At 41.9% G+C, this 72,089-nt stretch overlaps 1 protein-coding gene across 2 annotated transcripts; it reads left to right on the top strand.

Annotated features, from left to right (window-relative positions):
- The first annotated feature begins 27,454 nt into the window (after window positions 1-27,454).
- ptpn9a (protein tyrosine phosphatase non-receptor type 9a) lies at window positions 27,455-68,392 on the top strand. Of its 2 annotated transcripts, none has more exons than XM_046357350.1 (13): window positions 27,455-27,968; window positions 40,642-40,785; window positions 45,787-45,876; window positions 56,624-56,748; window positions 58,902-59,007; window positions 59,151-59,261; window positions 60,885-61,201; window positions 61,606-61,693; window positions 63,336-63,405; window positions 65,242-65,320; window positions 65,515-65,665; window positions 65,923-66,130; window positions 66,507-68,392. In XM_046357350.1, the coding sequence occupies exons 1-13, from the start codon at window positions 27,936-27,938 to the stop codon at window positions 66,695-66,697; spliced, it is 1,713 nt and encodes a 570-aa protein (XP_046213306.1). In that variant the 5' UTR covers window positions 27,455-27,935; the 3' UTR covers window positions 66,698-68,392. The 2 variants fall into 2 exon arrangements, with proteins under 2 accessions (XP_046213306.1, XP_046213316.1); XM_046357360.1 differs by lacking the exon at window positions 27,455-27,968 and adding an exon at window positions 28,243-28,379.
- The last annotated feature ends 3,697 nt before the right edge of the window (window positions 68,393-72,089 follow it).

Raw genomic sequence — 72,089 nt, 5'->3', positions numbered from 1 at the left:
CCCAAGCAAGTCTTTTCTTATTATTGGTGTCCTTTGTGTGTGGTTTCTTTGCAGCAATTCGACCATGAAGGCCTGATTCACCTCTGAACAGTCTCCGCTGAACAATTGATGTTGAGATGGGTCTGTTACTTGAACTCTGTGAAGCATTTATTTGTGCTGCAATTTTTGAGGCTGGTAACTCAAATGAACTTATCCTCTGCAGCAGAGGTCATTCTGGGTCTTCCTTTCCTGTGGCAGTCCTTGTGAGAGCCACGTTCATCATAGCGCTTGATGGTTTTTAAAACTGCAATTGAACATTTCCATTGACTGACCACGTCTTAAAGTAATGATGTCTTAAAGTCTTTTCTCTTTGCTTATTAGAGCTGTTCTTGCCATACTAGGGACTTAGCCCTATTTGGTAAAATACCATCTCCTGTATAACAACCCTACCTTGTCACAACACAGCTGATTGGCTCAAACACATTAAGAAGGAAAGAAATACCACAAATTAACTTTTAACAAGGCACACCTGTTAATTGAAATGCATTCCAGGTGACTACCTCATGAAGCTGGTTGAGGGAATGTCAAGAGTGTGCAAAGCTGTCATCAAGGCACTTTGAAAAATCTCAAATATTTAGAATTGTTTAACACTTTTTTTGGTTACTACATTATTCCATATGTGTTATTTCATAGTTATGAAGTCTTCACTATAATTCTACAATGTAGAAAAAAAGTGCAAATAAAGAAAAACCCTTGAACTTTTGACTGGTACTACATGTATGTAACTTGTTTGTTCTGTTTTTTGGTTGGATCAAGAAATACGAACTTGGCATTTTGTGTTAGCTAGCCAACTAACTACATTGGACACAAATATAAACGTGACATGTAAAGTGTTGGTCCCACGTTTCATGAGCTGAAATAATGATCCCTGAAATGTTCCATACGCACAAATGTTGTGTACAAATTTGTTTACATTCCTGTTAGTGAGCATTTCTAAATTGCCAAAATAATCCATCCACCTGACAGGTGTGGCATATCAATAAGTTGTTAAAACAGCATGATCATTACACATGTGCACCTTGTGCTGGGGATAATAAAAGGCCACTCTAAAATGTGCAGTTTTGTCACAACACAATGCCACAGATGTAAAAAAAAAAATTGAGGGAACGTGCATTTCGCATGCTGACTGCAGGAATGCCCAACAGAGCTGTTGGCAGAGACTTTAATGTTCATTTCTCTAACATGAGCCGCCTCCAACGTAATTTTAGAGAATTTGACAATACGTCCAACCGGCCTCACAAACGGAGACCATGTGTATGGCATTGTGTGGACGTGTGGTTTTCTGATGTCAACGTTGTGAAGAGAGTGCCCCATGGTGGCGGTGGGGTTATGGTATGGGCAAGCATAAGTTACGGACAATGAACACAATTGCATTTTATCGATGGCAATTTGAATGCCCAGAGATACCGTGACGAGATCCTGAGGACCTTTGTGAGGCCCTTTTTTTTAAAGGTATCTGTGACCAATCAATTCATATCTGTATTCGCGGTAATGTGAAATCCATAGGTTAGGGCGTAATGAATTTATTTACATTTTTTTACATTTCCTGCTGAACTGTAACTCAGTAAAATCTTTGAAATTGTTTCATGTTGCGTTTATATTTTTGTGCAGTTGTGCAGGCTAGCCTTTATGGAACTCTGCATGCAACACTAGATATTTACTGCGGAATTTCTAGGTTGCACGTGCATATACAGTGCATTCGGAAAGTATTCAGACCCCTTTAATGTTTTTGTTACGTTACAGCCTTAGTCTAAATTGGATTAAATACTTTTTTCTCTCATCAATCTACCCCATAATGACCAAGTGAAACAAGTTTTTAGAAATGTTTACAAATGTATTAAAAATAAGTAATGTAAAACATAAATACCTTAATTACATAAATATTCAGACCTTTTGCTATGAAACTCAATTGAGTTCAGGTGCATCCTTGAACTTGATTTACCTGTGGTAAATTCAATTGATTGGACATGATTTGGAAAGACACACATGTGTCTTTATAAGGTCCCACAGTTGACAGTGCATGTCAGAGCAAAAACCAAACCATGAGGTTGAAGGAATTGTCACCTCCCTGACCAAGACTCTTCCTAGAGCTGGCCGCCCAGCCAAATTGAGCAATCGAGGGAGAAGGGCCTCAATCAGGGAGGTGACCAAGAACCCAATGGTCACTCTGACAGAGCTCCAGAGTTCCTCTGTGGAAATGGGAGAGCATTCGAGAAGGAAAACCATCTCTACAGCACTCCACCAAGTAGGCCTATATGGTAGAGTGGCCAGACAGAAGCCACTCCTCAGTAAAAGGCACATAACAGCCCGCTTGAAGGTTGCCAAAAGGCACCTAAAGAACACTCAGACCGTGATAAACAAGATTCTCTGGTCTAATGAAACCAAGATTGAACACTTTGGCCTGAATGCCAAGCGTCACGTCTGGAGGAAACCTGGCACCATCCCCACAGTGAAGCATGGTGGTGGCAGCATCATGCTGTGGGGGTGTTTTTTAGCGGCAGGGACAGGAAGACTAGTCAGGATTGAGGGAAAGATACAGAGATTAGAGCAAAGTACAGAGAGATCCTTCATGAAAACCTGGTCCAGAGCGCTCAGGACCTCAGACTGGGAGCGGAGGTTCACCTTCCAACAGCACAATGACCTTAAGCACACAGCCAAGACAACGCAGAAGTGGCTTTGGGACAAGTCTCTGAATGTCTTTGAGTAGCCCAGACAGAGCTCAGACTTTAACTCGATCAAACATCTCTGGAAAGATCTGAAAATAGCTGTGCAGCGACGCTTCCCATCCAACCTGACAGAGCTTGAGAGGATCTGCAGAGAAGAATGGGAGAAACTCCCCAAATACAGATGTGCCAAGCTTGTAGCATCATGCCCAATTAGACTCAAGGCTGTAATCGCTGCCAAAGGTACTTCAACAAAGTACTGAGTAAAGGGTCTGATTACTTTATGTAATGAATATATTTCAGTTTGTTATTACATCTTTTTATTACAGGAAAGTTCCCTCACTAACCCAGCTTGCAGTGAGAGACCTTGGACTGTCAATGATCTCTTTCAAAGCCATCTATACTGCTTTGGTGATTTTCTGTCCCCCTACTTGTCTTACTAGTGCTGTTACATTTCCCATTTTGTGTTGTGCTTTGGTTCTATGAAAGCCAATAAAATAATAAAAGTGCTGAAGCACCATTTTAATGTGTCTTAGAAATTAGGGTCATATTTCATTCAAAAAATGAAACATCTGCATAATACTCATTAGTACAAAATATATTAAATCCCTCTTGGCGCATGACTAGTCATCTCAGAATATTTCCTAGGTTGTTTTGCTATTCTAGAGTGCCTCACTTTTGGTTTAAAAAAAATAAATTATATATATATATATATATATATATATATATACTTGTGCAAGTGTTTTCAATGTTTTGAAAGGTCAAAAGCTTATGCATGAATTCCGCTCATGTGGCCAACGTGTTTGAAGAGTCAAGTGTTCTCAGAAGAGGGTTGTTAGCTAACGGAACAACAGAGAACTTTTATTCTCAGTCAGACAGTCGCGTCACAGTGAAAATACGACTGAAGAGAGCTGAGGCATTGTGGTTAGAGTGGTGTTAAGACATTAGTCATCCCGATACAGCTTTCCAGGAACAATGTGTACCTGTCAGCTTACAACCACACTTTTCAAACCTTTTGTTCTCGCTCTCATGCTCATTTTAATTGACACATAGACACTTTTAGAAACTAGAGTTCAGGGTCAAACTTCAGTGCATGACCTATCATCACAACACTTCCAAGAAAATAGCTCTTGCCCTCTTCCACAGCATAGTTTGAAACAGCCTTAGTTTCCATTTAGTGTGTACTTGTATGGTTACAGTCTATTAGAACTAAGTTGGATATGTATGCTTAATTCTCAGGTGGAAACATGTCTTGTAGAAGTTTTAATCTCAAAAGAAAATGTGAAAGGGACACAGGTGACGTTTAGAGATGGTGGTTTACCTTCAATTGTACTACTGGTCTGCCCAAATCCGCAACATGCTAACATGGATCACAAACAGACAAGAGTCAACATGGATTCAGATAGAAGCCCAATCCTGTGGTTCATTGCCCCTAAGCTCAATTATAATCATGAATAACTTTAGTGAAGTGGGCAACATAGCCAAAACCTTTGTGATTTACAGCACCCTACTAGCGTGGAGGGACTGTAAGAAATACCTGGGCATTTCCTCCCAAATATGTTCTCACTCGCCTATAGTATGCAACCCAGACTTGCCAAAAGCCCTGAGTGATGCCAACTTTAATATTTGGCATACTCTAGGAATCAGGACCTTTTCAGACTTATTTAATCAGAAAACCACTACACTGAAATCCTTTCAAGAGCTCTGCCGTGAGTTCAATGTGCCAAGATCCCTTAAAAAATATATATATCTTCAAATTAGACATGTAATTTCCTCATTTACTTCCAAGAGGAGGTTTAGAGCTCAGCTGAATGAAGTTGAAACTCTTCTTGCTACAGCACAATCCATCAGGCAAAATCTCCTATATCTATAGACTCCTTTCTGAGAAAGGAGGCTCCTCCTTTACTCATTTGAAAATAATCTGGGGAAAGGATCTTGGTCTGACTATCAGTGATGAGTTATGGGTGGAGTTTTGCGACAGGGTATACTGCTCCTCTACTAATGTAAAAATGAAAGAATATAATTCCACATTTTTGTACAAATTTTATTACACTCCAATGAGACTCCATAGAATGAAAACAGACATTTCTCCTAACTGTAAAATATGTACATCTGAAAGTGGAACCTATATGCATGTATTTTGGAGCTGTGGAGAGATTGACAGATTTTGGTAATCTATACATACTGCTGCACAGAAAATACTAGATGTACAGTTTGATATGACCCAGTGTATCTATCTATCTATCTATCTATCTATCTATCTATCTATCTATCTATCTATCTATCTATCTATCTATCTATCTATCTATCTATCTATCTTAATGCTCAGCAGGACTTTGTTCTTGATCCTGACAGAGAAAATGTGTTTATGACTATTACATACTTTGCTAAGAAATGTATTCTTCTGCTGTGGGCCTCTAATACTTCTCCTACATTTAAAATGTGGATTGACCAGATTGTTGACTTTCTCCCTCTTGAAAAGCTCACTTATCACTACCGTAAGAGACAGTCCAAGTTTGATAAACCTTGATAGTGATAGTGATAAGAACCTTGATAGTGCTGCTGCAAGTTTTTATATATATTTTTTAATTTTTTAATAATTATTTTTTATTGTATTCTTTTCATTTTTATTATTATTGTTAGTTTTTTTTTAAGTATGTCACGTCTGTGAATGTGGAATGTGTTTTGTTGGTTGATTGAAAAACAAGAAAACTAACTTTAAATTGAAAAAAAAAGATGATAGCTAATGTGGTAGTCCACATGTTAGCAAGTTGTCTCTATATATTTCTGTACACTTAAACAGGGTTTTATTTTATTAACTACAATCATAATGGTAGCGCTTTACAGAAAGAATAGTGGTTATAACATGGTAGTTGTATGGTAACAAGTATAGTTATCCATTGCGTTACGAAACCGATTAACTAGCCTGCCAATATTGTTGTCTAGGGTTCTTTGGCCTAGTTAACTGGTTGTTTTGGCTGTGTGCTTAAGGTTGTCCTGTTGGAAGGTGAATCTTCGCCCCCAGTCTGAGGTCCTGAGCGCCCTGGAGCAGGTTTTCATCAAGGATCTCTCTGTACTTTAATCCGTTCATCTTTCCCTTCATCCTGACTAGTCTCCCTGTCCCTGCTGCTGAAAAACATCCCCACAGCATGATGCTGCCACCACCATATGTCATTGTACGGATGGTGCCACGTTTCAAGGAGCTCTTTTTGTCAGTGCTGACATGGAAGGTAGGTAATTTGAGGGCCTGTCAATCAAGTTGTCCAAATGACAAATCTATTGTTATCCAGTCCCTGTAACCTTGGTTTCCAACATTGACTTTCTCACACTTCATTATTTACAGATATTCTGAGGTTTCTACATTTAAACCATGAATAATGTGTAAAATCATTATTGTACCTTCCAATATACACATTGGCAGTAGTAGTAGTCATGGTAAATATACAGGTGCTCACACAAGCCATTGCAAGTCAGTCCAGTTAACCTGAACACAGATTTTATCAGCTATTATTAAAAGGGCAACTTCACCACTTTTCAAGCTCATTTTCATTATCTCCAGCACATGACCAATGTCTACACATGTGAAAAGTGATAATTTCTACATTTTGTAGAAAAAAATGAAGTTCCCACACAAAAATACTACATCTTATTATAGAATACTATATGACTTATTATAGAATGCTGTAAAAAACTGTAGAATACTATAATACTACACACTGTACTATCCGTTGATCATGTGTAGTACTTTCAAATGTTTTAGTATACTGGAGAAGTCTATACTACACACTGTAATATCCCTCGGTCGAGTAGTGCACTGTTTACTTTAGAAGTTTGTAGTTGATGGGTTCTGAATTCTAAACATGAAAATATGAAATATCCTTATTCATGTCACTGAGGGAGAAAGGGGAATTGTTAGATATCGGGGATCCTATGGGAAGGAGAAGGGCCACAGTCTGGTACAAGTCTACAGGACAGCCATGAGTTGGGGAGGAGTGAGGAATTTAGGCTGAGGTCAGGTCAGATGAAGTGAGGAAAAACAAATCACTAAAGTTCTGTCTAGCAACAGAGATGTATTGGCTATCCAGATGTTTAAGGTGTAAACTCAGTATAGGAGGAATGGTTAAATACCAATGCTTTTGTGAATGTCTTTGTCTGTGCAGCTGTCTGACCAAGTGGGTGAATAAACTTGGTTTGAGCTTTACTAATCGTCTGTGTGTTTTTACTCTTTATTTAGAACCTATATTGGATAATTCTATACTATACACTGTAGTTTCGTATCCCTCAATCTTGTAGTCGTGCTTACTATAGAATTGTGTAGTATACTGGAGAATTCTATAGTGAAGTATCCCTCGATCAAGTAGTGCTTACTTTTAGATTTCTTTTGCTCAATTTGACTATTAGCTGCTAGCTTAGTCGATGCTGTTCTTGATTTGAACTTGCTGTCCTTGGGGAGCACAGGCCAGGGATTTCTTTTGAGGTTCCCCCTCGATCATGTAGTGCTTTCTATAGAATTGTGTAGTATACTGTAGAATACTACTCCACACTGTCGTATCCCTTGATTGATTTTACTTGACTATTTAAAAACACAATACAACCATAATACAAAAATACAACCAAGTGGATAGAATGCATTTAGATGTTTGTTCAAACATGTTACACATTTACAGCTAACCCACATAAAAAATATTATAGTATTCTGTGGTCTAAATACTGTAGTATTACTATATTTATATACTATAATATTCACTGTAGTGTTTTTGCAGACATAACTCTGGTAATCTATAGTATTTACTGTAGTGTTCCACCACTGGGGTGCCAGGACAGAGAAGAGCTTAGACTGGGCTGAGCGGGAAGGGCCAAGAGACCAGAGGTGGCAGAACAGAGTGCTCGGGTTGGAGTGTAGGATTTGAGCATAGCCTAAAGGTAGGGAGGGGCAGATCCTCTTGCTGCTCTGTAGGCAAGTACCACAAGCTTCGACTGTAAGCCAGTGGAGTGTGTGGGGGGAGCTGGTGACATGGGAGAACTTGGGAAAATTGAACACCAGGTGGGCTGCAGCATTCTGGATAAGTTGCAGAGGTTTGATGGCACAAGCAGGAAGCCCAGCCAACAGCGAGTTCCAGATGTCCAGATGGTAGATGACAAGTGCATGGATTAAGACCTGTGCCACTTCCTGTGTGAGGTAGGGTCATACTCTACAGATGTTGTAGAGCATGAACCTGCATGAGCGAGTCAATGCTTTGATGTTTGCATAGAATGACATGGTATTGTCCAGGGTCATGCCAAGGTTCTTTGCACTATGGTAGGGGGAGACCGTAGAGTTGTCAGTGATGGTAAGGTTTTGGAGTGGGAAGGCCTGGGAGGAGGAGAAGCTCTGTCTTTTCGAAGTTGAGCTTGAGGTGGTGGGCCGACATCCAAGTGGAGATACAGTATCTGCCAGGCATACAGAGATGTGTGTTGCCACCTAGGTGTCAGAAGGGGGGAAGGACAAAAGTAGTTGAGTGTCATCCACATAGAAATGATAGGATATGACGGAGCCGAGTGACTTGAGGTATAGAGAGAAGAGGAGAGGGCCTAGAACTGAGCCCTGGGGGACACCAGAGTACATGGTGCAGACACAGATCCTCTCCATGTCACCTGGTAGGAGCGGCCTGTCATATAGGATGCAATCCAGGTGTGCAAAGCCAGAGACGCCCAGCCCTGACAGGGTGGAGAGGAGGATCTGATGGTTCACGGTATCGAAGGCAGCGGATAGATCTAGGAGGATGAGAACAGAGAGAGAGTCAGCTTGGGAGTTGTTGGGCGGCCGGACCTCACAAGTCACAGGATTTCATCTGAAGAGAAAGGGGAGAAAGAGTTCAAAGGCGTAGGGTAGTTCTGTGTGAGCGGGACCAGTGGAATGTCATCAACCATCCGCAGAGAGGAAGGGAGGGAGGGAGGGGGGGTGGAGGATTAAGGAGGGATCAGAAGGTGTAAAAGAGTTTCCTAGGGTTAGAGGCAGAAGCTTGACATTTAGAATGATAGAAGGTGGCTGTAGCAGCAGATACAGAGGAAGAGAAGGTAGAGATGAGGGGGTGCAAGGTCCCTGGAAGTTTAGTTTTCCTCCATTTTCACTCAGCTGCCTGCAGCACTGTTCTGTAAGCTGCAATGAGTCACTTAGCCACACAGCAGGAGGGGAGGGCCAAGCCGGCCAGGAGGAAAGGGGACAGTGTGAGTCATAAGATGCAAAAAGGGAAGAGAGTAGGGTCAAAGAGGCAGAATTAGGAGACAGGCGTGAGAAGGATTTAGCAGAAGGGAGAGATGATAGGATAGAAGAGGAGAGAGTAGTGGGAGAGAAAGAGCAAAGATTTTGACCGCGCATGACAATCTGGGTAGGGGCTGAGTGACTAGGGTTAGAGGAGAGGGAGACAGAAAATGAAACAAAGTCGTGATCTGGAGGGGGTTGAGACCTGGAGGGGGTTGCAGTGAGATTAGTAGGCCTCTAGTAAAGATGAAGTCAAGCATTTTGCCTGCCTTGTGAGTGGGGGTGGGGGGGGAGACTGTGAAAGAGTGGTGTCAAAAAAGGCAAGGTGAGGAAATAAATGTATCGAAAGACGTCGGGACGTTGAAGTCGCGAAGTACGAAGAGCGGTGAGCCATCAGGAAATGAGCTTATCAAGGTGTCAAGCTCATCGAGGAACGCTCTAAAAGGGTCTACACAAAGTATGCAAACAGGGACAATGCTCCGTCGTTCGACAGTTTTTTTTTCTATCTGGAAATTGGGGCACAACGTATCATTCCATTTGAAGACTGAGGGCTAAGTATTGATTGAGTCCCGCCCCTGTGTCTACATCACATATTTTCCGGAATCCCTTGTGATAATAAACACGAAAGATGGATATTCTGCTACTTCGCTTCTACTACTTGCAAGCTTCCTTTTTTGTGCTTTTATTTCGAGATTTGCTATCTGCAATTATGTCCAACTCTGTCCAGTTTTGAGGAGCGTCTGTGTGAGCTGGTGAGACAACACAAGAACCGTCACAACCCTTCAATGCGGTTGTATTCAGACAAGCACGCAAAAGACAACAGCTGGCGGGAGATACTGTGTAACAACATTTACTGATGTCATAGAAAGATTCAGGACCGGTATGTTCGGAATCTGAAAAGGGTAAAGGAGAGGAGGAGTGGGGCTGGCGTGTGTGTCCCACCGATTGTCCGACAACTGGATTGGTTTCGTGTTCACATAAAAACACCAATATGCCAGATATGGCATGTACTCTTGTCATACAAGTCCTTTTGTACAGTGTGTGTTTTTCTGATCCTATGTTTACAGACTTAGTTAGAACATGTGAAATCAGCTACTTTCTGGATGGGAGAAATTGTGTGGGAAATAGTCCGTGCTTGTGATATCAGGGCTAGTTAAAACATCTGAAAACAGACACTGTGGTGTGTAAAAAAAAATGTATTTGTCACGTGCAGAATACAACAAGTGTAGACTTTACCGTGAAATGCTTACTTATGAACACATTCTCAACAAAGTAAGAAAATGAACAAATAGATCAAGAAAAAAGTAACACAATAAAATTACACAAAATAACAATAACGAGGCTATATACAAGGAGTTCCTGTACCAAGTCAATGTACAAAGTAGTTGGAGTGATTGATTGAGGTAATATTTAGGTTTGATTAGGTGAGTGATTGAACACTTTGTACATGTAGGTAGGGGTGAAAAGCATACAGACCGGGTAGTCATTTGATTAACTGTTCAGCAGTCTTATGGCTTCAGGGTAGAAGCTATTCAGAAGCCATTGTCGTGCCCTCGTCATGACTGTTGGTGTGTTTGGACCATGAGAGGTACTTACTGATGTGGACACCGAGGAAGCTCTTGACCGTGTCCACTACAGCCCTGTCGATGTGAATGGGGGTGTGCTCGGCCCTCCATTTCCTGTAGTCCACGATCAGCTTATTTTGGCTGCACACAGCCAGGTTGCTGACCTCCTCCCTGTAGGCTCCTCACTGTCTCTTCGTCATCGGTAATCAGGCTTCCCATCATCGTGTCGTCAACAAACTTAATGATGGTGTTGGAGTTGTGTGGGTGGGTGGGTGAGTAAACAGGGAGTACAGGAGAGGGCTAAGCATGCACCCCTGAGGGGCCCCCGTGTTGTTGCCTACCCTTACCTGTCAGAAAGTCCAGTATCTAATTGCAGAGGGAGGTGTTTAATCCCAGAGTCCGTAGTTTAGTAATGAGCTTAGATGGGCATTATGGTGTTGAACGCTGAGTTGTAGTCACGAAGGTGTTACCGCTCTAGGTCGTGGTTGTATCTTTTTGGACTGCACCGGTCATTGATCGCATGGATTAGTAGCAACATTGTTGCGAAGCTTTGACATTTTTACATTACATTTACATTTAAGTCATTTAGCAGACGCTCTTATCCAGAGCGACTTACATACAAACCTTCAGACGGACGGACAGTGCAACTGCAAGCCTGAAGTCAACAGCTAAGACCCCCTCTGTCTCTCTTACTGTCATTTCTCCTCTATCGCTCCAGTGCTTTACACTGCAGCAGACATTCATTTTTTCCCTCAATGTGCTCCATTTGATGTTTAGTGTCTTTGGACTATTAGTCCCCTGCCAGCTGTATTTGATGGGACATTTTAGTTGAGGGAATTTGCGTGAGAGTTATTGTTTATTGTTATTTGAACTGTATTGATTTTGTGTGGGACTGTTTACATTTGGCCAAGGAGATTTTTGGACATTTTAAGGCCTTCTTTGTTTTATCTATGAACACACACCCCACACACCCAGTGTGGAGTGCAATAGAGATTGTCTTCTGTGGATCTGTTGGGGCGGTATGTGAATTGGAGTGGGTCCAGGGTATCTGGGATGATGGTGTTGTGAGCCATGACCAGCCTTTCAAAGCATTTCATGGCTACAGATGTGAGTGCTACAGGGCGATAATCATTTAGACAGGTTACCTTGGCATTCTGGGGCACAGGGACTATGGTGTTCTGTTTGAAACATGGGTATTACAGACTGGGTCAGGGAGAGGTTGATAATGTCAGTGAAGACACTTGCTAGCTGTCCTGGTAATCTGTCTAGCCCAGTGACCTTGTGAATGTTAACCTGTTTAAAAGGTCTATGGAGAGCGTGATCACACAGTCGTCCAGAACAGCTGGTGCTCTTGTGCATGGTACAGCTCGCCTGGTAGGCCCGCATCACTGGGAAGCTCACAGCTGGGTTTCCATTAGTAATCCATGATAGTTTGCACATCCCTGCCACATCCGACGAGCATCAGAGCCGGTGTAGTAGGATTCAATCTTAGTCCCGTGTTGATGCTTTGCCTTTTTGGCGGTTCGTCAGAAGGAGTAACCAGATTTTTTACAAGCGGACGGATTTGATTCCTGCTCTTTGAAAGCGGCAATTCTAGTCTTTAGCTCAGTGCGGATGTTGCCTGTAATCCATGGCTTCTGGTCATTGATGCACTTATTAATGACGCCGGTGACTGATGTGGTAAACTGCCAACTGATGAATCAGGGAACATATTCCAATCTGTGCTAGCGAAGCAGTCCTGTACATTAACATCCACTTCATCTGACCACTTTTTTATTGAGCACATCAAAGGTACCTCCTGCTTTTAAACATGAATTCAGAGGATGGAGTTATGGTCAGATTTGCCAAATGGAGGGCAAGGGAGAACTTTGTATGTCTCTGTCTGTAGAGTAGAGGTGATCTATAGGTTGTTTTTGCCTCTAGTTGCACAGGAGACATGAAGTAAAATAGGTTTCAGTTTCCCTGCATTAAATTCCCGAGCCACTAGGTGAGTATTTTCTTGTTTGCTTATGGCCATATACAGCTCGTTGAGCGCGGTCTTAGTGCCAGCATCTGTGTGTGGTAGTAAATAGATGTCTACGAAAAATAGATAAACTCTCTTGGTAAATAGTGTGGTCTACAGCTTATCATGAGGTATTCTAGCTCAGGTGATCAAGAGCTCGAGACTTCCTTATTATTAGAGATTGCGCACCAACTCTCGATGACAGAGACACACACCCCCCTCCACTCAACTTACTGGACGCAGCTGTTCTGTACTGCCGAAATATAGAAAAATCAGATAGATTTATATGTTCCATGTACTTGTTCAGCTTGGTGAAACATAGGATATTATAGTTCTTGTTGATAGGATTGTCTCGAACAGAGCTCATCCAGTTTATTTTCCAATGATTGCACGTTCGCCAATAGAACGGGAGGTAATGGCGACTTATCCACTCTCCATCGCAGTCTTGTTAGATATCCCGCACGGTGACTTCTATAGCTCCACCTCCTCCGAGGTTCAGGGATTTGGGCCTGCTCTGGGATGAGCATTATGTCCTTTGCTTCCAATTTGTTGAAATAGAAGTCCTCATCCGAATCGAGGTTATTAATCTCTGTTTTGATGTCCAGAAGATCTTTTATTATGAAACAATGTCTGAAACGTTAGGAAAAAACAAAAGTTAGGATCTGCGCAAAAACACACAAAATAGCACAATTGGTCAAGATCCAGTAAAACGGAGGCCATCCAATCTGGCGCGTGTGTGCTAAATAGATCGAGATGTTTAGGAAATCTGTTCTTTTGAGTAAGCATTTTAACTCAAAAGGAGCCCATGGAGATGTTTTGAGATTGCTTGCAATGTATTCTCCATCTACTTTGTGTTGGAGGGGGATGGTGTTTTGGACTGCCTAGAGACAAAGCTGAGTCCATAGGGTCCATCTACAGGTGGTTAATCGCCCTTTGGTTCATCATCTACCCGGCATAGTTCCTCACCTCCCAGGCCCTTCGCACCAACACTCAACGTACCGTCCAGGTGCTCTCGGCCCTGCAACTCCATCAACATCGGCCCCATCGCCCTGACCCAGCTCCATTGGCCGTAAGAGGAAGACTGCTAAGGATCCTTTGGACACTGACATTATGCAGCGGGTGGATGAAACAAAGAAAAGTCAGCAGGAGCTACAGAAACATCAGCAGTCATGTATGGTGTATTTTGCTGTTGATCAATGTGTCCCGTTAGTCAGGGACATGACAATGTACCACAGGACCATCGAAAAAATGGCGTTGTGTGCTTTTCTTATTCACACATTAGGGTGATGAGTAATTTACTGGGTTTTAAAAAAATGTTTATTTTTGACTTATTTCCTCATTCACATGCTAGTGGGGTTTTACTTTTTTTTCTCTTATTGCCCCTTTCATCACACTTTTCACCTGTGTATTACATTGTTTTACATTGCACTATTTTCCTAAATAAATATTTCAAAGGTCTGTAAATATATTGTCTGTTTTTTTTGTAAAATGTTACTGTTCTGAATCAGTCACTCTGTAAATTTGAACTGCTTTGTACATGAGCTATGTAGATGAGGTTAATGTCTTGGGGGTCTGTCCTTATTGTCTACAGCTGGACACTCACCCATGTACCAAAGCAGGAAGGTCTCCATTGAAAGGCCAGTGCACATGACCATGTACAACCTTGTGTTCTGTTGATTAGGTAAATGTCTCAAGGGTCTACCCTCATTGTCTACAGCTGGACAGCCGTTCTCCCCCATGTACCTACCATAGCAGAAAAGTCCTCAGTGAAAGGCCACTACACAACACAACACAAGGTTAGGTAAATGTCTTGATGATCTAGCCTCCAAAGAGTATATGACAAACTAAAACAAGAAGGATAAAGTGACTGTCATTACTGTAAAGTGTGAATAAGAAAAACAGCAAAACCAACTATGTAGCTCACAACATGATATATAAACAGTCCACAACCGTAGTGGATTCGGAAAGTATTCAGAGCCTTCGCTTTTTACACATTTTGTTATGTTACAGCCTTATTCTAAAATGGATTAAATTTTTAAAAATCTATCTACACCGCATACCACATAATGACAAAGTTTAAAACAGGTTTTTAGAAATGTTTGCACATTTATTTTAAATAGAAAACACTCACTCAGACCCTTTGCTATGAGACTCGAAATTGAGCTCAGGTGCATCCTGTTTCCATTGATCGTCCTTGATGTTTCACAACTTGATTGGAGTCCACCTTTAGTAAATTAAATTGATTGGACGTGATTTGGAAAGGCACACACCTGTCTTTATAAGGTCTTATAGTTGACAGTGAATGTCATAGCAAAAACCCAGCCATTCTTATTCACATTTTTATTTTTATTTTTAAACTGCATTGTAGGTTATGGGCTCATAAGTAAGCATTTCACTGTAAGGTCTACACCTGTTGTATTCGGCGTTGTCCGAATACATGTATTCGGAATTGTCCGTAGAGAGCTCAGAGACAGGATTGTGTCGAGGCACAGATCTGGTATAAAGGGTATCAAAAAATGTCTGCAGCATTGACGGTTCCAAAGAACACAGTGGCCTCCATCCATCTTAAATGGAAGAAATTTGGAACCACCAAGACTCTTCCTACAGCTGGATGTCCGGCCAAACTGAGCAATCGGGGGAGAAGTCCTTGATCAAGGAGGAGACCAAGAAACCAATGGTAACTCTGACAGAGCTCCAGAGTTCCTCTATTGAGATGGGAGAAACTTCCAGAAGGACAACCAACTCTGCAGCGATCCACCAATCAGGCCTTTACCGCAGAGTGGTCAGACGGAAGACACTCTTCAGTAAATGGTAGCCCGCTTGGAGTTTGCCTAAAAGCACCTAAAGGACTCTCAGACCATGAGAAACTCGATTCTCTGGTCGGCCTGAAGGCCAAGCGTCACATCTGGATGAAACCCTGCACCATCCCTACGGTGTAGCGTGGTGGTGAAAGCATCATTCTGTGGGGATGTTTCTCAGCGGAAGGTACTGGGAGACTAGTAAGGATCAAGGGAAAGATGAATGGAGCAAAGTACAGAGTACAGATCCTTGATGAAAACCTGCTATAGAGCGCTCAGGACCTCAGACTGGGGGCGAAGATTCACCTTCCAACAGGACAATGACCCTAAGACCCTAAGCACACAGCCAAGACAATGCTGGAGTGGCTTCAGGACAAGTTTCTGAATGTCCTTGAGTGGCCCAGCCAGAGCCCGAACTTGAACCAGATCGAACATCTCTTGAGAGACCTGAACATAGCTGTGCAGCGACGCTCCCCATCCAACCTGAGAGAGCTTGGGAAGATCTTCAGAGAAGAATGGGAGAAACTCCCCAAATATAGGTGTGCCAAGCATTGTTTGTTTACATGCTTTTTCAAACCGTGTGTTGCAAAATGCGAGATCCCACTGATTTCGCCATGGTTCCGGTGCTTTCTTTGATTCTAAACTGCTTTCAAACACAGACCTCTACTGGACACCGTACTTACAAATGTAGTTAGAATTTTGTACAGTAGTTTCACCTGACAGGTAGCTTAGCAGGTAGAGTAGGGAACATTCAGGGAAATTAGGGTAAGAGGTCGAATACAGTTAGACACACTATTTACAAAAAAAATTCAAATGTGAAACCACACTTTCTGCACTGTTGTTCAAATACATAGTTGTATTTAGTATAGTATAAGTTTGTCTGAAGCATGCAAAATAATGCCATAGATTCTGTTTTTATTAAAATAGTCAACTTATTGTCAAAGGCAAACCTGGTATTCAAAATTATCATAGGCTACTAAAGCCAACAAGTTACCGTTGTGCCACAGAATTTTTTATGAAAACAGTGGAGAGGAAAAAAACGTCTCTGATAATCACACACGGCTATTTATTGCTAACCAGCAGATGTCACGAATGTGCATTGTGAACAGGTAATGCACCAATTTTATGGCACAATTTGGGGAAAGCACTGAAGCTTTCAGAAATCTCGGTTTCCCATCCCTACCATTTACAGCCAATTAATGATGTACGTTAATTGCTGTTATTGCCGCTATTATTTGCAACTTTCCGTGTCTCCTTTTGGATAAACCATACTATATACCAAGCCAACCAAGTTTGAAATCAAATAGAGTCTCAAGTCAACAACTGTCAATCATTCCCTGTATCTCCATTACCTGAATCTATAAAGACTCTTAAACTGAACTGCATCGCTGCCTGCTCCTAATTTTTATTTAACCAGGCAAGTCAGTTAAGAACAAATTCTTATTTACAATGACGGCCTAGGAATAGTGGGTTAACTGCCTTGTTCAGGGGCAGAACGCCAGATATTTACCTTGTCAGCTCGGGGATTCAGTCTAGCAACCTTTCATTCACTGGCCCAACACTCTAACCAGTAGGCTACCTGTGGAGTCCCATAGTAGATGGGCATCACCATAACCTCACCTAAACATCAATCAGTTACAATCATGCAACTGAACAATATTGTGTGACAGGTTAGAAACCAAAGTTTTGGTCAGTGTTTCCCTGGGCACCCTTGCTAGGGGAGGATATACAGGAAATGTAATAAAGCACCCTGTGGCCATGTTCAGGGGAAAGTGTAGTACCTGAAAGGTCCTTTGGGTGTATAGGCTGTATGGCAGTGGTGCTGTTGCTGTTGCTGTTGCTTTATTTCTGTGAGCAACCATTTTGTGACCATGCTTTCTTGAAGAGATGTTTGGGGTGTGGTTGATTGTTCTTAATGGTATGTGTTCAGTTTAACCAGTGAGTTTATTCATGTGGGACAACATTCAAGATGTTCATTGTGTAAAGCCACTGCAATAATGTCCGTTTGTTTGTAGAGATGTTGCTGGTTTGAGGTCCAGGAAGTTGATTGGCAGTGCCCTCCAATACAATTTTTATATTTTTGCTAAGGTTTTGTCTGGTCCATTGGATTGCTCAAAACTGCTGACCCAACTCAATAGGTGGCCTGTCACAAACCTTTTTCTTATGTTCTGGTTGAAGTGTTCCCCTCATAAAACAGTAACTGGAGAAGTCTGGTAGTTGTGCCATTTTAGCTCACACTAGTTGGCTGGTTTTACCATCATGTCCGCAAAAACACTACAGTGAATACTATAGCATACTAGTGATGGCCGCAAAAACACTACAGTGAATACTATAGTATACTACAGTCATGTCTGCAAAAACACTAGTACAGTAAATACTACAGTATACTACAGACATGTCTGCAAAAACACTACAGTAAATACTATAGTGTACTTGCCATGTCGGCAAAAACACTACAGTGAATACTACAGTCATGTCCGCAAAAACACTACAGTGAATACTATACTACAGTAAAGTCCACAAAAACTCTACAGGGAATACTATAGTATACTAGTCATGTCTGTGTAAAAACTACAGTATACTACAGTCATGTCCACAAAAACACTACAGTGAATACTATAATATATTAGTTGTGTCTGCAAAAACACTACAGTGAATACTATAATATATTAGTCGTGTCTGCAAAAACACTACAGTGAATACTATAATATATTAGTCGTGTCTCCAAAACCACTACAGTGAATACTACAGTCATGTCGACAAAAACACTACAGTGAATACTATAATATATTAGTCGTGTCTGCAAAAACACTACAGTGAATACTATAATATATTAGTCCTGTCTGCAAAAACACTACAGTGAATACTATAATATATTAGTCGTGTCTGCAAAAACACTATAGTGAATACTATAATATATTAGTCGTGTCTGCAAAAACACTACAGTGAATACTATAATATATTAGTCGTGTCTGCAAAAACACTACAGTGAATACTACAGTCATGTCCACAAAAACACTACAGTGAATACGATAATATATTAGTCGTGTCTGCAAAAACACTACAGTGAATACCAGAGAAAAGTCTGCAAAAACAATACGAATCCTATAGTATATAAACATAGGACTACTATGGTATTTAGACCATAGTGTATTATAGTATTTTTCATGTGGGTTCTACCCGATGACATCACCAAAAGTTAAAACATTTTTAAAGGTGATTTTCAAAAACGATGAGATTTGAGGTGATGTTGGGAGTACACAAATATCCTCTATCTGGCTAGAAACGTGTTGCAGGTTTTGAAAATCACATATTTTCTTCTTTTTAACTACAGATCATAGAAACGTGCCATTTTCACATACAGTACAAGGCAAAAGATTGGACACCTACTCATTCCAAGGTTTTTCTTTATTACTTTCTTTTGACTATTTTCTACATTGTAGCCTGTAAACTCTCCTTCCAGACTCACATTAAGCATCTCCAATCAAAAATTACATCTAGAATCGGCTTCCTATTTCGCAACAAAGCATCCTTCACTGATGCTGCCAAACATACTCTCGTAAAACTGACTATCCTACCGATCCTTAACTTCGGAGATGTCATTTACAAAATAGCCTCCAAAACTCTACCCAGCAAATTGGATGCAGTCTATCACAGTGCAATCCGTTTTGTCACTAAAGCCCCATATACTACCCACCACTGCGACCTGTATGCTCTCGTTGGCTGGCCCTCGTTTCATATTCATCGCCAAACCCACTGGCTCCAGGTAATCTACAAGTCTTTGCTAGGTAAAGCCCCGCCTTATCTCAACTCACTGATCACCATAGCAGCACCCACCCGTAGCATGCGCTCCAGCAGGTATATTTCAATGGTCACCCCCAAAGCCAATTCCACCTTTGGCCGCCTTTCCTTCCAGTTCTCTGCTGCCAATGACTGGAACGAACTGCAAAAATCACTGAAGCTGGAGACTCATATCTCCCTCACTAACTTTAAAGCAAAAGCTGTCAGAGCAGCTCACAGATCACTGCATCTTTACATAGCACATCTGTAAATAGCCCATCCAAATACCTCATCCCTATACTGTTATTTATTTATTTATTTTTGCTCCTCTGCGCCCTAGTATCTCTACTTGCACATTCATCTTCTGCACATCTATTATTTCGCCACTATTTCACCACCTATTTATTGCCTCCCTTATCCTACCTCATTTGCACACACTGTATATAGACTTTTTCGATTGTATTATTGACTGAGTGTTTGTTTATTCAATGTGTAACTCTGTGTTCAAATCAAATCAAATGTATTTATATAGCCCTTCGTACATCAGCTGATATCTCAAAGTGCTGTACAGAAACCCAGCCTAAAACCCCAAACAGCAAACAATGCAGGTGTAAAAGCACGGTGGCTAGGAAAAACTCCCTAGAAAGGCCAAAACCTAGGAAGAAACCTAGAGAGGAACCGGGCTATGTGGGGTGGCCAGTCCTCTTCTGGCTGTGCCGGGTAGAGATTATAACAGAACATGACCAAGATGTTCAAATGTTCATAAATGACCAGCATGGTCGAATAATAATAAGGCAGAACAGTTGAAACTGGAGCAGCAGCACAGTCAGGTGGACTGGGGACAGCAAGGAGCCATCATGTCAGGTAGTCCTGGGGCACGGTCCTAGGGCTCAGGTCCTCCGAGAGAGAGAAAGAAAGAGAGAATTAGTGTTGTTGTTTGTGTTGCACTGCTTTGCTTTATCTTGGCCAGGTCGCAGTTGTAAATGAGAACTTGTTCTCAACTAACCTACCTGGTTAAATAAAGGTGGAGAAAAAATAAAAAATAAGTGAAGACTTAAACTATGAAATAACACATATGGAATCATGTAGTAACCAAAAAAGTGTAAAACAAATCCAAATATTTTATTTAAGGTGAGTAATGAAGTGCTGCATCAGATGGACCTCCACAATCACCCAACCTCAACCCGTTTGGGATGAGTTGGACCGCAGAATAAGGGAAAAGCAGACAACAAGTGTTCAGCATATGTGGAAACACCTTCAAGAACGTTGGAAAAGCATTCCAGTGTGAAGCTGGTTGAGAGAATGCCAAGAGTGTGCAAAGCTGTCATCAAGGCAAAGGGTAGCTACTTTGAAGAATCTCAAATATAAAATATATTTTGATTTGTTTAACACTTTTTTTGGTTACAACATGATTCCATATGGGTTATTTCATTGTTCTGACGTCTTCACTACTATTGTACAATGTAGAAAATAGTTTTTATTTTAAATGAAAAAAAATGGAATGAGTAGGTGTGTGTCGACATTTGAATGGTACTGTATGCAGACACTGGTTTTGTGTTGGAAATAATAAATATGAGGTTGAAAAGTCGCAGAACTGCCCTTTAAGGCTTCCATGTGTTCTATCTGACAATTTGGGATCCTTCATTGCAGTTTCCCAAAATGCATTGCTTTCCACTACATGGGAGAATGTGGGGCCTGTCTCTTGACTTCTAAATGCAATGGATCGCTCAATTCAAGCATATTGGCCTAGGCCTACATGTAGACATCTTCCTACTGACTGGTAGTGATGGTCACAAAGAAAATTTGTACCTAAATGCTCTTTAATCCAATTGTATAGGTAGGCTATCTTTTGACTAGAATGTTAAAGTTTCCAATATCTTTTTAATTCTAGGAGTTTAAAGGTTTTATTAAACAGAGCGGAAAATAACTCATTGCAATGTTTGAATCATTATCAGCTGGTTTCATCTAATTGGTTTATTCGGATCCCCATTAGCTTTTGACGAAGCAGCAGCTATTCTTCCTGGGGTCCACACAAAACACAAATCATGACTAGTAACTGATACACTGATAGACAAGGACAGTCACACAAATGTCAAATTCAACGATAAACAATACAACAACAAAATAATAATACAAACAACACAACTAAAAGTATAAAGTGAGTGTGAGTGTTAGTGTACGTGTTTGTGTGTGTGTGTCCCCTCACAGTCCCTGCTGTTCCAGGAACTAAATTGTTGGTCAAACTGTAATTCATTATGCATTGAATTCACATCAAGGTGTGTGCAAGAAACAAAATTGTGATTTTCCTATTCAATTTTTATTAATGAAAGAAGGCCAGTTTAACTGTCCTTCCTTGTTGCCACATGAGGTTTGAGTTGCTATATCTAAGAGTCTGTGCCTCACTAGGCGACATTCCCGTTTTCCTGGCAGCAGGATATTCCGATAAATACACAACAACGACACCTGCTCGTCGAACACCTCATTCCAAAATCATGAGAATTAATAAGGAGTTGGTCCCCCCTTCGCTGCTATAACAGCCTCCACTCTCCTGGGAAGGATTTTCACTAAATGTTGGAACATAGCTGTGGGGACTTGCTTCCATCCAGCCACGAGCATTAGTGAGGTTGGGCACTGATGTTGGGCGATTAAGCTTGCAGTTGGATCCGATTCATCCCAAATGTGTTCAATGGGGTTGAGGTCAAAGCTCTGTGCAGCCAGTCAAGTTCTTCCACACCGATCTCAACAAACCACTTCTGTGTGGACCTTGTTTGTGCACAGAGGCATTGTCATGCTGAAACATAACTGTTGCCACAAAGTTGGAGGCACAGAATCATCTAGAATGTCATTGTATGCTGTAGCGTTAAGATTTCCCTTCACCGAAACTAAGGGGCCTAGCCCGAACCGTGAAAAACAGCCCCAGACCATTATTCCTCCACCAAACTTAACATTTGGCACTGTGCATTCGGGCAGGTAGTGTTCTCCTGGCATCCGACAAACCCAGATTTGTCTGTCGGAATGCCAGATGGTGAAGTGTGATTCAGAGAACGCGTTTCGACTGCTCCAGAGTCCAATGGAGGCGAGCTTTACATCACTCCAGCTTCAAATCAAATCAAATCAAATTTTATTTGTCACATACACATGGTTAGCAGATGTTAGTCCGAGTGTAGCGAAATGCTTGTGCTTCTAGTTCCGACAATGCAGTAATAACCAACAAGTAATCTAGCTAACAATTCCAAAACTACTGCCTTATAGACACAAGTGTAAGGGGATAAAGAATATGTACATAAAGATATATGAATGAGTGATGGTACAGAGCGGCATAGGCAAGATACAGTAGGTGGTATTGAGTGCAGTATATACATATGAGATGAGTATGTAAACAAAGTGGCATAGTTAAAGTGGCGAGTGATACATGTATTACATAAGGATGCAGTAGATGATATAGAGTACAGTATATACGTATACATATGAGATGAATAATGTAGGGTATGTAAACATTATATTAAGTAGCATTGTTTAAAGTGGCTAGTGATATATTTTACATAATTTCCCATCAATTCCCATTATTAAAGTGGCTGGAGTTGAGTCAGTGTGTTGGCAGCAGCCACTCAATGTTAGTGGTGGCTGTTTAACAGTCTGATGGCCTTGAGATAGAAGCTGTTTTTCAGTCTCTCGGTCCCAGCTTTGATGCACCTGTATGACCTCGCCTTCTGGATGATAGCGGGGTGAACAGGCAGTGGCTCGGGTGGTTGTTGTCCTTGATGATCTTTATGGCCTTCCTGTGACATCGGGTGGTGTAGGTGTCCTGGAGGGCAGGTAGTTTGCCCCCGGTGATGCGTTGTGCAGACCTCACTACCCTCTGGAGAGCCTTACGGTTGTGGGCGGAGCAGTTGCCGTACCAGGCGGTGATACAGCCCGACAGGATGCTCTCGATTGTGCATCTGTAGAAGTTTGTGAGTGCTTTTGGTGACAAGCCAAATTTCTTCAGCCTCCTGAGGTTGAAGAGGCGCTGCTGCGCCTTCTTCACGATGCTGTCTGTGTGGGTGGACCAATTCAGTTTGTCTGTGATGTGTATGCCGAGGAACTTAAAACTTACTACACTCTCCACTACTGTTCCATCGATGTGGATAGGGGGGTGTTCCCTCTGCTGTTTCCTGAAGTCCACAATCATCTCCTTAGTTTTGTTGACGTTGAGTGTGAGGTTATTTTCCTGACACCACACTCCAGGGCCCTCAACTCCTCCCTGTAGGCCGTCTCGTCGTTGTCGGTAATCAAGCCTACCACTGTTGTGTCGTCCGCAAACTTGATGATTGAGTTGGACGCGTGCGTGGCCACGCAGTCGTGGGTGAACAGGGAGTACGGGAGAGGGCTCAGAACGCACCCTTGTGGGGCCCCAGTGTTGAGGATCAGCGGGGTGGAGATGTTGTTGCCTACCCTCACCACCTGGGGGCGGCCCGTCAGCAAGTCCAGTACCCAGTTGCACAGGCGGGGTCGAGACCCAGCTTACGCTTGGCATTGCGCATAATGATCTTAGGCTTGTGTGCAGCTGCTCGACCAACAGTTCTTGTGCTGACGTTGTTTCCAGAGGCAGTTTGGAACTCGGTAGTGAGTTTTGTAACCGAGGACAAATGATTTTTACACTCTATGCGCTTCAGCACTCGGTGGTCCCCTTTCTGTGAGCATGTGTGGCTTACCACTTCAGCCATTGTTGCTCCTAGAGGTTTCCACTTCACAATAACAGCACTTACAGTTGACCAGAGCAGCTCTAGAAGGGCAGACATTTGACAAACTGACATGTTGGAAAGGTGGCATCCTATGACAGTGCCACATATACCAATATATGTCATTGGAATTACTCAATACTGTCTACAAAACTTAAATTGGTCTAATGTGCTGGGCAACAGGTTTAATACAGAATGCTAATGACTCCTTACTCCACCAACTGGAATTGAATGCAGTGTGTAAAAATTACATATTGGCTTATTGAGAAAGAACTACTCTATGTCCCAACGTAAATGTGGGGTTAGGATTACTCAGTAGGGCCTGTGGAATCTATATATGTTGTATTTATTGGGGGACTTAGGTCTACATACCCAGCAGCACTTTTTACTCCACCCTTTCCAGTGGTCCCAACGCAATACACTGTAAGCCTATAAATGACATATTTGCTTATAGAAAGTTTTAAAAACTCTTTGCCAATGTAAAAGTGGGGTTGGGAGTATCTACACTAAGTATACAACACATTAGAAACACCTGCTCTTTCCATGACAGACTGACCGATATTAGAAAGTTGTTCCTAATGTTTGGTACACTCAGTGTATGTATGGTGTCATTTCATGGGGCACTGAATAGTACAGTGTGTCGCTGGCCACATGACAAATGACTGTATTACTGCTAACGGCTTTCAATGGTCAAGCTCTAATGTCAGCCCTAATGTCATCCATGCTCCTATTGCATTACTTGTGAAGGTAGACAGGCCAGAAGAGAGTTACAGTCGGTTTTGTGACAGCAAAGCAGTTATGCCAAATGTGCCTAGAACATCCCACAACTGGTGGGGTTTTAAGCATGTTATAGGGCCAATGAACTTAGTCGCATTGGAAAGTTATAGCCATATATATGCAACATGTAGTAGTAGTTGCATTACTTTAGATCTTGTGATTGATTCCTGTAGCCAGTATGAAAGAGTGGATACACTACTTCCAATTCAGAAATACCTGGCATGAGTCTCTGGCAATGCATGGATTTGTGGTAAATGTGACACTAAACTATGATTTTTTTGACATCGGTGCCCCCATTTTAGAAAACTGTCAGACGGTAGTCGTTGTGGTGTAAATGTGTGATTGTTCTCTAAAGACAGAGTGCAATGTGAATACATTATCACAATGGCATGAGAGACTATTTTATGAGTTAGAGTGGAAATTAGTTGAAAACTTTTACGCTTGAAGAATACAGCAGACGATCTCTTGTAATGCATTTTAAAACTGTACAGAAAATAACGTCATTGACCTTGATAATCACCACAATATAACTGGTACATACTCTTGTTTTTGAAAAAAGTTTAATAGGCCTATGACTTTACTGTATACTGCTAACTGCTAAGCAACACAGTGCCGTCTGAAAGTACTCCCCCCCTCAATACCTCATAATGACAAAGCAAGAACCCGTTTAGAAATTCTTGCTAATTTATTAAACATAAAATACCACACTTACACAAGTTCAGACCCTTTACTCAGTACTTTGTTGAAGCACCTTTGCAGCAATTACAGCATCTTCTTGGGTATGATACAAGCTTGGCACACCTGTATTTGGGGAGTTTCTCCCATCCATCTCTGCAGATCCTCTCGCTCTGTCAGGTTGGATGGGGAGTGTTGCTGCACAGCCATTTACAGGCCTCTCCAGAGATGTTCGATTCAAGTCCTGGCTCTGGCTGGGCCACTCAAGGACTTTCAGAGACCAAAGCCTCTCCTGCGCTGTCCTGGCTGTGTGCTTAAGGTCCTGTTGGAAGGTGAACCTTCTCCCCAGTCTGAGGTCCTGAGCGCTTTGGAGCAGATTTTCATCAAGGATCTCTGTGTTTTGCTCTGTTTGTCTTTTTCCTCAATCCTGACTAGTCTCCCAATAGTGGCGTTTGGAGTGTGACTGTTTGAGGTTGTGGACAGGTGTCTTTTATACTGATAACAAGTTCAAACAGGTGCCATTAATACAGGTAACGAGTGGAAGACAGAGGAGCCTCTTAAAGAAAAAGTTACAGGTCTGTGAGAGCCAGAAATCTTGCTTGTTTGTAGGTGACCAAATACTTATTTTCCACCATAATTTGCAAATAAATTCATTAAAAATCCTACAATGTGATTTTCTGGATTTATTTTCTCATTTTGTCTGTCATAGTTGAAGTGTATCTATGATGAAAATTACAGGCCCCTCTCACCTTTTTAAGTGGGAGAACTTGCACAATTGGTTGCTGACTAACTACTTTTTTGCCCCACTGTATGTGTTGATTATGTTTTACTGGTAATGGGGACATATCTTAAATGCCAACAAACTAACTTTTTGGTGTTTGTGTGTGTGTGTGTTTTCCAACTATTTAACTATACTAGAATGCTTAAAAGGCCGCAAAAATGTTAAATATCGGTTATCAGGTTTTTGGGCAGGGAAAATATTGGAAATTGGGTATTGGACAAAAAATGTAATATCTGTGCTTCCCTATTTATTACTTGTAAATAATTGCTGTTCTGAAAGCGTCATTATGTTATATACTAATATCCTGGATGATATTCATTCGTTTTTTTGAGAATTGAGTGTGTATTGTGCTGCTATATATTTAGACCTCAGTGGCCCATGAAATAAACCATTTATAGATTCTACAGACCCTACTGAGTACCCCCAACCCCACTTGGAGGGCTATGGTCAGTCTGTCCTATCTGTCCTTCTTGTCTACATCGAAGTAGCGGTCTTTGTGTACTCCCTCTAATTCTCCCCCCTCTCTCTCTCTCTCTTTCTCTCCTCCCGGAGGACCTGAGCCCTAGGGCCATGCCTCAGGTCTACCTGGCCTGATGACTCCTGGCTGTCCCCGTCCCCAGTCCACCTGGTCGTGCTGCTGATCAAGAATGTGCTATGGAACCCTGACCTGTTCACCGGACGTGCTACCTTGTCCCAGACCTGCTGTTTTCGACCTTCTCTGTCTCCCTCTCTACTCTCTACTGCACCTGCTGTCTCGACCTCTGAATACTTGGCTATGAAAAGCCAACTGACATTTACACCTGTGGTGCTGACCTGTTGCACCCTCTACAACCATTATTTGACCCTGCTGGTCATCTATGATCGTTTGAACATCTTGAAGAACATATTGGCCATGTACTCTTATAATCTCCACCTGGCACATCCAGCAGAGGACTGGACACCCCTCAGAGCCTGCTTCATCTGTTTATTTTTAAGTTCCTGCCTTTTCTAGGGAATTTTCTTGACACCATGCTTCTACATCTGCATTGCTTGCTGTTTGGGGTTTTAAGCTGGGTTTTTGGATAAGCACTTTGTGACATCTCCTGATGTAAAAAGGGCGCTTTAAATACATTTTATTGTAAAATTCAATCAACTCAATCATCGCAATAGACACTATTTATGTTCACTATAACTCCAATATTGTCAACATACCAGCCTGAACATAGTATTTTTCAATTAGTGGTCTGTATATAATGTTTTTTTTTTTAACACGTGTATATATACACATACACACACATAAATTCCTTCTTAAATGTTGGTTATAAACACCAATCTTTTGAATGAGTTATCAACCTCGCAATGTTTTGAAATACAGGCTTTTATTTTGAAGGTACCTCATTACCATAGAAAAGTGACGTCATTTAGTGCTGCTGGCAGAATAGTAGTCCAGGCGACGTACGTAGAGAATAAAAGATTGAACACCATGCCTTTTGACTTTACTCTTGATTCTTAGCAAAGGTGGGTGACTTTACTGGCTGGACAAATGGGTCAAATTCGATCAACTGTGATTCGTCCCAGAGGAACCCCAAACTGTTGAGGACTAATTTCTTCAGTACTCGAGAAGATTTGACACAACAGCGATTTTCGCTCATGCATGAGTATTTTGATGGAAGATTCCATATAATTTCTTATTCGACTCAAACAGGCCAGGCGAACAAAAACCGGATAAGCTTTCCATTTCTATATGAGGAACATTTCAGTTTTGTGAAATGCCAGTAACCTAGGCAAAACCGGTTGATGTACTGCCCGGTACGAGGATAGAACTGTCGTCGTTTACCTTTACGAAAAATAAGGGAAAAAAGGCCACCAAGTTAAAGAATTAAGCTGTCAAAATCTCAAGAACGAGACTGAAGAATGGCAGCCAGTTTGTCAGCGGAGGAAGAACAGGTAATTTTGAAAACGATGCAAAATATTTGATCATCTATACCGCGGTAAGAAATCCTATTGTTGTGTGTCAAGTAAGTTGCATTCCAGGTAGCCTACCATAGCCAGAATCCGACTTTCGTTCATTTTTTTCTCTCTAGTCTGAATGGTGTGGTACAGTATGCTAGCCCAATAATTTACTGTTAATACGAGCCTACCGTTACTGTAGCAGGCCATTGGATTCCATGAAAATAGAACGCCACGCATTGGCGTGAGTAACCGGAAGTGTTGTCGAATCCAACGGTTTGCTTTAGCATTAGCTAGCCTAGAATGCATTGCTGAAGACAATTGAAGTTTTAATTAAAATCTAGCAGTATTTAATTGTTCTCAATGTATAATTAGGAGTACAGCGCCCACTCCCATCCCTGGATTCAGGTACGTTTAACGAGCCATCACCCGCCGACTCCGCGGTGTCCTGATCACGGCACCCTGCAGTTCAGACCTTAAAGGGAAAATGTAATTACAACGGCCTTAATGTCTGACTCTGTAGGCTACCTACACCGTTGCAAGTTATGCTATTAAATGGTTAAATTGTTGCGACGCAGGCATCCCAATTACAAACATTGTATACATTTATGGCGCAGGCCTTTACATAGTCGCATACTTTGGCGATGCTTCTAACAGGACAACTCAAAATATTACAATGGATTGTTTATGATGTATTATAGCTATTGAAAAACACAATTGAAACTTGATTTCCGCGAATGTAGACAGTCTATCAAATGCTATAGCATTACAAACGAACAGTATAAGGGGCGGCAGGTAGCCTAGTGGTTAAAGTATTGGTCCAGTAACCGTAATGTTGCGAGTTCGAATCCCCGAGCTGAAAAGGTAAAAATCTTCGTTCTGCCCCTGAACAGGGCAGTTAGCCTACGAACAGTTGGTTGTCATTGTAAATAAGGATTTGTTCTTAAATGACTTGCCTAGTTAAATTAAATGAGGGCAAGAATCTCAAAAGCAATGGTTTGTGCACACGCTTTATATTTGCATTGATGCACTTAGCCCACACATCCCATGCCACACAACAACAATATGGCTAGTACAGGTCAATATATCTATGGCAGGGAACTGATTATATAATGATAGGCTATATATTGCTAGAGTGGTATTTGTTCATATGATTAACATTTATCCACAGCATAAAAATGAGCTGGTATGCTATAAAGGCTGATGTCCCTTTTTCCAGCCTGTTGCTAATGATGCCTTTTACACTTTCCAGGCCCTAATCCCATTTCCCATTCCCCGTGGCTCATCTGGCCGGCAGGCAGTAAGTCTTATCTGGGGACTTCGTTTCCTCTGCGGGCCCAGCCATGGTGGAGGGCTGAACGCCTGTAGGCTGGGTTATTAGAACCTCGGTCTGGTTGTGTCCGGTTGTAACAGGAGGCCTCTGGGGGCCTGCTAGTATGGTGGAACTTCACTTATAGGCAGCTGTTAAAAACATTTCCACTGGAGTGATGCTGCTGTTGTGGGGATACTTTGTGTGTGTGTGTATGTTGGGGGAGGGGGCAGGCAGTCAGTCGGCTCCCAGGAAGCTTAACAGGAAGAAAGAGCGAGTGGGGGATAGAAAGAATGACGCACGAGACTTCCTGTTAGGATCGACTTGTGCCAAATGGGACTGAACGGAATAGGATGGCACTCTCCACATATGGCTAATGTCGGAAGTGCCTCAGCAATAATCATGTTACATATGAATCACCTTTAACATTTCTAAATTTAACAGCTCATACATTTGGCAATACTATAAGTCCTGGCTGGTTTCTTTTAGATTCTGGCCTGTATATCCTAGTAGTGATGCACGGTATACCAACGTTTCTGTAGTTCTTCAAAACGGTTTCTTGTGGCGTCTACTGATTTTGAGAGGATCAAGTCTATCAGCACAGCTGATCCTTTTATAGTGAGAGTACACCGTTCATGCCGCCTTGCCTGCCTGTGCTGCTTACTCATTGCTAGCTGTAGCCTGCCATGAGGAACCACTGATCTCACTGGGAGTCTGTACTGCATTGCCACTTATGCTGCACAGAAGTTAACAAACTTGAATAATGCAACATGGCATGTAGAAATGTTGAAACTGTTAATTTCTGACTGTTCCCAAAACGATGTCGAGTACAGGTTAGAACACTGCACACAATGGGAAAAAGATACTGATGGCTTTCCTTGCTAGCTTTCAGCTGAAGCCAACATCAATTCACTACATCTTGTACCTTGTTTGTGTATGGAAAGATGTGTTTTTGGGTGAACTTCCCCTTTAAAAACATCTGGGACATTTATAACACCTGCCTGGCTGTTTGTCAGTACCCTAGACAGTTTTTAGTTTAGGTCCGTTGTTTGAGCATTTCGATTTGTGGTTTTATATAAAAATGCTGAATTTTCTAAATGACCAAAAATGCATTTATGCCATTTTTTTTTTTTGTCACATGCTTTGTAAACAACAGGTGGAGACTAACAGTGAAATGCTTACTTACAGGCAATGTTCCTGCTAAGCTTTGTGTGTGCAGTAGCCCCGAGACTGACATGCTGAAATATCAGCCCACTGAGAGAAGCAACAGATTGTACTTCAATCAACTTTTCTAGAACAGTGGTCACCAACCTGTTGCTCACGATCAACTGGTTGATCTCCAATGCATTCCTAGTTGATCGGCAAACATTTCTGTAAAAAATAATAATGGAACAATGACGCTTTGAGTTCCTATTTTTTTTTAAATTCTCTCTGGCTTTTGCGGAAGGCGCACCCGATTCAGCTGGCTTGCGCTCCAGGAACGCAAACTGTTGCCATTTTGAACCATTTAATGTGTCTGACGGTAAAAACACTGCATTTCAGGTTGGCACAGAGATCAATCAAGTACACTATAGGCCTACCACTGGCCACTCGGATGGCTCCGATGACCGTGTCTGCAGTAATGTAGCAGGCATATAAGAAAGCTACAGCAAAGTTTATACTGAGATTTTTACAACCATGACTAGACTGTCCACGAATACAGCAAAGAAATGTTTTTATGAGTGCGTTCAAGTTCTTTTTTTTTGTATAAGCCATAAAATATATGTTCTTCCTATTTCCAGTCAGCACTACAACAAGCACTGCAGCAATAATGAGTAGGAAAGTGTAACTACGGTGCATTCGGAAAGTATTCAGACACCTTTTTCTACAACTTTAATATCACATTTACATAAGTATTCAGGCCCTTTACTCGGTGCTTTGATGAAGCCCCCTTTGGCAGCGATCACATCCTCGAGTCTTCTTGGGTACGACGCTACAAGCTTGGCATGCCTGTATTTGGAGTTTTAACCATTCTTCTCTGCAGACCCTCAAGCTCTCAGGTTGGATGCGGAGTGTCACTATTTACAGGTCTCTCCAGAGACATCTGATTGGGCTCTGGATGGGTCACTCAAGGACATTGAGACTTTTCCCGAAACCACGCCTGCGTTGTCTTGGCTGTGTGCTTAGGGTCGTTTTCCTTTTGGAAAGCCGATATGAGCAAGACCTTTTAAACAGGTGAACATTCCTCAAGGCTGTGGGGCTAGACTGATTACCAGGGCGTGTACTCAAAGCATGCACGGACCAACTGGCACGTGTCGACCGATTATGATTTTTCAATGGCGATTTATTGGAGGACCAAAAAAAGCCGATACCGATTCATCTGCATTATTTTTTTAGATGTATATTAATGATAATTACAACAATACTGAATTATTTTATCTTAATATAGTACATCAATAAAATCAATTTAGCCTCAAATAAATAATGAAACATTTTCAATTTGGTTTAAATCATGTAAAAACAAAGTGTTGGAGAAGGTAAAAGTGCAATATGTGCCATGTAAAAAAAGCCAACGTTTAAGTTCCTTGCTCAGAACATGAGAACATATGAAAGCTGGTGGTTCTTTTTAACATGAGTCTTCAATATTCCCAGGTAAGAAGTTTTAGGTTGTAGTTATTATAGGACTATTTCTCTCTCTACCATTTGTATTTCATTTACCTTTGACTATTGGCTGTTCTAATAGGTACTTTAGTATTGTTAGCCTTATCTCGGAAGTTGATAGGCTTGAAGTCATAAACAGTGCAATGCTTGAAGCACAGCGACGAGCTGCTGGCAAATGCAGGAAAGTGCTGTTTGAATGAATGCTTACGAGCCTGCTGCTGCCTACCACTTCTACAAACATGGAGCATTGGTACATTGTGGGAGGCAATCCATCTGTCTAGAGACTTTACGGATAGCGGACGATTATTGGGTGAAATTATATTAAATTGACTATCTCTTGCTTATCTGAACATGTGGCCATTCTCATGCTGTACCATTATTGTCGCAATGTAAGAAATCAACATTTCGAAGCATATATATTTTTTTGGGGGGTTACTGCTGGATGGCAATTTTCATGCTGTAAAACAGTAGCTCTGAAGATGTACCACTATCAGATGGTTTTGTTCCCCCGCCCCCCAAAAAAATCTATCAGACCCAGAACTTATCGGTCAGGCTCTAATATGAGTTCGGTCACTGGTGGTTCGTATAGCTTTCAAACTTGGCCAGTCTCTCATGTCTACTCGCTTGATATTGATCTCCTCTGGCCCTTGTTACAGCATATAGCCAGTCACCCCTCTCCATGTGAACCAAGGAACTCACTGAATATGATCCTAACTACTACTGTCAGGTACAGTCAAGTTTCTGCGCTTTCATTTGTCTATCTTAGCCTTTTAAGGAGACTCAACAGACTGGGCAGAGTGTATGGGAAGGCTGTGACCTGTTCCTAGAGCAAGCAGTCATTTTTGCTTTTCTGCAGATGGAGCGAGGATCCGTAAGAAAATGACTGTGAGGATGGACACTTTTTGCTTTTATTGCAACATGTGTAACCCAGCAGAACCACCATTTGAGGAACAACATACTGAATCCTCTACAATGTGTAAATATTTGCGTGTATCCTCTTGATTCACAGAATTTGCCTGTGCCAAAACATTTCTTCGAAGTAGAACATTTTGGGTTGGTGACACACAGGGTCCATAGAATACTTTTTTAGGAATCCATTCATGCACTTAGTTCACATTAATTAGAAAAGGTACCCATCTTGACGTAACAGGTCAGTAATGGGTCCAACTCTTGGTGCATGTTCAAGTTTGAACTGTGAAGGTTTAATGAACTGTGAAGTTTTGATGAACCAGACAGTTATTCTAGAGGTAGGTTACATTTTGAATAGTTTAGCCATGCACAAACACCTGTTTTTAGTCCCTCAATAACATTGTAATTTAATGGGCCTATGGGTGAGTCTGAGAGCATATTCGGTGTCCTTGAGTATCTCAATTTGTAGTGGTCCTTTATTGAATCCTGGTTGTTGGGCTCTTTTGGATCATGATAATAGCATGCCTTCATCTTCTCTGGGAGTCCAGGGTTCCTGGTGGTATTTTGAGTAGAGGCAGACTGGTATTATTGGCCCATTTGTTGTCTTTTACCCGACATGCACATAGTCGGGTAAAAGACAACAAATGGGCCAATAATACCAGTCTGGCTCTACTCAAAATACCACCAGGAACCCTGGATTCCCAGAGAAGATGATATATATATATATATATATATATATATAATTATACAATTGATATTTATCTAGGAAAAAACACAAAGATCATACTATTTAGAGCACTTTAAAATGTACTGATAATCTGATTTAGATATTGAGGCCCACCTCCTTTAAACACCACCTGCAACCAGAGGAAATGCTTTTTACGTGCGATTTCTAAAAGATCCAGGCCAATATTGTGACATTCTTGGATTTACCAGTTAAACGAATCAACTGATACACAGAAACAGAGATGAGAATGAAAGAACTACATGGTGAAAACACAATACAGCAACACTGTGCAATTTCTTTTTTTAACAATTACAAGTTGGCTTTCTACTCAGCTTTTAGCTGTTTTAATAGTGTAGGAGCCCTGACACTCACCAGTTTGTCTTCGAAAGCCTGGGCTTTGCAAGAGGAGGACTGTGGCATCCTGTCCTTTTTAGCTCTGCTCATCAGTAGCTTTTTGTATTCTTGAAGAGCCTGACTTGACTACCCCCTCTCACTGGCTGGAGAAGTGGAACTCTTGCTTTGAGCTTTCATTTCCCCCCTCGGGCTTCTGTGACAGCTTGCTGGTGCTGCCTGGCTGGGCTCGTCAAAGAGAATGTCCGGAAGCCTTTAGGGAGGACATGGATGGACCTAGAGGGCGTGCACGGTTAGATTGGTCTCTTTTTCTAGTTGAAACATGATATAATGGGGGTCTCTAGTGCCTTTTCACACTACTGTAGGTTTTACTACTGATTTAGTTTATTTGTTTATTTGTATCTTCATTAGATTTTGCAGCTACTCTTCCTTGGATCCTCAAAAAACAAACCATTGCAAGTAACAAAACACTGATAGTCCCACAAAGGTAAAATACAACGATATGCAAACAATACATCATAGAAAATACAGAACAGAATGAATATATATATATATAGTTTTATGAAAACCATTTTGTCCAAATGTGTTTCTTTTGAATGGATAATGGGGAAGTTTAAAGCTTTGAATTAGCTCCTTCAGGCCTGGTGTTTAGAGGGAAAGCTGGCATGATATGAGGGACAGGAAGTTAATGGTCCACCTTGACTATTGCCCCGTCAGCTCCAATAGCACATAGCTAATGTTATTTTTCATAGCATTCTTCTATAAAACATTTATGCACATCACTTTTTCTTTTAAAAACATTGATTCAAATCTCTACTCAACCTTGTAGTTCATAAAGAACACTTAGATAACTGAGCAGAGTGCTGAAATGGAATTGTGTTCACAGTTATGTGATTGGTAAATCAACAAGGGAGGGGGGGGGGGACAGTCCCAGGCAGTGTTCATGTATCTTAAGTACATTTTGCTTCACCATCTTGGTGGCCAAGGTGTCTGTTTGGTGTGCCCACATGGGTGTGTGTGAAATCTATATCCACAGGGCTCTACAGTGCAACCATTTTACTTGCATATAGCCTAAATGTTTTGCTGTGTGACCTGGAATTTTGCACCTAGACAAATTTGATAGATTCCAGCTTTATTACCCCATATTTTTAATTGTGCTCCCAAATGTCTTTGTGCTTACATTTTTCAATTTAGGCGCACACATTCTCCTTGTTTAAAATGTTTTTTAAAGTTTGCCCCTGTTGGTTCGACCTGGGTGGGGGGTGCTCCCTACCTGGCCATGGACCCCAAGTACCCCCCCCGAAACCATTTAGAGCCATATTAAAAATACGCTCCTGGTAACCCGTTCAATTGCCAGGTGCACGGCTGTCCATTTGCAATGTCTTACAATGGACATTTACCAACACGAATTGGACATGCTCTAATATACTGTAGAAATGCTCAATTGACTTGGCTCGTTGAACTCTGGATGGCCGAGCAGTGATAGTGGTTCCTGTCCATCACTCGTCTCCATCGCTCGTGTTGATTTCAGCCTGTCCATTTGGTGATGGTATATACATTGCAAATGTACACTGTCCATTTGCAATATAAAATGTGCAATGCCAATATATTATACTGTCATCAAGTCAGTCAAAGTCATATTGACAACTCACTTTGTCCAACTCTTTTTAATAGCCAGGATTCACATATTTCAGAGCTGGCCCTAAATTCATAGTGCCTTCTGTTGAAACCATAAACCTTCAAAAACATGGTTATATTCGTGCTGCGAGTCTGTTCTGACATTGTGTAGACCTTGCTGAGGCAACTGAGTTTCGGATTGATTAAGGTCGTTCAGCAACGACTGCGTTGCTACGGGGTCCATGAAAGAGCTATCGGACAAACTTAAGGCTCTGATTTTGGAACTTTTTAAAAATGTTGTCATTTTCACAACGTTCAAAATTAATTGAAGTTATTGCAAATGGACGAGGCTGTTTCTCGGCCTGAGAACCTAGAGCCACAACTCACCGACTTAAGCTCTAGAATCAAATCAAATGTATTTATATATCCCTTCTTACATCAGCTGATATCTCAAAGTGCTGTACAGAAACCCAGCCTAAAACCTCAATCAGCAAGCAATGCAGGTGTAGAAGCACGGTGGCTAGGAAAAACTCACTAGAAATGCCAAAACCTAGAGAGTAACCAGGCTATGAGGGGTGGCCAGTCCTCTTCTGGCTGTGCCGGGTGGAGATTATATAAGACCATGGCCAAGATGTTCAAATGTTCATAAATGACCAGCATGGTCAAATGGTCAAATAATAATCACAGTAGTTGAGGGTGCAGCAAGTCAGCACCTCAGGTGTAAATGTCAGTTGGCTTTTCATAGCCGATCATTAGGAGTATCTCTACCGCTCCTGCTGTCTCTAGAGAGTTTAAAACAACAGGTCTGGGATAGGTAGCATGTCCGGTGAACAGGTCGGGGTTCCTTAGCCGCAGGCAGAACAGTTGAAACTGGAGCAGCAGCACGACCAGGTGGACTGGGGACAGCAAGGAGTCATCATGCCAGGTGGTCCTAGGGCTCAGATCCTCAGAGAGAAAGCGAATTAGAGAGCATACTTAAATTCACATTCACACAGGACACCAGATAAGACAGAAGTACTCCAGATATAACAAACTGACCCTAGCCCCCGACACAAACTACTGCAGCATAAATACTGGAGGCTGAGACAGGAGGGGTCAGGAGACACTGTGGCCCCATCCGATGACATCCCCAGACAGGGCCAAACAGGAAGGATATAACCCCACCCACTTTGCCAAAGTACAGCCCCCACACCACTAGAGGGATATCTTCAACCACCAACTTACCATCCTGAGATGAGGCCGAGTATAGTATTACTAAAAATATTCATATTCATGAAATCACAAGTGCAATATTGCAGAACACAGTTTAGCCTTTTGTTAATCCACCTGTCTCAGATTTTAAAATTATGCTTTACAGTGATAGCAATCCAAGCGTTTAAGTTTATCGATCGCATGACAACATTAAGTACACTTAGCATCACGTAGCTTGGTCACAAATCAGAAGAGCAATCGAATGAATCGTTTACCTTTGATCTTCGGATGTTTTCACTCACGAGACTCCCAGTTACACAACAAATCTTCCTTTTGTTCCATAAAGATTATTTTTTTATATCCAAAATATCTCTGTTCGTTTGTTGCGTTATGTTCAGAAATCCACAGGAAAGAGCGGTCACGACAACGCAGACAAATTCCAAATAATATCCGTAATGTCCACAGAAACATGTCAAAATTTTTTATAATCAATCCTCAGGTTGTTTTTAAAATATATAATTGATAATATATTAACCGCAAATGTCTATCAGTAGGAGAGGGAAAACAATAGCTGTCCAAACACTGTTGCGCGAGCAACACTCATGTGACCACCTGACGCGATGTTATCTTTCTGGCTCATTTTTCAAAATAAAAGCCTGAAACTGTCTGAACTGACACCTTGAGCAAGCGGTAGGAAAAGGAATCTGGTTGATATCCCTTTAAATGGAGGCTATGGAACATGGCGTTTTCAAAATAAAGCAACTTCCTGGTTTGGTTTTTCTCAGGGTTTCGCCTGTAATATCAGTTCTGTTATACTCACAGACAATATTTTGACAGTTTTGGAAACTTTAGAGTTTTCTATCCTAATCTGTCAATTAAATGCATATTCTAGCATCTGGTCCTGAGAAATAGGCCGTTTTATTTTGGGAACGTTATTTTTCCAAACATAACAATAGTGCCCCTAGCTTCAAGAGGTTAACAGGAAGCCAGTGTAGGGAGGCTAGCACTAGAGTAATATGATCAATTTTTTGGGGTTCTAGTCAGGATTCTAGCAGCGGTGTTTAGCACTAACTGAAGTTTATTTAGTGCTTTAGCTGGAAAGTAGAGCATTTCAGTAGTCTAACCTAGAAGTGACAAAAGAATAGATGAATTTTTCTGCATTTTTGGACAAAGTTTCTGACTTTTGCAATGTTACATAGATGGAAAAAAGCTGTCCTTGAAACAGTCTTGATATGTTCGTCAAAGGAGATCAGGGTCCAGAGTAACGCTGAGGTCCTTCACAGTTTTATCTGAGACGACCGTACAACTAAGATTAATTGTCAGATTCAACAGAAGATCTCTGTTTCTTGGGACCTAAAACGAGCATCTCTGTTATGTCCGAGTTTAAAAGTAGAATGTTTGCAGCCATCCACTTCCTTATGTCTGAAACACAGGCTTCTAGCGAGGGCAATTTTGGGGCTTCACCATGTTTCATTGAAATGTACAGCTGTGTGTCATCCGCATAGCATGTTTTCAAATGACATCTCCAAGTGGTAAAATATATAGTGAAAACAATAGTGGTCCTAAAACGGAACCTTGGGGAACTCTGAAATTTACAGTTGATTTGTCAGGATAAAATATTCGGAGACAAACTGATATCTTTCCGACAGAAGATCTAAACCAGGCCAGAACATGTCCGTGTAGACCACTTTGGGTTTCCAACCTCCAAAAGAATGTGGTGATCGACTGTATCAAAAGCAGCACAAAGGTCTAGGAGCACGAGGACGGATGCAGTGCCTCTGTCTGACGCCATTTAAAGGTCATTTACCAAGTCAATGGCTACTGTAATGGCATTGAATAGAAAACTACAACAACAAAAAATCCTACTTCCTGAATGGATTTTTCTCAGGTTTTCGCCTGCCAAATCAGTTCTGTTATACTCAGACATTATTTTAGCAGTTTTGAAACTTTAGTGGTCTCTATCCAAATCTACTAATTCTATGCATATCTTCTGGTCCTGAGTAGAAGGCAGTTTAATTTGGGCATGCTTTTCATTCCAAATTCTGCCCCCTACCCTAGAGAAGTTGAGGGTTAATTCCACACTTATCGGGAGGACCTTAGCAACATTCCTGTGGATGCATTGTGCTTGTAACCTTAACGGTTCTGTTGCTGTCACCCAAAAGCACCTCAAATTTAGGTCAGGCTTCATTCCGGGCCTACTTTTGCACGGCCGCTGCAGTCAAACTAAGCGAGCTACATTCAAGTGGGGCATCAGGCCATCAGTCAATAAGATATCATTCTGACGCCTCGTTTAGAACTCATTTAGAAGCCAACTATCACATTTCAGAGCCGGCCCAAAGTTCACAGCACCTTCTGTTAAAACCATTAAAAAAACGTAGAACGTGTTATCTGCAGGTCCAGTTCTGACATTATGTTTAGGCCTAGCTGAAGCGACTCCTGAGTTCGGAGACCGAGCAGCGACCTTAATTAGTGCTGAAAATGCACTTTTTCCGGTTGTTGTAACAGGATCCCTGAAATGGCTATCGGACAAACTTTAGGGTCCGTCTCTGGGTCGAGGCGGTTTCAATGCACCTGGTCTTGTGATTTCTGGGACTTTACTAAGTGTTGTCATTTTCGGACCGTTCAAAATGAATTGAGTTATTGCAAATGGACTAAGGTGTTTCTTGGCCTGAGATTTTTTTTTTTTGAGCCACACAACTCACCGTGCACTACCGACTGAAGCTCCAGAACAGGTTTATAAAATGTCAGATCTCTAGGTCTGACGGTTCTTTGATAGTTTGAACACCGGTAACTATTGCAGGCTCTGTGTATGTAAACCCCACACTGTGTCACTCCACATTGACTGTGTGTATAGAAAATCACGTAGCCCATCGCAACCCGCCTTAACAGATTTGCCTTAACACACCGCAACTGGATCTAACTTTTTTTTTAAAGAAAAAAACACATTTGCTTAACCATCACCAAACGGACGTTGTACGATTTCTAGTAAATTACGATAGATAAATGGATGTTTCTATTTTTCCTTACACCATAGCTTTATGTACTTAGACTTGAAGCGGTCAAATTAGTGCTGTATTACCGTTTTCAACCTTTAATCCCAGAAAATGGGCGTTCATTCAAAGAGCATTGAGGCCTCGACGCCATCTTGTTTCTGGGCTAAAAGTACATTGGGCCAAACCTGTGTTCCCGAGTTTCGTCTTCGAAGTATTTTCCATTTTTACGAGAAACTGCCATGTACGTTTAATGGTTTGACCATTTGCAATAAGCAGCTAGTCGCCATCTGGAATTTTCCTGTACAGCAGAAAAATGTCAAAGAATTTAAACATCAGTCTCTCTGACATTTGGTTTGACTTCCTGGAAAACCGGGCCCTGGGGGATGACTTGAGGCAGTCGGCCTATTTTAATAACACCCGCAGACATCTAGTAAGGGACTGTACATTTGCAATGCCACTCGCGTCCCTTGTGTTGGTAGGTTTGATAGTCAGACCTTATGGAATCCAGTTCTGATTTAGATTAATAGACCACTGTTGGAAGTACAGAAATGTGGAAGCAAGTGCTACTGTACCTATAATTTGAACTTTTTAAAATGATGCTATCCCCACCCCCACCAAACACCCCTTCCTAAGTAAACCTATGGTGGCACTTTAACGAGGAGGAAGGGCTCATGGTAATGGCTGTAACGGAATAAATTGAATGGTTTCCATGTTTTATACCATTACCTTTACGCCATTCCAGACATTATTATGAGCTGTCCTACCCTCTGTAGCCTGCTGTGAGATAGCATTTCATGTCATAGAAAGGTCATACATGCACCACTTCCTCATAGGATGTATCATGTTAAACTTGATTTTCACTTATTCTAGTCTTCATTTCTCCCTGGAGTGAGTACATTGTGTGTGACCATCTCTCTCTCTGTGTATTTTTAGGCTACCAAGGAGTTTCTGGAGGAAATCAACAAGTGGACCACTCAGCATGGAGTGTCCCCCCTGTCATGGGAAGTGGCCGTCAAGTTCCTCATGGCGCGCAAGTTCGACGTGCTCCGGGCCATCGAGCTCTTCCACAGCTACAGGGTGGGTGGGTGTGTGTGTGGGTGGGGCATGCCAGTGGTTGCTGAACTAAACTTTTTTTAGAAAGATTTATTTGAATTAAAATGTGTTTTTTTTCTTCCTACATTTGAGGGGGAACATCCCCCTCTTCCTCCCTGGAAGAACCTCCTCTGGTCACATGCAGGTGTATGTGTACATGTCGGCGTGCACACATTTGGGCTTATATGATTGATGGCCATGACAGTGTCATAATGTATTTTCTACAAGTTATTTATAATTATTTTGTAAATGATTGAAGAATTTAAGAAACACACTTTCAAACGGAAGGAAAACATTTTTTTGACACTTATCTAGGTGTCATAACAGCCATAAAATAATGCAATATGTTACAGCGGGTGTAAATATAGTGTCATGAAAAAGTGAAGTTGAGTGTTAGAATATGCACTTTACTAGCAAAGTCTCCGGTAAGTGACAAAGTCCTTTCCATCTATGTAATGTATTACAGGTTATGGACAGGTGGATGACATGAGTTTGCCTCAACCCATGTGCTGAGCAGGTAGAGTTCAAGACCTACAGGCAGATGTGAGATGTAGACTACTGAGGAAGTTTTGCATCGGTCAGTAGCCTACAGAGTAATTTGAGAAGAGTGCAATTGTTAAACCTATGTACATATTCTAAACCGTGTAACAGTTTTATGTAGAATAAACCATACTTTCCATAATACTGTAGAAGCAGTGTTCAGTTAAGAACAAATTCTCATTTTACAATGACTGCCTAGGAACAGTGGGTTAACTGCCTTGTTCAGGGGCAGAACAACAGATTTTTACCTTGTCAGCTCGATTCAGTCTCGCAACTTTTCAGTTACTGAACCAACGCTCTAACCACTAGAGCTACAGTGCGCAAATGTGTAGGATAGACTATTGCGCAACAAACAACGCTATTTCTATTAATTTTAACAACTTACATAGCGTAATGGGCTTATTCACAATATGATCTGCTAATGAATAAAAAATTAAAACACTCAATGTTAGACCTGCAATTTTAAACAATACAAGGGGCTTGAATTAGCCTACTTGAATTTGGAGTGGGCTGCCTACCTTGACAATCAGACATCATCTCCTCAGTGTGGTGTTTAAAAAGTCTGGGTAATTGTTGGAACCAATTTATAAGTTGTCCTGCTCTCCTACAATTATCTGTGATCTCACAACAAAAAAAAATTTGGTGAGCGATGTGTCCACTCGTTTGTTTCCTGCCACTTCAGTTGAAGGGTGTTGTGGTAAATGTTAGCTTCAACTTGGGTTTCCAAACAGTCTTCCATAAAAAAAAAAAAGTTTAAAAAAAAGAGGAACCTGGTTTTTGTCACATTCTCTTTATAAAAACAGCGATGGTGTGACACATGGTGAGATTAATGCTTCAGCTATTCATAGCTTGATGTGTGCCTGCGTCGGCCACATAGGCTACAGAAAAATCTCCTTATTATTCTCACATACAGTACTTTAGAATGTAATCATAATTTAAATATAAATGCTTAGTGGTAATGGCCTAGTTTTTCTTTTTTTACGCTACATGCTTTTTGGGGGAGGGGATTCTGCTGTATATTAGGCCCTATATGTACCATTTTATAAAAATTATACAGTTGTATAACACTGAAGTCCTTCAATTAAGTGCTTGATAAAGTCCTTGAATTTGACTTGCCAATGTCTGTATGAACCCTGCTTAAAGGATGTATAGTCCTAGGCCTATTTTGTATAGGTGGTGTTATGGGCTAATTTGCATATACAGTGCACTCAAAGTATGCTTACCGATATTGTGCATCCCTAGTAGTAAACCTATACAGACAGTGCCTTCGGAAAGTACTCGGATCCCTTGACCTTTTTCAACATTTTGTTAGAGCCTTATTCTAAAATTGCTGAGGATTTTTAAATATTTTTTATCAATCTACACACAATACCCCATAATGACAAAGCGAAAATGGGATTAAAAAAATAAATGTATATTCCTTATTTACTTAAGTATTCAGAGCCTTTGCTAAATTTGAGCTCTGGTGCATCCTGTTTTTATTGATTTAGCCATGAGATATTTCTACAACTTTATTTGGATTCCACCTGTAGTAGATTCAATTGATTGGACATGATTTTGGAAAGGCACACGCCTGTCTGAGGTCACACAGTTGACCATGCATATCAGAGCAAAAACCAAGGTCGACGGAATTGTCCGTGGAGCGCATAGACAGGATTGTGTCGAGGCACAGATCTGGAGAAGAGTATCATAAAATGTCTGCAGCATTGAAGGTCCCCAAGAACAGTGGCCTCCATTCTTAAATGGAAGATGTTTGAAACCTCAAACTCTTTCTAGAGCTGTCTTCCCAGCCAAACTAAGCAATCTGGGTAGAAGGGCTTTGGTTAGGGAGGACTAGAAAACTAGTCAGGATTGAGGGAAGGATGAACGGAGCGAGGGAAGGATGAACGGAGCAAAGTACAGAGATCCTTGACAGAAACCTGCTCCAGAGCACTTAGACATTTGGCAAAAGTGGGCATGGAAGTAATCCATACCCATCACTCCAGTAAATCGTGACAAACTCTCAACTCAGTTTTGGATGAGACCTGACTTGATGACCAAAATTGATCCTATTTACAGTTTGTAGTAAATTTTGGACACTAATTCGTTTGACTCATATTGATGCCATATAGGTTAAAACCAGAGAAGTTGGTTCTAAGGGGCAGTTGACCTTTAATTAATCCTCCATTTGGACGGGGCTGTGTTTAGTCACTTTTGTGGACAAATGGCTCTAACTGTTGAACACAAAATGGGACTTGTCCATTCCAATCCACCACAGAAAATGCAAAGTTCCCAAATGTCTTGTTCTCCCTCTAATTTCCTGAATAGCAGCAGGATGTGGCTAGATTTTGCTGCTTACATTAAGTCACTTAATCAGTTTTTTAATATTTTTTTTTTAGTGGTGTTTAAAAAAATAAAAATAATTAAGGATGGAATAATCTGGCCTCGTGTGAAAGGTGTTTGAAATTACCATGTTTTACCTCTGCTTGAATGAAAGTGTTTGAGGTTGAGCTGTATTTGGCTTGTTGATGTGACCCTTTTTTGTCTTAAAAAAAATAATATTTTTTTATTTTTTTGGTCCATAAAGGCAAATATAACTTCATTTGGTTCAAATGGTGACCTACAGGTACCTGCCAAATAATGGAAACACTTGAGTAAATGAGGGAAACTAAGTATATTGAAAGTCTGTGGTTTTACCTTTATTTAACTAGGCAAGTCCATTAAGAACAAATTCTCATTTACAATGACTGCCTAGGAACAGTGGGTTAACTGCCTTGTTCAGGGGCAGAACGACAGATTTTTACCTTGTCAGCCCGGGGATTTGATCTTGCAACCTTTTCGGTTACAAGTCCAACACTAACCACGAGGCTACCTGCCGCCCCAATTAACATCCCATCATGCTTAGGGTCATGTCTAAAAATGCTGGGCAGGCCATGTCTATGGCCCCATAGGATGACAATGCCCTCATCCACATGGCACGAGTGGTCAGTCAATGGTTTGATGAGCATGAAAACAATGTAAACCATATGCCATGGCAGTCTGTCGCCAGATCTCAACCCAATTGAACACTAGAGAGGTGCCTTTTAAGTGTTTTCCATCAACAAAACACCAAATTATGGTATTTCTTGTGGAGGATTGGTGTCACATTCCTCTGAGTTCCAGATATTGTAGAATCTAAGCCACGGTGCTTTGAAGCGGTTCTGGCTAGTCTATTGCACCACTATTGTTCCTCAAGCAAGGGGGGGCTGATGACTTCACTAATTTTTCATTGAAACCACTCCTTGAATGCCCTACTCCTTGACGTTTGCAGTTGTCTAAAAAAACAGTATTTTGCTCAAAACATTTTTTTTTAATACCCTTGAGTGTGAACTTTACTGTATTTGTACTGGTCAATTTGAGAATCATTAAGTCTTTTTATATTAGCATTATGTCACACCAGAGGACAAATGCAAGGCTCTAATACATTAAACTGGACAAAAAGGTTGAAGGTGGCCACAACAATTTGAAGAAAATACATTTCTCCCATTTGTACTCACGGGTAGTGTGCTTTGTGTGCACTCTCATTAAATATCGAATGCTACATTGCCCCGTAGGGCTACTAGTATATTGTCCCCCACATTCATTCTATGGTGACCCCTCCTATAACTGTAAGCATGTTATGTAATACGTCATAGTCCTTTGTCCACGGGTATCCAACTGTTTTCCACGGTAGTCCATTGAAGCCTCTTGATCCGTGTGGAGCAAAGCGGGAGACAAGGTAAAGGCGCTCTAGTCACTTGGGCAGGTAGTTCTTTGGAACTGTTATTGTAGTGTAGCCTACAAGGTTTCATTCACAGCTTCCCACAGGTATTTATATCTTATCTGCTTCTATATCACGGTATCTCTGTAATATGACACATCCTAGCACTGAAGCAACACATCCTGAAGCTCATCTGTCAAATGGTTTATTTTCCTTTCTCTTTCCTTTCATCTAAACATCCTTGTAATCACATGACGAGTGAAAGCACACTCGCTGATAGGCGTTATCCATATTATTGCCTTCATCCTTCCAGCCTTTGATCAGTACAGATTAAGGAAAGGCCAGTCAGAGTTCTGAGGAGCTGTCTGGGATGAGGAATGGAGTTCTTTTTGCATCCTCCAATCTTTTGCTCCTGCCTAGCACCAACACAGCCAATTCAACAAATCGAGGTCCTAAATGAAGACTGATTAGCTTATCATTTGAATTCGTTGTGCTGGGCTGGAACAGAAGCAGACTTTTGCTCTGGCTCGGCACAAACACGCCTGGTTGGACTAATAGTAGCGGCCTACATTGAAGATGTAGGTGGATTTGAATCAAGTGTGTTTAGTGCTGGACTGGAGCAAAAAGCATGCACACATTGCAACCCGAACACCTGTGTAGTGGATGGATGTTGTACTGTAGGCCTCACAGGCCTGATGTTCCCTTTTAACTATTTCTCATGTTTCTAGGAGACCCGTCTGAAAGAGGGCATTGTCAAATTACAGCCCCAGGAGGAACCTCTGCGCTCGGAACTGCTCAGTGGAAAGTTCACAGTGCTGGTGAGTCTAATAGTTTTAATGTCACATGTACAGTTAAATGCCTTTGTTACAAGCTCTAGCCCCCAAAAATGCAGTAATCAATTTTAATACTAAAAATGACAAGGTAGAACAAACACACAAGATCTAAAAAAAATAACACAAATGAAGCATACTACATACAGGGTCGGTTCCAGTACCATATTTACAATGTGCAGGGATAATGTATTGATAGGGGAAAGGTGACTAGGCATCAGGATATATTATTAATAAAAGTAGCAGCTGTGTGTGTTGGGCCCTGTGAGCGTGCATAGGGACGGTGAAAAATAAGAAAATATAAAGGTCAACACTGATATTTTGTTAGCTATTTAGTGGTCTTATGGCATGGGGATCAAAGCTGTTCAGGTGCTTGTTGGTGTCTGACTTGACATCTGTTGCTTGGAGTCTTTTTAATGATTTTCCAGGCCTTCCTTTTACACCGCCTAACTGTCCACACCACCCTCTGTAGCGCCACGCGATCGAGGACAGTGCTATTGTCATACCAAGTAGTGACGCAGCCAGTCAAAGTGCTCTCAATGGTACAGCTGTACAACTTTTTGAGAGCCCATGCCAAGCCTTTTCAACCTCCTGGGTAGGAAGAGGCGCTGTCGCGGTTTCTTCACGACTGTGTGTGCATTAAGTTCTTAGTGATTTGGACACAGAGGAACTTGAAGCTCTCAACGCGTTCCACGGCAGGCCCATCGATGGAGTTGTGCGTGGCCACACTGTCGTGGGTGAACAGGGAGTACAGGAGAGGAATAAGCACACATCCCTGTTAACTAATTGTGTGTGCCAAGAGTGTATGCCAGCTTTGGCAACCCTGTGCGTTTTCTCCTGCATCGTGCCTACTGAACACAGCCCAGATGCTGAAAAAGATGAACACCATAACTCCAGGACTAGACATTAAATTGGCTATCCTCTGTCTATGGAGCAGCTAGTAGATGTTACTTCCCTTCCTGTCACTCACTCCCCATTAGGAGGAAGCTCTCATCAGGATGGGGAGACCGGCAGAGGAAATGCTATTAATGTTTTTTTTTTTTTTTTTTTTACAGCTTTGAGATTTCTGGAGCTGTATGAGCTTGGGGGGGGCATATGCATAACCATGGTAGCAAGTAAAAGGGAACCGTTTAGAGATTATGGGAAATTCTTAGACTAAAGGTACACTGTTGATTTAATGTGCATTTTACATTTGCTGAATTTGATCAAATTACTCTGGATACATTCAGTAGTATGGTAATATGCTTGGAACATTTGGGGTAGGTGCAACAAGACAAAAAAAAGGGTTTGAGTGCGAGGTATAACTAACTGGTGCTTCCAAATGGCCACACACCTCCAAAGTGTGCACAGTTCCTAATCAATTTCAATGCACATTTGTGACTCAGTCTTCAACTAAGGTTTTTTTGTTTCCTGAGAAGCTTCTACCCACAAGCCATAAGACTACTAAATAGTAGCTATTGGTTAGCTATTTAACTATCTGCATTGACAGACTCATCATATGCTGTTGCTACTGTTTACTGTCTATCCTGTCGTGTGGTCACTTTATCCTGGAATGACTTCAGAAATGATTTACACCCCTTCACTTTCTCAACATTTTGGTGTTACAAAGAGGGATTAAATGTTTTTTCAATTTGTGTAACACTAATATACACTATATATACAAAGGTATATGGACACCCCTTCAAATTAGTGGATTTGGTTGACTTCAGCCACACTTGTTGCTGACAGGTGTATACAATTTGAACACACAGCCATGCAATCTCCATAGACAAACATTTGCAGTACCTTGGCCTTACTGAAGCGCTCCGTGACTTTCAAAGTGGCACCGTCATAGGATGCCACCATTCCAACAAGTCAGTTCGTCAAATTGCTGCACCGGTTAACTGATTGCTATTATTGTGAAGTGGAAACGTATAGGAGCAACAACGGCTCAGCCGAGAAGTGGTAGGCCACACAAGCTCACAGAACAAGACCGTCGAGTGCTGTAGCGTATAAAAATAGTCTGTCCTCGGTTGCAACACTCACTACCAAGTTTCAAACTGCCCCTGGAAGCAACGTCGGCACAATAACTGTTTGTCGGGAGCTTCATGAAATGGGTTTCCATGGCCGAGCAGCCGCACACAAGCCTAAGATCACTATGCCAAGCGTCAACTGGATTGGTGTAACGTTCTCCACCATTGGAGTCTGGAGCAGTGGAAACGCATTATCTGGAGTGACGAATCACGCTTCACCACCTGGCAGTCCAGTCCAATGGACTAATCTGGGTTTGGTAGATGCCAGGAGAAAGCTACCTGCCCGACTGCTTAGTGCCAAATGTAAAGTTTGGTGGAGGAGCAATAATATGGTTCGGGCTAGTCCCCTTGTTCCAGTGAAGGGAAATTACCGCTACAACATACAATGACTTGTTAGATGATTCTGTGCTTCCAACTTTGTGGCAACAATTTGGGGAAGGCCCTTTCCTGTTTGAGCTTGACAATGCTCCCTTGCACAAAGTGGGGTCCATACAGAAATGGTTTGTCGATCGGTGTGTAAAATATTGACTGGCGTGCAGAGCCCTGACCTCAACCCCAATTTACACCTTTGGGATGAATTGGAATGCCGTCTGCAAGACGGGCCTAATCGACAAAAATCAATGCCCAACCTCCCTAATGCTCTTGTGGCTGAATGGAAGCAAGTCTCAGCAGCAATGTTCCAACATCTAGTGGTAAGCCTTCCCAGAAGCGTGGAGGCTGTTATAGAAGCAAATTAGGGACCATATTAATGCCCATGATTTTGGAATGAGATGTTTGAGGTGCAGGTGTCCACATACACTACATGACTAAAAGTATCTTGATTAGATAAGAATTCAACCCCCTGAGACAATTACATGTTAGAATCAATTACAGCTGTGAGTCTGTAATAGCTTTGCATACCTGAATTGTACAATATTTTAACATTCTTTAAGCTTTGTCAATTTGGTTGTTGATCATTGCTAGACAGACATTTTCAAGTCTTGCCATAGATTTAATATGATCTTTAAGTCGACTGTAATTGGGTAACTCAGGAACTTTCAATGTCGTCTTGGTAAGCAACTCCAGTGTGTTACGTTATTGTCCAGCTGAAAGGTGAATTTTGTCTCCCAGTATCTATTGGATAGCATACTGAACAAGGTTTTTCATCTAGGATTTTGCATGTGCTTATCTGTTTCTTTTTATCCAAAGAAACCTCCCTAATCCTTGACGATGACAAGCATACCTATGATGCAGCCACAACTATGCTTGAAAATATGAGGAGTGGTACTGAGTGTTGTGTTTGATTTGCCCAAGACACTTTATTCAGGACATGGTTAATTTCTTTGCCACATTTTTTTGCAGTTTTACTTTAATGTGTTATTGCAGACAGGATGAATGTTTGTAATATTTTTATATTCCTTCTCACATTTTTTTTAAAAGTCACCATTGTCCTCATGGTGAAATCCCTGAGCAATTTCCTTCCTCTCCGGCAACTGCGTTAGGAAGGACGCCTGTATCTTTAGTGACTGGGTGTACTGATGCAACATCCAAAATGTAATTATTAACTTCACCATGCTTTTGATTTTATTTTTAACCATCTACCAATAGGTTCCCTTTGAGGCATTGGAAAACCTCCCAGGTCTTTGTGGTTGAATCTTGTTTTGAAATTCATTGCTCGACTGCGAGACCTTACAGATAACTGTGTGTCGGGTACAGAGATGAGGTAGTCATAAAAATACTATTTTAAACACTATTTTAAACACTATTCTTATTAATCCATGCAACGTATGTGTATTGTTAAGCACATTTTTACTCTTGAACTTATGTATAGTTGACGTTTACATACACTTTAGCCAAGTGCATTTAAACTCTTTCACAATTCCTGTCATTTAATCCTAGTAAAAATTCCCGGTCTTAGGACCCTTTATTTTAAGAACGTGAAATTTCAGAATAATAGTAGAGATTTATTTCTTTCATCACATTCCCAGTGGGTCAGAAGTTTACATAAACAATTTAAAGGCAATCCTACCAAATACTAATTGTGTAACTTGGGTCAAATATTTCGGGTAGCCTTCCACAAGCTTCCCACAATATTGTGTGAATTTTGTCCCATTCCTTGTGACAGAGCTGGTGTAACTGAGTCAGGTTTGTAGGCCTCCTTGCTCTCACACACCTTAAGTTTTCCCACAAATGTTCTATAGGATTGAGGTCAGGGCTTTGTGATGGCCCCTTCAATACCTTGAATGTGTTGTCCTTAAGCCATTTTGCCAGAACTTTGGAAGTATGCTTGGGGTCATTGTCCATTTGGAAGACTCATTTGCAACCCAGCTTTAACTTCCTGACTGTCTTCAGATGTTGCTTCAATATATCCCCCTTGTTTTCCCTCCTCATGATGCCATCTATTTTGAAGTGCACCAGTCCCTCCTGCAGCAAAGCACACCCACAACATGATGCTGCCTCACCCGTGCTTCACGGTTGGGATGGTATTCTTCGGCTTGCAAGCGTCTCCCTTTTTCCTCCAAACATAACGATTGTCATTATGACCAAACTATTCTAATTTTGTTTCATCAGACCAGAGGACACTTCTCCAAAAAGTACGATCTTTGTCCCCATATGCAGCTGCATATCGTAGTCTGGCTTTTTTTTATGGCGGTTTTGGAGCAGTGGCTTCTGCCTTGCTGAGCGGCCTTTCCAGGTTCTGTCGCTTTATATAACTAATTTTACTGTGGATATAGATAATATGGTACCCGTTTCCTCCAGCATCTTCACAAGGTCCTTTGCTGTTGTTCTGGCATAGATTTTCCCTTTTCGCACCAAAGTACGTTCATCTCTAGGAGACGGAACGCGTCTCCTCCTTGAGCAGTATCAAATCAAATCAAATTTATTTATATAGCCCTTCGTACATCAGCTGATATCTCAAAGTGCTGTACAGAAACCCAGCCTAAAACCCCAAACAGCAAACAATGCAGGTGTAAAAGCACGGTGGCTAGGAAAAACTCCCTAGAAAGGCCAAAACCTAGGAAGAAACCTAGAGAGGAACCGGGCTATGTGGGGTGGCCAGTCCTCTTCTGGCTGTGCCGGGTAGAGATTATAACAGAACATGACCAAGATGTTCAAATGTTCATAAATGACCAGCATGGTCAAATAATAATAAGGCAGAACAGTTGAAACTGGAGCAGCAGCACAGTCAGGTGGACTGGGGACAGCAAGGAGCCATCATGTCAGGTAGTCCTGGGGCACGGTCCTAGGGCTCAGGTCCTCCGAGAGAGAGAAAGAAAGAGGGAATTAGAGAGAGCATATGTGGGGTGGCCAGTCCTCTTCTGGCTGTGCCGGGTGGAGATTATAACAGAACGTGGCCAAGATGTTCAAATGTTCATAAATGACCAGCATGGTTGAATAATAGTAAGGCAGAACAGTTGAAACTGGAGCAGGAGCATGGCCAGGTGGACTGGGGACAGCAAGGAGTCCTCATGTCAGGTAGTCCTGGGACATGGTCCTAGGGCCCAGGCCAGTTGAAACTGGAGCAGCAGCATGGCCAGGTGGACTGGGGACAGCAAGGAGTCATCATGTCAGGTAGTCCTGGGGCATGGTTCTAGGGCTCAGGTCCTCCGAGAGAGAGAAAGAAAGAGAGAAGGAGAGAATTAGAGAACGCACACTTAGATTTACACAGGACACCGAATAGGACAGGAGAAGTACTCCAGATAAACAACTGACCCTAGCCCCCCGACACATAAACTACTGCAGCATAAATACTGGAGGCTGAGACAGGAGGGTCAGGAGACACTGTGGCCCCATCCGAGGACACCCCGGACAGGGCCAAACAGGAAGGATATAACCCCACCCACTTTGCCAATAGAGGGAAATCTTCAACCACCAACTTACCATCCTGAGACAAGGCCGAGTATAGCCCACAAAGATCTCCGACACGGTACAACCCAGGGGGGAACCCAGACAGGCCGACCACAACAGTGAATCAACCCCCCCAGGTGACGCATCCCCCCCCAGGGACGGCATGACTCAGCCCCGTTTAGAGGCAGAGAATCCCAGTGGAAAAAGGGGAACCGGCCAGGCAGAGACAGCAAGGGCGGTTCGTTGCTCCAGAGCCTTTCCGTTCACCTTCCCACTCCTGGGCCAGACTACACTCAATCATACACACTCAATCATCAATCAGCAGTATGTCGGCTGCTTGGTCCTATGGTATTTATACTTATGTACTATTGTTTGTACAGATGAACATGGTACCTTCAGGTGTTTGGAAATTGCTCCCAAGGATGAACCAGGCTTGTGGAGGTCTAGATTTTTTTTGTCTGTCTTGGCTGATTTAAAAAAAAAAAAAAAAATTCCCATGATGTCAAGAAAAGAGGTACTGAGTTTGAAGGTAGGCCTTGAAATACATCCACAGGTACACCTCCAATCAACTCAAAGTATGTCAAAGCCATGGCATTTTCTGGAATTTTGCAAGCTGCTTAAAGGCACAGTCAACTTAGTGTATGTAAACTTCTGACCCACTGGAATTGTGATACAGTGAAATAATCTGTCTAAACAATTATTGGAAAAATTAGTAGATGTCCTAACTGACTTGCCAAAACTATAGTTTGTTAACAAGAAATTTGTGGTGGTTGAAAAACACAAGTTTTTTGACTCCAACCTGAGTGTATATAAATGTACCATTTCAACTGTATTTTCACTTGTGAATGATGCCCAGCATGTGCAGTAAGGCAAGAAACAGTGCATGCCTTTTTTCTGTGACTATTTATTTAAAATCATAAGTCTCTCACCTCATGTAGCCTAGCACATAGGCCTTTGTTTTTGTATCACAACTAGTGGCCAAAACTTTACGTTTAATCCGCGTTACAACCATTGTAGAGCCTAAGTGGCATACATAGGTGGCATGTGAGTTTCAAGTTTGGTTAAGAATTTTCACCATAATTGCACATTTATAATAAAGCGTTATATGCTTTATTCCATTTGCAGTCACTTTTGAGAAGTTTTCTCCCTAGCCTACTGCAGTGGGTGCATTGCTGCACTTATGTGAAGAAATAGCCTAATAGTTTATCAACATATTTTTTGTCAGCCTCATTTGCTCTTAAACAGTTTTGATGTGAGTGTTTATTAATTTGGGATCTCACATCCCACAAATCTCCCAGAGTATGTTTGGAATATTTATTTATAGCACAGAAGGAAAGGAGAGGTTGACCAATAGAATAGGTTTAACTTTAGAACTATGGGGATAGTAGGTTGACGTAGGTGTTCGTTAGGCCTACTCATTTTGTTGGCAGGCAACATGTGGACAGTTCTATCTTAAATATGCGCCTCCGGATTCGCGCAGTTGCGTCCCCGACATGTCGGTCTTCACTTGTAGTATACTACTTCGCTGAGATGCCTGTGAGAAGGACCCGATCGCTTAATTGAGTATGGTAGCCGGGAGAAGGGAATTATAATATTCAGCCCAAGAGCACAATACACTTTGGGTTGCAAAAGTGCTGGAATTTTTTTAGGGGCTTTATAGCCACACAAGGAGGATGCCACCGGAAATATAAGGCCTGGTTAGAATATTAAGTGCTTGTCAAATTGTGAAGGAGAGACTGAAGTGTATGCAGCCTTATCATTAGTTGCATCATGCAGCCATAAAATGTATTAAAAATCAAAACAGCCAAATGTTTGTATCGCAACTAAAGTTGCAGAAATCACTAACTTGAAGCATATAGTCGGATTTGTTTCTTTGTTAACCCAGCAGCATTGCAGTTCTTGACACAACAGTGCACCTGGCACCTACTACCATACTCTGTTCAAAGGCACTTAAATATTGTTTTGCCCATTCACTATCCCCTATTCATCTACACTGATTTGAAGTGGATTTCTTCCCAAAACAATATTTCACCTTTATTTAACTAGGTAAGCAAGTTGAGAACAAGTTCTCATTTGCAACTGCGACCTGGCCAAGATCAAGCATAGCAGTTCGACACATACAACAACAGAGTTACACATGGCATGAACAAAACATAGTCAATAATACAGTAGAAAACAAAGTCTATATACAGTGATTGCAAATTAGGTCAAATAAGGGAGTTGCGGCAATAAATAGGCCATGGTGGCGAAGTAAATACAATATGGCAATTAAACACTGGAATGGTAGATGTGCAAAAGACGGCTGTACATGTAGAGATACTGTGGTGCAAAATAAATACCGTATGGGGATGAGGTAGATGGGCTATGAACAGGTGCAGTGATCTGTGAGCTGCTCTGATAGCTGGTTCTTAACGCTAGTGAGGGAGATGGGAATCTCTAGCTTCTCTAGAACTGGAAGGAAAGGCGACCAAAGGAGGAATTGGCTTTGGGGGTGCTGGAGCGCATGCTACGGGTGGGTGCTGCTATGGTGACCAGCGAGCTGAGATGGGGTGGGGCTTTACCTAGCAGAGACTTGTAGATTACCTGTAGCCAGTGGGTTTGGCGACGAGTATGAAGCGAGGGCCAGCCAACGAGAGCGTATAGGTCGCAGCGGTGAGTAGTGTATGGGGCTTTGGTGGCAAAACAGATGGCACTGTGATAGACTACATCCAGTTTGCTGAGTAGTGTTGGAGGCTATTTTATAGATGACATCGCCAAAGTCAAGGATCGGTAGCATGGTCAGTTTTACAAGGGTATGTTTGGCAGCATGAGTGGAGGAAGCTTTGTTGCGAAATAGGAAGCAGATTCTAGATTTAATTTGATTGGAGATGCTTAATATGAGTCGAAGGAGAGTTTACAGTCTAGCCAGACACTTAGGTATTTGTAGTTATCCATGTATTCTAAGCCAGAGGATTTAACAAGTTACTTCAATAAGGGATCATAGCTTTCACCTGGTCAGCTGGTGTCCTTAATGTAATTTACACTCAGAGTATATTACAATAGTTTTATGAAATAGAAATGTGAGGTGCACATTTGGACTCATGGGTGTTTGGCTTGATTGTATGACATCAATGTGGTATTATAATCATCAACGTCTCATCTTTCAAAACACGTAGTCCTTGTAAGTTACAGCATTTCCCTCACTCAAGCAATGAAAAAATGTGCAAAAGCTGCCAAATTAGTGGGAGGATGGGGGAAACTTCTAGTCGTGTGTGTGTGTGGTCTAAGTCAGAACGGCTGTCAAAATCCTTAGAGCTGTGACATAGAGTCCCTGAGATCATGTTACTGTACAGCCACTGGTTTCAATTTAGGCACTTATCAGTGTGCAAATTTGACATTTTCAACCCATATACGGGTATGAGTGTAAAAGGCTGCTAGTAGTAGTAGTACTAGTAATATAAATTGGATGTTGAATTCAAAATGCTATTTTATAGTAATTCAGAATTGTGACTGTTAATGGTAAGCTACGTAGAGTTTCAGCAAGAATGTTGCGGGGGGTAGGGGGGTGTAAGATATCATGTTGGTAGTCTTGACTGTTGCAATGGGTTCATAACTCATTAGTTCAAATGGAGAAGTCAGGGTCCTTCCATGTCGTTTGTCTTGGACTGGGATCAAGTGTGGTAGTGAAGGGTCCCTCCCTCTCTCCCTTTCCTCCTTGCCTGGAAATCTGAGTCAGTCAGCAGGGCTAGAGCTATGACAGCTGATTGTCACCGATCCCTCTTCTCTCCCCCCTCCCTTCCCATTGTCACGCCACTGCCAGTCTGCTGCATCAATTTGAGACTACCTCCTTCCTCACAGAAAGAACACTTCCACCACTTCAGCACTGGCCCTCTGTCTGTATCCTGTCAGGTATTTTTAGTCGTAAGACTATTTTGCCCTCAAATAACAGGAGTGTCCAGGGCCCGTATTCATTATGCGCCTAGGAGGAGTGCTGATCTAGGATCATGTCTTCCACGTAATCTTATTTATTCTAATCTAAAATGTCAAACATCTTATTCAGCACTCACTCGAAGACACTTTATGAATGTGGGCCCTGATAAAGGGGTAAATAAATTTGTCAAATAGTCACTCAATCTGCTTTTTGGATGTTGAGGTGAGTGTAAATTGTGGCAATGTATTGTATGCTCTTCACTGTTGCGGTTCAGACTAGACTATTCAGTTGACATTCTGTCATTTTGAATAGGTCACACAGTTGCGCAAAGTGCAAGAACAATGTATTTTCATTGATATTCCAGTAACCTGGTAACTTGTTTTAATTGAATGGGACCCTTGTTTTAACAATTGTTTCCGCTTAAGTGCAATGTCCCATTTCATACTGGTTGTCTCATACAAGTCACTCCTTCAGAGATGAGAGGCGGCGCCCATTTTAAATCTGACTGTGAACCCAGGTGCTTCCACGTGGCCAAAGCTCTCATTGCTTCTCATGGTCATGTCTACTCTGCCACCTTGTGGTCAACCTGAACCCAGACCCCATCTTAGATACTTGGACCTGCACGCTGCTGCTCTGTCCCATGTATTTGATTGCATGTTGGATCCAGTGTGCAACTAGTCCTGTATGTACTTCTACTGTCAACTTTATGCACCTCTGTCAGAATACCACTTACAATTCCCTGTGTGTTTAGATCAACAGAAAAAAATTTTACGTTAATACTAAATTAAATTTGCGGTCACTTTTTAACACGGTTTTAAAAGACTTCTGGTTTGTGATTTGCTGCTTATCTTCCTTTGCTCAACTAAGGTACTGGTATAGAATCTTATTTGAATATTAAGATGTTGGCATCTGTGCCCCGCAGTGCAGCTAAGATGCACACCCTAATCGCTCCTTACTTTGACCCCTGTCTGTTCTGTTCTACCAGAGTGTGCGGGACCCATCAGGCGCCTCCATAGCCTTGTACACGGCCAAACTCCACCACCCCAACAAGACAGGCAACCATGTTGTCCTGCAAGCTCTTTTCTACCTCCTGGACCAGGCTGTGGAGAGGTGAGAACAGAGATGTTATATACACTGCTCAAAAAAATAAAGGGAACACTTAAACAACACAATGTAACTCCAAGTCTATCACACTTCTGTGAAATCAAACTGTCCACTTAGGAAGAAACACTGACAATAAATGTCACATGCTGTTGTGCAAATGGAATAGACAACAGGTAGAAATTATAGGCAATTAGCAAGACACCCCCAATAAAGGAGTGGTTCTGCAGGTGGGGACCACAGACCACTTCTCAGTTCCTATGCTTCCTGGCTGTTTTGGTCACTTTTGAATGCTGGTGGCGCTTTCACTCTAGTGGTAGCAAGAGGCGGAGTCTACAACCCACAAGTGGCTCAGGTAGTGCAGCTCATCCAGGATGGCACATCAATGCGAGCTGTGGCAAGAAGGTTTGCTGTGTCTGTCAGCATAGTGTCCAGAGCATGGAGGAGCTACCAGGAGACAGGCCAGTACATCAGAAGATGTGGAGGAGGGCAACAACTCAGCAGCAGGACCGCTACCTCTGCCTTTGTGCAAGGAGGAGCAGGAGGAGCACTGCCAGAGCCCTGCAAAATGACCTCTAGCAGGCCACAAATGTGCATGTCTGTTTCTGACCAGTTGAACAGACTCCATGAGGGTGGTAATGAGGGCCCGACGTCCACAGGTGGGGGTTGTGCTTACAGCCCAACACCGTGCAGGACGTTTGGCATTTGCCAGAGAACACCAAGATTGGCAAATTCGCCACTGGCGCCCTGTGCTCTTCACAGATGAAAGCAGGTTCACACTGAGCACGTGACAGACGTGACGGTCTGGAGATGCCTGCAACATCCTCCAGCATGACCGGTTTGCAGTGGGTCAGTCATGGTGTGGGGTGGCATTTCTTTGGGGGTGCCGCACAGCCCTCCATGTGCTTGCCAGAAGTAGCCTGACTGCCATTCGGTACCGAGATGAGATCCTCAGACCCCTTGTGAGACCATATGCTGGTGCGGTTGACCCTGGGTTCCTCCTGGGTTCCTCCTAATGCAAGACAATGCTAGACCTCATGTGGCTGGAGTGTGTCAGCAGATCCTGCAAGAGGAAGGTATTGATACTATGGACAGGCCCGCCCGTTCCCCAGACCTGAATCCAATTGAGCACATCTGGGACAAGATGTCTCGCTCCATCCACCAACGCCACGTTTCACCACACTGTCCAGGAGTTGGCGGATGCTTTAGTCCAGGTCTGGGAGGAGATCCCTCAGGAGACCATCCGCCACCTCATCAGGAGCATGCCCAGGCGTTGTAGGGGGGTCATACAGGCACGTGGAGGCCACACACACTACTGAGCCTCATTTTGACTTGTTTTAAGGACATTACATCAAAGTTGGATCAGCCTGAAGTGTGGTTTTCCACTTTAATTTTGAGTGTGACTCCAAATCCAGACCTCCAAGGGTTGATAAATTATCAATGGAAATTAAATGTTTGATTTTTGTTGTCAGCACATTCAACTATGTAAAGAAATAAGTATTTAAGAAGAATATTTCATCAATTCAGATCTAGGATGTGTTCCCTTTATTTTTTTGAGGTGTGTGTGTATGTCATATAGCAGACACTTTTATCCAAAGACATGTTTTTACGTATTGGTGGTCCTGGGAATCTCACCCACTATCATGGTGTTCCATGCGCCATGTTCTACCAACTAAGCTACAGAGGACCAGTATTATCTGTTCAGTTATGTGGATGAGACTCTGGCTTAAATTACATGATCAATTGAAAATGAAAATCAAGACCATTGGGTAAAAAAACAGACAAATTGTACCAAATATGAGACATGTTGGTGTGTGACCTGGCAGATATATATATATATTACACCACTAATTATGTGCATCAATGGCATTCATTATAGTACATAATGCATTGCACATGGAATTATAAATCTGCTTCTAATGTATTAATAAGGTATTACCATCATACAGTACCAGTCAAAAGTTTGGACACCTACAAGGGTTTTTATTAATTTTTTACTATTTTCTACATTGTAGAATAATAGTGAAGACATCAAAACTATGAAATACATGATTCCATATGTGTTAACCAAAAAAAGTGTTAAACAAAGCAATATATTTGAGATTCTTCAAGTAGCCACCCTTTGCCTTGATGACAGCTTTGCACACTCTCTTTCCCTCCAGCTTTGAAACTCAAAGAAACGGCCTGGTGTTCATTTACGACATGGCGGGCTCCAACTACACCAACTTTGAGCTGGACCTGAGCAAGAAGATCCTCAACTTACTCAAGGTTAGAAAGTACTGAGCCAGCATATTGTAGTAGTGTATCAATATCTGTTCACCAGGATAATATGTTGACAGAAAATGTATGTTTATGAAAAAGTGGCCAGGATTGCAAAACCGTTCCAAAATTGCAGCTCTGCTCTCCACCAGGGGGCGTTCCCTGCCAGGCTGAAGAAAGTGTTGATAGTGGGTGCCCCTGTCTGGTTCCGTGTGCCCTACAACCTGCTGAGCCTGCTGCTTAAGGAGAAACTCAGGGAGAGGGTGAGTGCAGTGGTATTATTCTCACTATGGGCAGAATCATATCTTCAGAAACGAGCACCAAGTCCAACTTTAACTATCAAGAATGTGTGACAGTGACTGATGTTCTAAACCTACTTCCTAAGTATATGTGGCCAATGCAGGAATCACACAACCCTGGTGTTGCTAGCACCATGCAAGCTGTGCCATCAGTTTCCATTTAAAACAGTGTTTTTTCAGATGCAGCATGATGGAGATATATTCTGGCATGGTGCACTATCATAGGCTTAGCCTCACAGTGTAGAGCGACACATGGCCCCTGTGTCTCAAGACATTACACCAGTAACCCCTTTCACTCACTGCCGTAGTTTAGGAACATCTCCTAGTAAGGAGCAGATAAACACTCCTGGGACCTGGGATGATCGTTAAGATCCCTTCCAGTGTATAAAACCTGACGTTGGAAGGTGAACCCGCTGTCCACCCCTGCATGTAATTGGTACACAAGGCACTTCCTCAGCTGTCATGATTGATGGATGCAAGGTGTCTCCACTGTGACCTCTACACAGGAAGTCACTCCCCTCAGGGAATGCCAATGTTTGGTATCAGGAATCACCACTGCAGCGTCCAAAATGGCACCCTACGCCCTATATAGTGCACTACTTTTGATCAGAGCCCAATGGACCCTTGTCAAAAGTAGTGCCCTCTATTTGGAAAACAGTGCCCTCTATTTGGAAAACAGTGCCCTCTATTTGGAAAACAGTGCCCTCTATTTGGAAAACAGTGCCCTCTATTTGGAAAACAGTGCCCTCTATTTGGAAAACAGTGCCCTCTATTTGGAAAACAGTGCCCTCTATTTGGAAAACAGTGTGACAAATCTTTTGCGTGCCTCTTACAGTACATGCTGTATCTATATCTCTTAAAGCAGATTTAGTTAAGAAAGTCAGGAGAAGAGTGATTTGATTTGCCTCACCAGAACTAGAAAGACAACTTGAGTTAGTCATTCGTCTCGTTTTAACTTTAACCTGCATCTTTTGATGAACTGGAGGTGGTCATGAGATTGGGTGCTTGGTGTTATCACCACAATCACATTTTTCATTGCCATTTGTAGAATGGCCTTAATATGCAACATCAGAACTGGAATCCATTTATTGAACGGGTCATGGGAGCATAAATTAAAAGCACAAACTCAGTCCTGCCCCCCCCCCCCGGCTGATAACACGGCTGATTCAAATAATCGACTAATCACGCTTTGATTATTTGAATCGGCTCTGTCGTGCTAGGGAAGGAAACAAAATGTGCACCCAGGGGAGGCCCCAGAAATTAGTTTTTGAAACCCTGGTTTTATTTATCGATTTAGTCTTATTTTTATTTTTTAATCGAGTCACATTTTCAATCTGTCTTGTCCCATGATGCATTGAATGGGAATGAAATCAACCTAATCCTCTATTGTACAGAATCCATTGAGAACATCCTGAAGGCTGAAACTTACAGCTTACAAATCAGGGTGTCCTAAAAAAGATTCCAGACTTGTATTGACATGTGGTCCAGTTGTAATGACGGGAGTGTGTTTTGAAACGGAGCAAGGAAGTTATTTGACTGTGGTAGGTGAAGCCCTCACTCTTTCCTACATCCCCTCTCCTCTCCCAGGTCCAGATGGTCAGAATGTCTGACCTGTGCCAGCACCTCCCACGGGACTGTCTCCCTGAGCACCTGGGGGGGCTGCTGCCCCTAGATGCCCACGGCTGGAACCAGCAACTTCTGGCTGGGCAGAACGGCCGCGTGGACCCCGTGGATGAGCTGGTTGGCATCCCCCTGGAGGACTCGTCGGTCCACAACCCTGGGCCTGAGGCCATGCGTCTGCCTGACTTTATGGCCCACCTGGGCAGGCTCCAGCGCTCAGGCATCCACCTGGAGTATGAGGAAATCCGCAAGGAGCAACCACCTGGGACATTCCATTGTGCCCTGTGAGTAGATGGATAGAAGCACTTACAAAGGTTTAGCTTTGGGTTGGTCTACATTTCCAGGGTTTTGTGCTGGACGGGGAGAAGCCTAGAGTTCCGGGTCAATATTCACAAAGCGTCTGAGTAGGAGCTGATCTAGGATAAATCTCTCCTGTCCGTGTAATTGTATTCTTTATGATCTGAGGCAAAACTGATCATATAGCAGCACTCCTACTCTGATTCTTTGAGGCCCCTGAACACTCACTGGGTTACAAAAGAGAGGAGACTGTAGGTTTATCACTTAAACTTCCAAGGAAAGAAGTAAAGTTTCAAACTGGGTGGCAAAACTTTGCACCAGTAGGAACTTGATGTATTGTTTTATGATATTCATAAATCACCATTGGTTGATTTTGTGTCAATCTCTCCAGTACTGCATACAACCAGGAGAGGAATCGCTATGGGGATGTCCTGTGTCTTGACCAAACAAGAGTTCACCTGAAAACCAGAAGAAACGAGGTGTGTACTTCTCAAGTTAAATGTAGTTCAATTTTACAGAATCATAATACAAGAGATATCAGTAACACTTTCTAGGAACCACCTGTGCATCGTGCATATAGTGCCTTCACTAAGTATTCATCATACCCCTTGACTTATTCCACATTTTGTTACAGCCTGAATTCAAAATATATTAAATAAAAAAATTGTCCATCTACATACAATACCCCATAATGACTAAGTGAAAATATATTTTTTGAAATGTTTGCACATTTATTGAAAATTAAATACAGATATCTCGTTTACATACAAGGGGGAAAAAAGTATTTAGTCAACCACCAATTGTGCAAGTTCTCCCAATTAAAAAGATGAGGCCTGTAATTTTCATCATAGGTACACTTCAACTATGACAGACAAAATGAGAAAAAAAAATCCAGGCTGGGAAGACAATCTGCAATAGGTAGGCAGCTTGGTTTGAAAAAATCAACTGTGGGAGCAATTATTAGGAAATGGAAGACATACAAGACCACTGATAATCTCCCTCGATCTGGAGCTCCACGCAAGATCTCACCCCGTGGGGTAAAAAATGATCGCAAAAAATCCCAGAACCACACGGGGGGGACCTAGTGAATGACCTGCAGAGAGCTGGGACCAAAGTAACAAAGCCTACCATCAGTAACACACTACGCCGCCAGGGACTCAAATCCTGTAGTGCCAGACGTGTCCCCCTGCTTAAGCCAGTACATGTCTTTTCACGCTCAACAGTTTTGTGTGTGTAACAAAGGTCCACCACCCAAAGGATATCCAGCCAACTTGACACAACTGTGGGATGCATTGGAGTCAACATGGGCCAGCATCCCTGTGGACTGCTTTCGACACCTTATAGAGTCCATGCCCGATGTATTGAGGCTGTTCTGAGGAAACAAGGGGGTGCAACTCAATATTAGGAAGGTGTTCAATGTATAAATCATGTCCAAACAATTGAATTTGCCACAGGTGGACTTCAATCATGTTGCGCTAGCTCCAGGATGATCAAAGGGAAATGGAGTGTCATAGCAAGGGGGTGTGAATACTTGTGTAAATTTGAGATATTTCTGTATTTCATTTTCAATAAATGCAAAAATGTCTAAACATGTTTTCACTTTCATTATGGGGTGTTGTGTGTAGGTGGGTGAGAAGAGCACTTTTTATCAATTTTGAATTCATGCTGTAACGCAACAAAATGTGGAATTAGTCAAAGGCTAGGAATACTTTCTGAAGGCATTGCCTTTCATCAAGCTCAAAAGTGCATTAGACTTGCTGTAAGTATGTCTGTCTTTGTAAAACGCACCTATGCCTACTGTTTACATGTGGTTCCCAGAACTTGAAAAATATTTATTTAAATGATTGATTAATCTTGAATATGCTATTAAGACACAAATAACTGAGCTATATTTTCATATGTTTGTATAATGGGATCTGAATTGCTACTGTACAGCTCTGATGTTATAATATAATAATAATATATGCCATTTAGCAGACGCTTTTATCCAAAGCGACTTACAGTCATGTGTGCATACATTCTACGTATGGGTGGTCTCGGGGATCGAACCCAAAGTGCTCTACCAACTGAGCTTATTTTCTATCATTCGCTGTGACAAAGTCCTGTTTTTTTTCCCCACAGAGATCAGATTACATCAATGCCAGCTTCATGGACGGCTACAAACAGAAGAATGCGTACATCGGTACTCAAGGTACAAAGTCGTCAGTCTATGATACCTGCTAGTTTCACCATCAGATACTTTTGCACGAATACATTTTTTTCATGGGATATTTATTCATTTGTAAGAGGTTCCTTTGGTTCTCAAACTATTGGTATTTTGGTAACCCTAAAGTTGGCAGGTAAAATGCATTGATGTGGTGGATGTGTTGTAAGACTTGTCATAAGCATTTATAGCCCCCTGATGATTGACAAAATAATTGCGTCAGTTGAAAATGTGATACATAAAGACTCATTTTTAAATGCCCAGTGCAGTCAAAAGAAGAAAAAAAAGTTACTTTTATCACATTTTTCTCTCTTGTTGGGGATATGGTATGGATGTTGAAATTAGTTATTTCCTCACTGTCTACATTTGCAAAAGCTAGTCCTCTATCCTAGTTTCTTTACTTTTCAGACTCCCTAGCTTTACATGAACATTTTTGTAATATAGCAGACGCTCTTATCCAGAGCGACTTAGTTGGCTAGGTGGGACAACCACATCAGTCAAAGGAAATTTTTCCTCAAAGTAGCTATCAGCAAAGTCTGAGCTAGTGGGTGGGGGGGGTGAAGTGTTAGTTCACAAAGGGGGGGTGGGGGTTGGTGTGCTGTGGGATTATTTAAGAAGAGGTAGGGTTTTAGGAAGATGGGCAGGGATTCTGTTGCCACCATTGTGCCAGGACAGAGAAGAGCTTGGATTGGGCTGAGCACAAGCTGCCCTCCAGTAGGTGTGGAAGAGACCAGAGGTGGCAGAAGGGAGTGGTCGGGTTGGGGTGTAGGGTTTGAGCATAGCTTGAAGGTAGGGAGGGGCAGTTCCTCTTGCAGCTCCGTAGGCAAGTACCATGGTTTTGTTGTAGTGCAAGCTTCAAATGGAAGCCAGTGGCGTGTGCGGAAGAGCGGGTGGCATGGGAGAACTTGAAGGTTAAACACCTGGCGGGCTGCAGTGTTCTGGATAAGCTGCAGGGGTTGAGTGGCTAGGTTTGGAGGAGAGGGAGACAGAAAAGGAAACAAGGTAGTTTGATCAGAGACCTGGAAGGGGGTTGCACTGAGATGAGTAGGTGCTTGCCTTGTGAGTGGGAGGGGACTGGGAAAGAGGGAGGTCAAAAGGAGGGGAAAGAGTGAGTTTGAAAGAAAGTAATCGAAGGCAGACGTCGGAAGGTTGAAGTTGCCGGGGAGGGAGGAAGGAGAATCTCCACTTAGGAGAAATGAGTAGCCCTGTGCCATAACCGCGATGTCCAGATGCTCTCTGACTATGAGAGAGAACATAGTCAGATGAAAAGAGAGCAGCGGTGTTCCATGTCTCCATCAGGGCCAAAAAGTCAAGGGACTGAAGGGCAGCATGGGTTGAGATGAACTCTGCGTTCTTGATCAGCAGTTCCAAACGCTGCCATAAGCTTATTTTTTGGGGTGATTACTTGTGAGTGGGACACAGTCAAGAAACAGTATAAATGTATGTCATTATCATTTCTACACAGTTTCCATTTGTTTTTTTGTTCTTTTTAAAGTATATTGAGTTCAGGAATTGGCATAAGCGGCATGAGTCCATAGCCCCATCCTGCCCCGGTGTCACGGTATAGGCTGGTTTTGCAATGATGTGGAGAATGTTGTCCTGGCACATATTTGGTCCCTTCGTGCCAATTGCGCAACGTTTCTACCCCCCTAAGAATTTAAGCTGTTCTGGAGGCAAGGGGGGCCAACCTGGTACTAGATCGCTGTATCTAATAAACTGGACACAGTGTCAAACATACACAGGCCGTATGCTTGACACCCCTGCTTTATGATGTCTTTATTAAAAGTAGTTAATTCTCTTCATTCTACCCTCTGCTGTCCATAGGACCACTGGAAAAAACCTATGGGGATTTCTGGAGGATGGTCTGGGAGCAAAACGTGCTAGTCATTGTCATGACAACAAGGTAGTTCATCTTCTTGCATATTTGTTTTACCCAGTGGGCATGATGTAGAGAATTGTTGTTAAATGAGTCATTGACATTTGGAAATGACTGTTGTGAACCAGACCCAAATACTGTAGGTTACAATGGGGCACTTCCTAGAGGTTCTAGAAAGATCGTCAATACCCTCATGGAGATAATCGATCTGTGTATTGCAGAGCGGACGAGGGAGGTCGGAAGAAGTGTGGTCAGTACTGGCCTCTGGAGGAAGGCGGCCAGGAGGTGTATGGTCACATGGCTGTGGTCAACCAGAGGGTGGACAATCACTCCCACTACAACCAGACCACCCTGGAGCTGCACAACATGGAGGTACAGTAGCAAGCTACAGGTCTCAAGTGACCTCTGCTCCCTTTACCCAAGGAGAACGCATGCCTTCCCATTGATTAATTTGTTTTTGTTTTTCCAAGGACAAAAATCTGAGATTATCTAGCTATAGCACACACTACCATCTCTTCTTAGACTGTTGGGTAATATCAAAACTTCTATAGAGTTTGAACAATTGCAAAACATTGGTGGTTGTTCACCCATTTTTGAAGCTACATCTCGTGTGTGTGTGTGTGTTCCAGAATTGTGAGCAGAGGCAGGTGACCCACTTCCAGTACCTGAGCTGGCCCGACTACGGCGTCCCCACCTCGGCCGTGACGCTCATTGACTTTCTGGGGGCTGTCAAGAGGCAGCAGAGGCGGTCAGTGAAGACCATGGGGCCCCAGTGGAGGGGCCACCCCTTGGGACCCCCCATGGTGGTTCACTGCAGTGCTGGCATTGGCAGAACAGGTTAATTATTCATTCTCATTGACGACCACCACTCTTTTAGTCTATGCGTGTCAGACTCATTCTAGTCCTTGAGTCCCAAATAAAGACAAACATGATATCATAAAGGTTCATACAGGCTTATATCGAAATTATCATCTTTCCTGCCCAAAATAAGCCCTGTGGTAAGATCGGTGTAAAGCACAGAATGACATAGAATCTATATGGACAGTCATAGGTGTCACCTCAATTTCTCTAATAGGGATTCTATTTCTAAGGCACCTGTTCACCTTGGCTATAATGTATGGAGGGCCATAGTGAACTAATGTTATTCCTGTATTTTCCCCACAACACATTTGTTGATAATGATGTCTCCCACCTTCCCGCTCCTCTCCCCAAGGTACCTTCTGTGCCCTGGACATCTGTCTGTCCCAGCTGCAGGATGTGGGGACGCTTAACGTGTGTCAGACGGTGCGGCGGATGAGAACGCAGAGGGCCTTCACCATCCAGACCCCAGACCAGTACTACTTCTGCCACAACGCCATCCTGGAGCACGCTCAGAGACAGGGCCTGCTCTCAGCCAATCAGTGATGCCTGGGGGTCGCCTCATAGTTCTCACGGCCAATCTGATGCCCTGGGTGTTGTCGTAGCCTATCAGTGACCCTTTTCGCAGCCAATCTGTGAATCCAGGGGACACTTTGTAGCCAATCAGCATGCCCACTTCTAGCAAATGCCATCACTTCTTCCCTTTTTAAGAGGCCTTTAAGACCAACTCATTCCTCCTTCTGACTTTGCCACTTCTGACAGAGCCACAGTTGTGATAAAATGTTAGATAGTAAGACATAACATACAAGACACAGCAACCTGGCAACAAATGTTGTCAGTTTTGTGTCTTCTGAGGAAGATTTTGAATCATTATGTGGCCGTTATCTGTGTCTATGAGAGTCTGTCGTTCGCTTTGGTGTCTTGTGTGATCCAGATACTTAGCAGTAACCGATGACATGAACTTTGCGTTAAACTTCCTTTTTTTTAAGAACCTACCACATCTGTGACCAGTTCAGTGGTCTTTGAGAAGGCCTTTTCTCTTGCTCTCTCCCTCTCTCCATCCTCTACCTGTGAAAGCAGAGAAGAATGGTATTGGAGAAGAAAGTAATAATAAGAATAGTTTTTTTTTTTTTTCAATGGTCTTTTGCCTCTTGGTATTGTCGTTGTGACCTTAGCGATACAACTATACTTGGCATACAAGCATTGAACCCCTCCTGGGACGACCCCCTCCTCACCCAACTTCCCCATGACCATTGAAATGAATGGCTACATGTAGAAGTTGCCCCTGAGATGCATGTGGACTTCTCATCTTACCCTACCCGCAATCTAAGCCTCAACCATTGAGAGTTAAAATGCATAGGTGACCTTAAGTTCAACTTTAAGTAATACTAAACACATTAATGTTTTTGTGAGCAGCTGATAAAGTTGGTATCTCAATGCATTTCCTGCAGATCTAATAATTAAGAGCTGGCCTCCTGACAACACATGAACCATCTGCCTTCACTCTGTTATTGTAAGTCATTTACATTGGCTGTTCAAACGTTCCTTGTGAAAATCTTGTAGTGATCGTGACATTAAATGTTTGGTCGCCGCTGCTTTCACTCAGTAGTTGTTCCGTATGCTTCAGTTGTGTCATGTACGTCTATTGAGCCGCCTATGCTGCGATGGACCTGGTGTAGGAAGGCCATAACCCTGCTTCCGCTTTAAGACACCAGTCCTAGACCTCACCTCAGTAAAGTGCAATAGACTTTTATACACAGCCATGTTGAAGCACGTTGTGCTTTTAGAGATTACAGTTTTTGTGTTGGTAAAGTGCATTTAAGGTGAAATCAGTTATAGGAGATTGTATGCGTGTGATATACAGTGCCTTCAGAAAGTATTCACACTTATTTACTTATTCCACATTTTGTTACAGCCTGAATTAAATATATTTTTTTCTCACCCATCTACACACAATACCTCATAATGACAAAGTGAAAACCATGTTTTTTTTATTACATTTATTGAAAATTAAATACAGAAATCGAATTTACATAAGTATTCACACCCCTGAGTCAATACTTTGTAGAAGCATCTTTAGCGGTGATTACAGCTTTATGTTTTCTTGGGTAAGTTTAAGAGCTTTGCACACCTGGAATTTACAATCTTGGTAAGCAACTCCAGTGTAGATTTGGCCTTATGTTTTAGGTAATTGTCTTGCTGAAAGGTGAATTTGTCTACCAGTGTCTGTTGGAAACCAGAGTGAACCAGGTTTTTCTCTAGGATTTTTTTATTTTATTTGCTTATAGCTGTATTCTGTTTCTTTTTAGCTTAAACTCCCTAGTCCTTGCCAATGACAAGCATACCCATAACATGATGCAGCCACCACCATGCTTAAAAATATGAAGTGGTACTCATTGATGTTGGATTTGCCCCAAACACAAAGTTTTGTATTCAGGGAAAAAGTGCATTTCTTTGCCACATTACTTTAAGTGCCTTGTTGCAAACAAGGTGCATGTTTTGGAATTTGCGTATCCTGTACGGGCTTCCTTTTCACTCTGTCATTAGGTTAGTATTGGGAAAGGGGGATACCTAGTCAGTTGTACAACTGAAATGTGTCTTCATTGTGGAGTAACTACAATGTTCCATTCTCATATTACAACCATTAAATTTTAACTGTTTTAAAACCACCTTTGGCCTCATGGTCAAATCCCTGAGCATTTTCCTTCCTCTCCAGCAATTGAATTAGGAAGGACGCCTTTATCTTTGTAATGACTGGGTGTATTGATACACCGTCCAAAGCCTAGTTAATAACTTCACTATGCTCAGAAGGATATTCAGTGTCTGCTTTTTATATTTGTACACATCTACCAATCAGTGCCCTTTGCAAAGCATTGAAAAAGCTGCCTGGTCTTTGTGGTTGAATCTGTGCTTGAAATTCACTACTCAATTGAAGGACCTTACAATGTATTATCTGTATGTGTGGGGTACAAAGATGGGGTACTCATTCAAAACTAATGTTAACCACTATTATTGAACACTGAATGATTCCATGCAACTTGTGATTTGTAGCACATTTTACTCCTGAACTTATTTAGGCTTGCCACAACAAAGGGGTTAAATACTTATTGACTCAAGACATTTCAGCGTTCAATGTTTCCACAACCAAAATTCCACTTTGACATTTGGGTGTAGATCAGTGACACAAATCTTAATTTAATCCATTTTTTTTTTAGGCTGTAACAACAAAATGTGGAAAAAGTAAAGGGGTGTGAACTCTCTGAAGGCACTGTAGGTACAATATAACTTGATTACTGTTGATTGGACATTTGACCTTCAAAGTATTCAGACCCCTTTACTTTTTCCACATTTGTTAGCTTTTCTGAAATGTATAAAAACAAAATTAAATCCTCAATCTACACACTACCCCATTATGGCAAAGCAAAAACAGGATTTTAGACCATTTTTACCCCCAAAAAATGTTAAATACCTTATTTACATAAGTATTCAGACCCTTTGCTATGAGTCTTGAAAATTAGATCAGGTGCATCCTATTTCCATTGATTATCCTTGATGTTTCTACAACTGGGTTGGACATGATTTGGTAAGGCACACACTTGTATAAAGTCCCACAGTTGACGGTGCATGTCAGAGCAAAAACCAAGCCATGAGGTCAAAGGAATTGTCCATAGAGCTCTAGACAGGATTGTGTCAAGGCACAGATCTAGGGAAAGGGTACCAAAACATTACTGCAGCATTGAAGTTCCCCAAGAACACAGAGGCCTCATCATTTTAAATTGAAGTTTGGAACCACGAAGACTCTTCCTAGAGCTGGCAGTCTAGCCAAACTGAGCAATCCAGGAAGAAGGGCCTTGGTCAGGGAGGTGACCAAGAACCTTACAGTCACTGACAGAGCTCCAGAGTTTTTCTGTGGAGATGGGAGAAGCTTCCATCTCTGCAGAACTCTACCAAGCAGGCCTTTATGGTAGTGGGCAGATGGAGGCCACTCCTCAGTAAAAGGAGACAAGTCAGGATCAAGGGAAAGATTAATGGAACAAAGTACAGAAGATCCTTGATGAAAACCTGCTCCAGAGCGTTTGGGGCCCCAGTCTGAGGTCCCAAACGCTCTGGAGCAGGTTAAAATTTACCTTTCAACAGGACAAAGACCCCAAGACAAAGGAGTGGCTTCTGGACACTGAATGTCCTTGAGTGGCCCAGCAAGAGCCAGGACTTGACCCGATCGAACATCTCTGGACAGACCTGGAAATAGCTGTGCAGCGACACTCCCCATCCAACCTGACAGTGCTTGAGAGGATCTACAGAAAATAATGGGAGAAACTCTCCAAATACAGGTGTGTCATACCCAAGAAGACTGCTGTAATCGCTGCCAATGATGCTTCAACAAAGTATTTAGTAAAGGGTCTGAATACTTAAGTAAATGTGATATTTCACTTTTTTATAAATTTGCAAAAATGGCTAAACCTGTTTTTGCTTTGTCACTGGTGTATTGTGTTTTAGATTTGGGGGGGGGGGTGATTTAATCAAATTGAGAATAAGGCTGTAACGTAACAATGTGGAAAAAAGTGAAGGGGTCTGAATAGTTTCCAAATATAATCCGTCTGAACCTGACATCTTGTCATGATTACACATAGAATATTACCGTTCCCATTGCTGTACAGTGCCTGTGCATCATTACATGGCATCTTATAGTTGGATGAAATAATGTGTTCTTTGCAACTGAATTCATATTGAATTTGCTTGAAGTGGGAGCCTCATTTAAATCCGCCATCCTCGTGCACTCTTAATTATTTTAGAATTATTACTTTCAATGACGGACACAAAGTGTGACCAATATTATTTTTCTATTGTATTCAACTTTTTCTTACAAGTATTCAGACTTTAAAAGTATCTACTTTAAATTATATTCTCAGTTGTAACATTACTTGTTATTAGTATGATTGAGGACAACTGACTCAAACTATGCTGTATGAAAAGCCAACATTTGTCTACACATGTGCATTTGAAATGGTTCTGTCTTATTATCCAATTTCTGTTTTGCCAAGTATTATGTTTTCCAATCAAAGGAGATTGGGATATGTCCAATAACCTTTCAAAGGAAGACCAAAACCGTGTATTCAGCATATTAAATGAAAAATGGTGATTCCCAATTGAATGTGTGCTTTTGTCATATTTGAATCTGGTTTGTCTAGACTAATCATAGGTGAGGTGGCCAAAAGCTCCATAAATTCCAGAAGGGGGAGCTAAGATCTTTTCAAATCCAACTTTAGTATTCCATCTCCCCTGTGATAACGCAAAGTTTTAGTAAGAGCAAGTAACGGTTATCTGCGGTTTACATTTTTTTAAAAGTTTGTGTCCAGTAGTAGTGGTTTGGACATCAATGATAGGATGCCCTAATATTATCACCACGGAGAAGTTGTCGCCCCTAATGAGCCTTCATACTATCCTTACAATTCAATTCAAGGGCTTTATTGGCATGGGAAACATGTGTTAACATTGCCAAAGCAAGTGAGGTAGACAACATACAAAGTGAATATATAAAGTGAAAAACAACAAATTAACATCATTAACTTACATCTTACTTCAATTTTCTTAGTATTGTTGGACAAATGTGAATACAATTGTATTTACTGCACAGACTCAACTCACAGGTTTTGTTTTTTGCTCCAACACAGCAGTAGCCTATGGCCAAGTGTCACTTCTCAGTCTGCATGCATTTAAGATATCATAGAAGTTAAACGTAGCAGAGGCTTTTCTTTTTTTAAGTGTCATGCCTCATGTCTTGACTCCATGGTTATAATTTAGGCTTGCTTGAATCGAGATGCTCTTAATTTGGAGGAAACCTGGTGACATCCAACTGAAAGTGAAGGTAGTCTAATCGAGAATAGATATTATTACATTATGTACTATTTTTAATTCTATGGTATGAGATGCATTACAA

The sequence above is a fragment of the Oncorhynchus gorbuscha genome, linkage group LG01 (assembly GCF_021184085.1).
Source record: "Oncorhynchus gorbuscha isolate QuinsamMale2020 ecotype Even-year linkage group LG01, OgorEven_v1.0, whole genome shotgun sequence".
NCBI lineage: Eukaryota > Metazoa > Chordata > Actinopteri > Salmoniformes > Salmonidae > Oncorhynchus > Oncorhynchus gorbuscha.
Note: the sequence above shows the minus strand (reverse complement) of the source record. Positions and strands in the feature narration are given on the sequence as shown.

Excerpts from the sequence above, each read along its gene's own strand:
- ptpn9a (XM_046357350.1), top strand. The coding sequence starts at position 27,936 with ATGGCAGCCAGTTTGTCAGCGGAGGAAGAACAG. Across the intron at positions 40,786-45,786 it reads AGCTCTTCCACAGCTACAGG|GAGACCCGTCTGAAAGAGGG; the intron begins GTGGGTGGGTGT and ends TCATGTTTCTAG. Across the intron at positions 59,262-60,884 it reads AGGAGAAACTCAGGGAGAGG|GTCCAGATGGTCAGAATGTC; the intron begins GTGAGTGCAGTG and ends CTCCTCTCCCAG.